This window comes from Balaenoptera musculus, chromosome 1 (genome assembly GCF_009873245.2).
Source record: "Balaenoptera musculus isolate JJ_BM4_2016_0621 chromosome 1, mBalMus1.pri.v3, whole genome shotgun sequence".
Lineage (NCBI taxonomy): Eukaryota > Metazoa > Chordata > Mammalia > Artiodactyla > Balaenopteridae > Balaenoptera > Balaenoptera musculus.
Window position 1 is genome coordinate 165,724,040 of NC_045785.1, and position 60,829 is coordinate 165,784,868.

At 42.8% G+C, this 60,829-nt stretch overlaps 1 protein-coding gene and 1 pseudogene across 5 annotated transcripts; both read right to left on the bottom strand.

Annotated features, from left to right (window-relative positions):
* Window positions 1–23,734: 23,734 nt before the first annotated feature.
* MTARC1 (mitochondrial amidoxime reducing component 1) lies at window positions 23,735–56,014 on the bottom strand. Of its 5 annotated transcripts, none has more exons than XM_036861826.1 (8): window positions 55,615–56,013; window positions 52,682–52,855; window positions 48,985–49,147; window positions 47,976–48,116; window positions 42,081–42,142; window positions 41,916–41,987; window positions 26,717–26,839; window positions 23,735–24,543 (listed from the first exon to the last, which is right to left on the bottom strand). In XM_036861826.1, the coding sequence occupies exons 1-7, from the start codon at window positions 55,887–55,889 to the stop codon at window positions 26,725–26,727; spliced, it is 1,002 nt and encodes a 333-aa protein (XP_036717721.1). In that variant the 5' UTR covers window positions 55,890–56,013; the 3' UTR covers window positions 23,735–24,543; window positions 26,717–26,724. The 5 variants fall into 5 exon arrangements, 4 of the variants coding, with proteins under 4 accessions (XP_036717721.1, XP_036717727.1, XP_036717711.1 ...); XM_036861832.1 differs by lacking the exon at window positions 23,735–24,543 and adding an exon at window positions 25,917–26,009; XM_036861816.1 differs by lacking the exons at window positions 23,735–24,543; window positions 26,717–26,839 and adding an exon at window positions 33,167–34,807 and having other exon boundaries at window positions 55,615–56,008.
* Window positions 24,391–24,508, bottom strand: LOC118887456 (annotated as a pseudogene).
* Window positions 56,015–60,829: the final 4,815 nt, after the last annotated feature.

Consider the following 60,829-nt stretch of genomic DNA (forward strand, 5'->3'; position numbering starts at 1 on the left):
AAATTTGGGAAATTCACTAACATGTGATAATTAAACAACACACTCCTAAATAACCAATAGATTAAAAAAAAGAAATCACAAGGGAAAATAGAGCATATTTTGAGATGAATGAAAATGAAAAAACAACATACCAAAATTTATGAGACATAGCAAAAGTGGTGCTTAGAGGGAAGTGTATAGCTATAATTACCTATTTTTGAAAAAAAGAAAGATGTCAAATCAATAAACTTTCATCATAAGGAAAAAGAAGAGCAACTAAATCCAAAGCTAGCAGAAGGAAGGAAATAATAAAGATGAGAGCAGAAATAAATGAAATAAAGACTAGGAAAATAATAAAGAAAATCAATGAACCAAAAGCTGGCTCTTTGAAAAGATCAATAAAAATTGCCAAATCTTTAGCTAGACTGACCAAGAAAAAAAAAGAAGAGTCTCAAATTACTAAAATCAGGAATAAAAGAGGTGACATTATTACTTACGTTATAGAATTAAAAATTACAAGGGGATATTATGAACAATTATATGCCAACAAATTAGGTACAATAGGTGAAATGGCTAGAGTCATAGAAAGACACAACTACCAAAACTGATTCAAGAAGAAATAGAAATTTGAATAGATGTATAGTGAGTCAAGAGATTGAATTGGTAATAAGAAAACTTCCTACAAAAAAAGAAAACTTGTCACCAAAAAAACTTGTCACAAAGACTCAAATGGGTTAATTGATTAATTCTATCAAACCTTTAAAGAAGAATTAACACCAGCCCTTCACAAACTCTTCCAAAAAATAAAAAAGGAGGTAACACTTCTCAATTTGTTCTATGAGGTCAATATTACCTTGGTATCAAAATTAGACAAAGAAATCACAAGAAAAGTACACAACAATATCCCTCATGAATATAGATGCAAAAATTCTCAACACGATACTAGCAGACATAATCCAGCAACATATAAATAGAATCATACACTATGGCCAAGTGGAATCCAGGAATGCAAAGTTGGTACAACATATGAAAATCAAACAACATAATATACTCTACTAGTAGAACAAAAGGGAAAAAGCATATGATCATCTCAATAGACAAAACAGCCTTGAAAAAGAAAGATAAAGTTGGAGGGCTCACACTTCAAGATTGACTTTAAATCTTACTATTGATACAAAGCTACAGTAATCAAGACATTGTGGTACTGGCACAAAGACAGACATGTAGACCAATGGAATAGAAATGAGAGTACAGAAGTAAACCCTTACACTGGTCAAAAGATTTTGACAACAGTACCAAGTCCATTCAATAGAGAAAGAATAGTCTTCAACAAAGAGTGTGGAACAACTGGATATTTATTTAGAAAGAATGAAGCTGTTGTCCTACATCACACTATATATAAAAATTAACTCAAAATAGATCATTGATCTGAATGTAAGAGATAAAACTATAAAATTCTTGGAAGAAAACATAGGACTAAATCTTGGTGATCTTGTATTAGGCAATGGTTTCTTATATGACACCAAAACACATTCAACAAAAGAAAAAATAGACAAAGTGGACTTCATCAAAATTAAAAATTTTGTGCTTCAAAGGACACCATCAATAAAGTAAAAAACAACCCATGTAACAGGAGAAAATATTTGCAAATCATGTGTCAGATGAGGGACTTTTATAAAGAATATGTAAAGAACTCTTACAATCAACAGTAAAAAGACAGACCAATTAAAAATGGACAAAGGATTTGAAGAGATGTTTCTCCTAAGAAGATAAGCATATAGCCAATAAGCAGATGAAAAGATGTTCAACATCATTAGTCATTACAGAAATGCAAATCACAACCACAGATGTCACTTCACATCTACTAGAATGGCTAAAGTTTTTTAAAAGACAGAAAATAACAAGGGTTGTTGATGTGGAGAAATCACAACCCTCATACACTGCTGACGGGTTATAAACTGGGGAGGCCACTTTGAAAAATAATTTGGCAGTCATCAAAATGTTAAACAGTTATCATATGACCTAGCAATTCCACTCCTTAGGTATTTACTCAAGAAAATTGAAAACATATGTCCATACAAAAAAGTTTACATAAGTGTTCATAGCAGCATTATTCATAATAGCTAAAAAACAGAAGCAGCCCAAATGTTCTTCAGTTGATGAATAGATAAACAAAATGTGGTATGTCCATACAATGGAGTATTATTCAGCCATAAAAAAGAACTAAATTACTGATACATGCTACACCATGGATGAACCTTTAAAATACTGTGTTAAGTGAAAGAAGCCAGATGAAAAGGCCACATGTTATGATTCAGTATATAGGAAAGGTCTAGAATAAGCATATCTGTAGAGACAGAATGTAAATGAGTGGTTTTCCAGGGGCTGAGGGAAGAAACCTGATTGTGGTAATGACTGCACAATTTTGTGAATATACTAAAAACCACTGAATTGTACACTTTAAGGAACTGAATTTTACAGTATGTAAATTAAATACCAATAAAAATATTATTTAAAATAAAATGCCAAGGCTTACATTTCAGTTTAAAAACCACCTGCACAAGTACAGATTAGGGCAATTTGCTTTAGCAGGAGTTTATACGAGGAAATTCTGTGAGCCAACTGCTTGACACCCTGAAAGCAAGTTGTTTCCCCTCATTTTGTTGCATTTTCACATACTGTATTTTCTCTCCGGAGCATTCTTCAGCCTCACCCTGCACTCCATGTTCTTGGCTAGCTCCTGCTTACCCTCCAGAGCTCAGCCCACAACACAGCTCTTCCCAAAAGCCTTCCCTGACCTCATTTCCATTCGTTATTTGATCCATGCTGGGAACTTTCCTCCGGAGTCCCAAAGCCATTTGTGTTTACCTTGGTCACAGCCCCTGTCACCCCATGTTACAATTGCCCCTGTACACACACACCTAGCGCAGAGTCCCTTCCAGGCAGCGATTGTCTTATTCATTCTGTATCCTCCATTCCTAGCACATGGACTGACAGCAGATGCTCAGTAAATGGTTTTCAATGACTTATTGAGCCAACAGTGCTACTGAAATGATAAATAAAGGAGTTAAGAATACAAAGAAAACTGATTGCATTTAAAACATTAAGTGAAGAAATAATTCTCTGAACTGTACGTTGACCAATAGATTCCTACAAAAAGAGAAAGGCAGTGGCAAGTAACAGAGGGCTCAGGGAATAACATAGATGATAAAACACTGGGATTCCATCACACATAAGGAAAAGATAAATAATTGGGCATGTTGAGCCCAATAAGAGAAGCAAAAACCATGCACAGGCATGAATGCCATCTTATTTGGCTATATATTTGAAAGAGCATCTGTATAAAAGAGAGTAGATTGATTCTAGGTTTCGAGACTGTGGGAGTTGGGACAGGAAGTGGAGGCAATCATTAACAGTGCCAATGAAAGAAATGTAATCTCAAAGCCAATTTCAGTCCAGTAAATCAAAAACATTTTTTTAAAAAATCAAACTGATCTTCTTTGTGACTTCCCTGTCACACACACATAAAATTAATGGTAATAACAATAGCTAAATCGTACTTATTCGGTGCCAGGCACTGCATCAAATCCTTTACATGTGTTATATCATTTAATTCTAGCAATGTTTTATGCAAAACACACCAGAAATTGTTCTTACTGCTTCTTTCTTTAAACAGATATTCAACAAGGTCCATTTTAATGTATTCTGTAGAAGAAATCCCCCCAAAAGACAATAGTTTCTTTTTAAAGTGGTTTAATATGTATGCACATTAATATTTTTCTATTTTATTATTTTTTCTTCTTTTATATTTATTGGCTTTGTTTGTTATTGCTATTATTCCTGAGTTGAACGCTTTGGGGTTTTTTTTTGGCCTCACCACCAACTTGCAGGACCTCAGTCCCCCAACCAGGAATTGAACCTAGGCCCTTGGCAGTGAAAGTGCAGAGTCCTAAAATGCTTTAGTTATTCTTCAAGCTTTCATTTTCTAAAAAATAAATGCATTTTAAAACTACAAAATTTCCTCTGAGTATTGGCCATATATCATTTGTTTTGATAACTGACCTTCTTATAATTTATTTATAAATAATTTCAATTTACTTTCAAACCCAAGAACTTAGAAAGACATGTAAGACATTTTTCAAATGGAGAGATTTATATGTGTGTATGTGACAATCATTTCTGATAACATTTATTTTTATTGCATTGCACACAGAGAATGCAACCTGTATGATTTCATTCATTTTAGAATGTGTTGATATTTTCTCTGTGGCTCAACATATGTTCTAATTGTCCTTAATATTTTTAAAAATAATACGTGTTTTATATTTTTAATCTCATTCTTTTGTATAGCTTTATCAGTTTCTTCTTGCATTTTTATTGGTTTTATTTTTTATATTTTGATGTTGTTAGATGTTGAGGTTAGCAACTTCTTGGTGGAATGTACTTTCAATCATTATGAATCTCTTTTTCTTTTTAATACTTTTGGCCCTAAATTACATTTTGTCTCATATTAAGACTGTAATAATAGCTTATTTAAATTTAATTTTAAATTTTTGAATAGTGTTGTATTTACATATTCCAACCTTGAAAAGAAACAAAAGCATATTCAGAGAAGTTGCCTTTTCACTCTGGCTTTTCCAAGCCACAGAATTTTCCTCCCCAGACACAAGTGTTATCAGTATATTAAATATATATCTGGATTGGGGAGGGGCTGGAGAGACAGGCTCACATGCATAAGCTGCCGTCTTGATTCAGTCTCTGAATATTATTCCGGTGGGGGGAATGCAGCTAGCATATGTTCTCTTGCATCAGTCTAGAGTTGCAAATTCTCACGTTAGACCCAAAGAGAATTTTTTGTGATCTATCCACTTTGGGCTTTGTGGTCTAGGGCAGCCCTTCCATATTCCTGACCCTAGACTGTTTTCTTCCTTGTGGGGAGGGAAGAAAAGGGTAGTAGGCATGTAAGTGTAATATAGGTTTGAGCCTTGAATTTACTCATCTTGAAGAAGTTTTCCAATTTTTATTTCTTGAAATGCCTATACATGACAGACCTTCTGACATTTCAAGACAATATGATTCAATCAATTAATTGATCAATCAGCCACCAGTTTTGACTGATGCTTATTTGTGTTAATGTGGATAACCATTAGAGACATAGCCAGTTCTTCCCGCTGGGGAGCTTAAAATTTAGATGGGGCTAAAAATATTCATGAAACAAGTAACAACATGAAAAACAAAACCAAGTGTATGCCTTAGGATGAACCTGTTGGTCTTAGTGCTATTGGGATACTTTATAGAATAGCTAGATAGCTAGCTAACTAGACAGACATATATATAAATATATAGTTATAGGGCTTCCCTGGTGGCGCAGTGGTTGAGAATCTGCCTGCTAGTGCAGGGGACACGGGTTCGAGCCCTGGTCTGGGAGGATCCCACATGCCGCGGAGCGGCTGGGCCCGTGAGCCACAACTACTGAGCCTGCGCGTCTGGAGCCTGTGCCCCGCGGCGGGAGGGGCCGCGATAGTGAAAAGGCCTGCGCACCGCGATGAAGAGCGGTCCCCGCACCGCGATGAAGAGTGGCCCCCACTTGCCGTAACTAGAGAAAGCCCTCGCACGAACCGAAGACCCAACACAGCCAAAAATAAATAAATAAATAAAGTAGCTATAAAATAAAAAAAAAATATATATATATATATAGTTATAGATATATTCTATATATAACATATAATATATAGTGTTATATAACCTATATATATATGTGTGTGTGTGTGTGTGTGTGTGTGTGTATTTCACAGAACTCCAATATATCTCTTTTTTCCTTATATGAAACTCAAATTTTCTTTTACCTGTATATATTTCAATATTTATTAATAGCTGGGAAGCATAAAAATATTTTAATGAAGAACATTTAAGTAATGGGATTAGCACTTTATATTTTATGTAGAACTACTATTTTTAAATGGAGCATTTATATCTTTAAATGGAGCATTGTTTCCTGCTGGCCGTTCCTTACACGTAGCATTTGAAAAACAGCCCCCTGATGTTACTGGGAATCATACCCAAAGCATGATTTATGTTAACCGACCATGTACAGTCGCTTAATACTTTGCACCACAGATGGAGAATTAACTCTTCTCTCTTTCATTTATCACCTTCTTAATCTCCCCCCTTCTTAATCTTGTTGTCTTTTCTTTCTCCCACGCCCTTTCCTTTCTTTCCCCACTATGCTTCTCCCGCCAGGTCTGATGAAGTCTTCCTAACAAGCACTCTGAACAGACCCTCCTCTGTGGGCCTCCCTCCTGAGAAGTTAGGTGGCTGTGTCAGTGCCTCTGATGCCTATTTTTACACTCGTGTTTGTCCGGAGTCTGACGTGGTTTATCACAGTCTCTCCAAAGACCCATTGTTCAGCACTTCAAGAAGAATGTTGTTATATTGACTGTTAGTGCGTCAGCCCGGCTCTCTCTGGAGGAGCTCTTGGATGAAATTAGATAATTTCCATTAGAAGACCGTGCATTATTAGTCCCTGGTGCCAAACTGCAGAATGAGCCAAGATGACTATTTCTGGCCAGGCTCACCTCAGGAAGGAACCTTCTCAGCTTTAATGGGATTTTGCTATTGTTGGTTGCCTTCTGTTTGACACCAGGCCAGCCCAGGGTTGGAAATTGTTTAGAAAGCTGCATGAAATATAATAGAACCCCAGCCATTTGTTGAGGCACATTCCTGTACAATGTTTATTTTGAAGAAGGGAAAAAAATATATTGTCCTTGGCAGACAACAATAAAAAAAAAAAAAAAAGCAGTAACTTGATCTCTGACCATATGCCTCTTGTTGCCAGTTGTGTTTAAAAACTCCCTGCTGGTATCAGAGAATTTCACACCGAAGTGATAAATCTCTTGTAATATTTATAAGCATCTTCACTACAGACCCAGGAAGATATTTCAAGTCATCAAGGCCTTCAAGGCTGAGGCTATATGAAATGGGTGGGTGCCGAGGAGGGAATGGGGACTGAAAGAATATTCCAGACTCACACTGGTCCCAGTCTGGGCCCAGATGTGGGCCCACAAAAATCCCTCTGCCCTGCTGTCTAGTCAAAGCCTTGCACACCCAAGAGCTGTAGGAGCTGAGCCTTTGTAAGCTGATTGTGTTCTGAGCAGACAATCATTGAAGCAGTGGAGGATGGTAGGAATCAACGCCTCTTCAGTCCTGAGGACGTTGTAAAGATCAACCTTTGATCACAATGGTGGGGGAGGTTTGTTTGGTTTTATTTTTGTTTCTGTTCCATAAAACCTGGCTCACCATCAGAGTTGACTTTGGAGAAAAAGTTGTCCCTATTTTGGCAGAACTATGGCATGAACTAAGGATATTAAAACGTTGGACATTTTAAAATGAGATTGAAATCCCTAAATTACTTTCTTACAAATTTGCTCAGTGTCACAGGCTTGGCTTTCATGATTGTCCAATCCTTTTGGAGCTAAGTGTGTATGCGTGAAAATGATAAACAGAACAAAATAAAACCAAGGAAATAAACCTAAGGTGGGGTCTCAATAGACAATCGTCGAAAAAGCAATCCAATTCCGTTTATAAGAGTTTTTTGGTTGAATTAAAATGCAGTTTCCCAAGACTGCTTAAAGATAAAATCTTCAAGTCTAGAAGCTGATTCCATCAAATGACATTTAGACGTCCTCAGACATGTTGCTTCCTTTCAATTATTTGGCCTTAACCTTGACCTTTTGCTCTTTAGCTCATTTAATAAATAACATGTACAACTACCTCTTGACTGTCAACAATGGGACAGAGGGGAAGCAGAGCTAATTAAAAAATATTCACCAAAGCTAATCACCAAATCAACTTTTGACATAAATTCCCCCCTTTCCCATGAAATCTTTCATCAGAAATGCTGACCCATTGCCAAAACTGACTGAAGGGTGGTAGATGGGCCCTGCACAAGGGGAAATGGAGACAAAGAATTTCAAAGTACATGCAACCCATAGACAGACTCTGCTCTGACCCCACCTAGATAATGGGGTCCTGATTTAACCAGAGGGAGGCCAGCGCACCCATGGACACCAGGAATGAGTCCCAAGTGACAGGCAGAATTCTAAGATGACCTCCAAATTCCACTCCTCAGGTGTACATGTCCTATATAATCCCCTCCCCTTGAGTGTGGACAGGACCTGTAAGTAGGGTGGGATATTGCTCTTGTGATTAGGGTACATTATATAGGAAAGATGAAGAGATTTTGCGGTTGTAATTGACATCTCAAATTGGTTAGTTTTGGTTAAACAAAAGGGAGATTATCTTGAGTGGATCTGACTTATTCAAGTGAAAGCCCTTATAAGGAGGTTGGGTTCTTCCTCAGGACATACTCTCTTACTGACCTCAAAGCAGCAAATAGCTCTGCTGTGAACTCCTGAGGAGAGGGCAGAGTCTAGGAGTTGAGGATTCCTACAGCTGCAGGGAACTGAATTCTCCCAACAATCTGAATGACCTTGGAAGTGGATCCTGAGCTCCGGATGAGAATGCAGCAGGCTAACAGTTTGATTGTAGCCTTGTGAGACCCTGGGCAAAGGACCCAGCTAAGCTGTGTCCAAGCTCCTGACACACAGAAACTGTGAGATAGGAATGGTATTGTTTAAGCCACTAAATTTGTAGTAATTTGCTATACAGCAATAGATGACTAATACAAAAGCCCTACAGACAATTTGACCAGTTTTGAAATGCTGGACGCTCTACCTGAAGTCTGCTATTGCTGCAGGCTTACCAGTGGCAGGTCATCTATGTGGACATACCTACAGGGGGCTGAAAGCTTTTCAGGATCCATTCCTGAGATCTCTCAATGCCTTCAGTTGGACATGACTGCCTTCCTGGAGTTCCTGAGGCCTTAAGGGACTATTCACTGGCCATTTCTTTTTATTGAGGTAGCATTGTGGATAGTGGGAAAAAATGATATATTTTGAGACCACACTAGCCTGGGTTTGAATGCCTCTTTTGACATTTATTAGCCATGTAACTGTTCAAGTCATTTAATCTCTTTGAGTCTCAAATTTGTAAAATGGGGACAATAATATAATTTCCAGAGTTTTCATAAGAAGTAAGTTAATTATCTATATGAAACACCTGGCCCAGAGATTGGACTCTAGCATGTGCTAATATGTCCATTTTCTACAATACTTAGCTTAAGCTCTGTCAGAAAGCCAGCTTTGATTCTGCCTCTGCTGCCTGCTAGTAAGTTACTTAACTTTGCTCTGCTGCCATATTATCATGAGTAAAATGAAAATAACATTAGTCCATATTGTATACTGCTATTGTAAGGATTAAATAAAATAATCCAAGTAAAGCACTTATCACCTGCATGGTACACAGTAATGTTAGTTTGTGTTTTCATTATCATTCCTCTCCCAATTACCAAACTGGAATGCATCACTTCCTTCTCCGTGGTCTCATGAGCTTTGACTGGACTTCTAAGATAGCACTTCTCATATTCTCAAATAAGCATATTATAAGAAGTTGTATGCATTTCTTTCCCTCCCAATCTACCTTTTGCTTTTTGACATTAATTTCTGCAAGCCACCCAAAGCCTTGCCTATTGCCTTCCACATAGTAGATGATCAAGAATATTGGCTTGACAGAATTTTCCATTGACTTGGACAGAGCCAATATCAGATAAGAGCTAATTACGGAACCCAAGCAATACTCGTGACCTTGTAGGATCATTGGGTCCTTCCCTCTTGGTAGAGCAAGTCAGCCAAGATCAGTGTGTCTCTAGCCTTGGTTGAAAGATCCCTACATCAAGACTTGTCCATACCACTCATTAACCAATCATCTGAACATTAATTTTCTGGGAACACATGTATCTAGTAGATGCTATGGTGGTGCAAACCAAGAAGGAGAAGATAGATTCCTTCCCTCAGAAAACTTCATGATCTGACAGGGAACACTACTCCCCTAGACCAGGAACTCTTTCTCACTCTAACTAATATCCGCCCCTCCTTGCTGAAGTTCTGCTCACACCCTCTGCTCTGAACTCAGGAGATTCCCAAGGACAGCTGCTCCCCATCCTCAGCCACATGACCCTCACATAGTTAAAACCCATTACTGGGTCACCCCTCAGCTCTTGCCTCACTTAAGCTCTGCCTCTAAAGCAGGGATATTGATGACGACCTGCCTGGTAGGGCGACTGTGAGAAATAACTCATTAAAATGGCTGCAGGGTGCAATGAAAAGGCCAGAGAACAAGGCCAAGCAGCTTCCCCCAGCACTCCATTCATTTTCAAGGGAAAACAACTCTGGATCAGAGCTATAAAAAGAACACTGAAGATAAAGTGTACCTCTCTCCCCACCTCACTATTTGTCTTCAGTGAGGACCCAGGCACTTGCCAGGCCTCCTTTTCAGCCTTTATCTCAGCACATTTCTCATCTGTTCTTTTATTCATGCTGGGCCATTTTCATTGTCTCCTGCTCAGAAATGTGTGATAAGAATCTAGCTGAGTGGCATTAGGAAAATCCGCTGTTCAACAAAGGAACCTACCATTGTGCCCCAGGCACTTCAAAGCTCTCACAATATCTTATTTTTATTATTTGTTTTTTTTTTTTCAAAAGCTTGAACAATGTGTTTTGCATCCTAGATCGTCTGTGGGAAAATATATTTCTCATTAGTTGGATCCTGAGCTGCTGACGACTGAGAAAATGACGACATAGTAATTCATGCTAAGGTTTGTAAAAATACTTTAAATTCTTTTTTCTTCTAAATTGTGTACAGTAGCCCTGATTGGACCTCACTGAGGGCATCAGTAGAAACCAAGGGTCAGGATGTTGCAACTAGATTATTCCAGACTCAATGTTAGCACATTTTTGATTAATATTAATTCAGTACAACTGAGTATTATTGTAACTGTAAGGAGAGTGAAAGGAGCCTACACATTCTTATAGGAAGGGCCAGATGTGTCTACCAGAGACTATAGTAAAGGATAGTAACAAAGGCCTGATAAACGGGATGGAAAATGAGTGTAAAGGTCAAGTGGATTTTAGACCCTCAGGCCTCACATTTCTACAGATCACGCTTAATGGTGCACAGGGCTAGTTTAACAGATCAAATTAATCAAAACAAAACTGATAATACGTTATGGACACCAGGAATTAGGAGGGAATACTCCAAATGGCAAGGAAGTATAAATTGAGGGGAAATGATAAAGTAGCTTCTTGTGATCCATTCATAGAAACAGAATGAATAGTGCAAACTCAGAAAAAAATGGTTATTCTGAACTTTTCTTCATCTCAGACACCACTCATAGCCTTCTCTAGTGGCATATGATTAAGACTCACTTTTCCAGGTCACTCCTGAACTGTAAAGTGAGGACGAGAAATATTCCTATCTTATTCAAACTGTTTACCAAGCATCTAACAAGGTGCTTCATACACAGTCAGTATGTGTTGTATGAATGAAGCAATGAATAAGAACATAAGTCTAAGAGGCATCTTGAAAGGACCCAGCATTTCTTCCATCAACTCCCTGTTTTGTTTTGGACACCAGTAGCAGATATTTAATCCTATTTCTCTGTCCATGTCATACCATCATCATCAGTCCTTGCAAGTCTCCCTTCTTATTTTAATTCTACTTTATTATTTCCTCCCTCTGTTCCTCCAGCCTGAATCCCATTTCTATCTCCACCATAAGCACCCACACCAGAGTATCTAAATTATGTTCTTAGTTATGTGCATACTTGTAAATATCATGGCATTATTTTATATGTGTGCTTAATTTACACTTAGTATTTATGTGCATCTCATTAGATTTCTTACTTTTGCCATGGAATAGTATATTTTGAAGATCTAGTCATGCTGTTACATGTATATATATGTTTTTAATTCTGACTACTGCATTATAGTCCATTATTTTTGTATATGATCTTACACTTATCCATTCCCTTAGGAATGGACATATGATTGCCTCTACCTACCCACGATTTTAATTACTCTTACTAACAATCAATCCTTTCCCCATTTATTTTGTTGATAACTTATAATTTTAATATAATTTGAAACTTAAAGAAAAGTTGAAAGAATAGTGCACAGAACCACCATTAGTCTACCCAAATTCACCAACTGATTACATTTTGTCCCATTTGCTTTCTCATTATCTATTTATCTTTATTTATAAGTGTAAATTTTTTAATCATTTAAGAGTAAGTTGGAGATATGATCAGGTTCCTTTATCCCTAAACATTTTGATTTTTATTTCCTAAAAAGCCAGACAGAAAATCAATAAGGAAACAGTGGTCTTAAATGACACAACAGACCAGTTGGATTTAATAGATATTTACAGGCCATTCCATCCAAAAACAGCAGAATACACATTCTTTTCAAGTGCACATGGAACATTCTCAAGGATAGATCACATGCTAGACCACAAAACAATTCTCAATAAATTTAAGAGGATAGAAATGATAGCAAGCATTTTTTTCTGACCACAGTAGTATGAAACTAGAAATTAATTACAGGAAGAAAAATGAGAAAAGCACAACACATGGAGACCAAACAACATGCTACTAAAAAACCAATGGGTCAATAAAGCAATCAAAGAGGATATCAGAAAATACCTCAAGACAAATGAAAAAGGAAACACAACACTCCAAAATCTATGGAAGACACCAAAAACAGTTCTAAGAGGGAAGTTTATAGGATACAGGCCTACCTCAAGAAACAAGAAAAATCTCAAATAAAAAATCTAACCTACGATCTAAAGGACTCAGAAAAAGAAGAACAAACAAAGTTCAGAGTTAGCAGAAGAAAGGAAATAAAGATCCGAGAGGAAATAAATACAATAGAGATAAAAACAGTATAAAAAATCAATGAAATCAAGAGCTGATTTTTGGAAAAGCTAAACAAATTTGAAAATCTTTCACCGGGCTCACCAAGAAAAAAAGAGAGAGGTCTGAAATAAATAAGAAAAACACAGAAACACTAATTCAAAAAGATACATGCACCCCAATGTTCATAGCAGCACTATTTACAACAGCCAAGGTATGGAAGCAACCTAAGTGTCCACCAACAGATAAATTAATAAAGAAGATGTGACATATATATGTATGTGTGTGTATATATATATATATATATATATATATATATATATATATGTATGTGTGGGTATATATATATATATATATATATATATATATATATAGAATAGAATACTACTAAGCCATAAAAATGAATGAAATCCTGCCATTTGCAACAATGCAAATGGACCTAGAGAGTATTATGCTTAGTGAAATAAGTCAGACAGAGAAAGACAAATACTCTATGTTATCACTTATATGTAGAATCTAAAAAATAGAACAAATATAAATAACAAAATGGAAACAGACTCACAGATATTAAGAACAAACTAGTAGTTACCAGTGGAGAGAGGGAAGTGGGGAGGGACAAGATAGGGATATGGGATTAAGAGATACAAACTACTTTGTATAAAATAAATAAGCAACTAGGATATATTGTACAGAACAGGGAGATATATCCATTATTTTGTAATAACTTTAAATGGAGTATATTCTATATAAGTATTGAATTACTAGGTTGTACACCTGAAACTAATATAGTATTGTAAATCAACTATACTTCAATTTAAAAAAACAGGAAACCTAGTTTCCATTATCTTCAATATATTTACTAATTTGCTAACCCAAACCACTTCAATGAGCAATTTTTCTAACTAGTTTAATATTTATTTAGAATTCTTTTTAATATAAAATTTTCATGAGTGAAATGTACAAATCTTAAGTGTACAATTCAATGAGTAGTGAATACACCCATATAACCCATGCAATTATCAAGATATAATTTATTTCTATCACCCCAGGAAGTTCCCTCATCAACAACAACCTTCCCACCACTGGCAACCATTTTTTTTAGGTTTTTTTTTCACCATAGATTTTTGTTTATTCGTCCCTTCCTGATCTCATATAAATGGAATGATATAGCATCTACTCCTTTATGTTTGGCTTTTCTTGCTCAGCGTATATGAGAGATTCCTCCATGCTACTGCTTGTGTTACTACTTCTTTCCTTTTTATTGTTCAGCAGTATCACATTGTATGAAGATAATACAATGATCTATCTATTCTTCTACTCATAGACATTTGATTTTTCCAGTAACTGTCTAATTAAACGTGTTATGAACAGTCTTATTAAAGTCTTTTTATGGACATATAAGTCATTTCATCAGTCTTTTAAAAGAACCAATTTTGGTTTTGTTAATCTCTTTTTTTTTCTATTTTTTTCTATGTCATTGATTTTTTTCTCTTATTCTCTATTCTTTCCTTCCATTTACTATGGGTTTAATTTGCTTTTCTTTTTCTAGTTTCATAAAGTGGAAACTTAGGTTTTATATTAGGTCTTTTCCCAGTGTATGTATTAAAACTATGTATATATTGTAATGTATATTATAAATTTATTTATAACATATTATATAATTGATAATAATTTATAAACTAATTATGGTGTGATAGAAAATTTCTCCGCAAGTTTATTCAAACATATTATATGGTCCCGCATATAATCTATCTTAATAAATGTTTCACATGCATTTGAAGAGAATGTGTAGTCCACAGATATTTGTTGTAATGTTCTATGTATGTCATTTAGATCAAAGTGTGTTGATAATATTTTTCAGATCTTTTGTATCCTTAATGGTTTTTTGTCTAGTTGTTCTATCAATTTCTGAGAGAGAGGTAAAAGTATCTCCAATTTTGATTGTAAGATTTTTTACTTCTCCCTTTAGTTCTACCAATTTTCATTCAATGTATCTTGTAGCTCTGTTATCACATAACACATATCTAGGGTCATCATGTTTTCCTGATGGATTCACCATTTTATTATTATGAAATGTCTTTCTTATCTCTGACACTATGTCTTGCCTTGAAGTCTATTTTTGCCTGTTATTAATATAGCCATTCAAACTTTCTTATACTTTTTGTTTGCCTTGTATATCATTGTCCACTCTTTTACTTTCAATTCATCTGTGTTCTTATATTTAAGGTACCTCTCTTGTAGACAGTAGATAGTTTTGGTCTTGCTTTTTTACCCACTCTAACAAAATCTTCCTATTAAATTTACCCATTTACATGTAGTTTAATTATTGATGTGTTGGATTCAGGTCTACCATTTACTGTTTGCTTTCTATTTCTTTCGTTTATTTTTTATTTCTCTATGCTTTCTTTTATGCCTTCTTTTCAGTTAATTGAATATATTTTAGCATTCCATTCTTCTACTGGCTTTTTAGCTTTACCTCTTTGCATTTTTATTTTTTTGCTTTTGTTTTTGTTTATTAGTTGTTTTAGGGCTTTTTAACTAGTCACTTAGAAGTAATATTGCATTAAATATATGAACATTGCAACAGCATAGTTCCATTCATCCACCCCCTCAACCTTTGTGCTATTGTCAATACATATTACATACATACATGTCAATATATTATAAACCCCCATATATGTTTTAAAGAAATTAAGAGAAAAAAGTACTTTCAATCCAACCACTGAGTTCTTTATTTCAACTATTACATTTTTCACATTCAGTATGTACATTTGGCTCATATTCATAAGTTATTATTCCTGTTTCATGTTTCCAATATCCTCTATTAGGGTTTTGAAGATATTTATCAAGCTTTTTTCCATTCCTGTTCTTCCAGTTCATTAATTCTGCTTCCTCTGGCATATGTTGGCCAGTTCTGGCCTTTCTTTCCTGATGTTTGTGTTCCTTGGAGGTGTCAATTTTTCTTTTGAACTCATATCCACTGGAGACTCCAAAAGTCTGTATCTAGATTTTATGACTTCCAAGTGAGTTGGGAGAGGGAGAATACTTCAAGGCAATTCAGGGTGATGTTACAATTCCACTAAAATCACTATCTATGCAAACCTGACCCTCAAGGAAATGCCCAGAACTTCCACCCTGGCCCTGCTCCTTTTCAGAAGCTGTTTTTCTGTGTTAATCACCAAGCCCAAAGTATCAACAGGGATGCTTTGTGAAGAAATACTGAAAGGGGGCTACCTAGCCAACCCCAGGCAGGATCTAGGATCTCACTATGCTGCCTTTGAGATTCGTGATTATTTTCCTGTCCTAAGGTCTGTGCAGCAGGCAGTGGTTTATCCAAGTAAATATGAAGGAGGGGAAAGAACCCAACTGGAAAGCATGTTCCAGGCACAACCCCAGTGCCTTAAGGTTCTCAGAGAAACAAAACTAATAGAAGATAGATAGATAAATAGATATTATAAGGAAATGACTCTTGAAATTAGGAGGTTAACAAGTCCCAAAATCTGCAGTTGGCAAGATAAAGACCTAGGAGAGCTGATGTGTAGCTCTAGTCCAAGTCCGAAGGCCTGAGGACCTGGAGAGCCAATGGTCTAAGTTCCAGTCCAAAAGCTGGCAGGGTCAAGACCCAAAAAGAGCTAATGTTTCAGTTCCAGTCTGGAAAAGACTGATGTCCCAGCTCAGCAGTCAGGCAGAAGGAATTCCCTCTTACTCACCCTTTTTGTTCTCTTCAGGTCTTTGACTGGATGAGGTTCATCCACATTGGGGAGGGTAATCTGCTACTCAGTCTACCAATTCAAACATTAATCTAATCCAGAGACATCCTCACAGATACATTCAGGATAATATTTGGTGAAATTTCTGGGTACTGCATGGCCCATCAAGTTGACACGTAAAATTAATCATCACACCCTGTCTGTCCCTACAGTTTCTCTCTTAGGTTCTGGCATCCATCAACTTCCTCTCACTTCTCCAATTTGGGCTCTGAATGGAAGCTGGCACCCTTTGCTAGTTTACCATCTTTTGTGGAATAGGAAGCTTCCAAAGTATTTAATTGTTACTTTATTTAGGAAACTCCAAATTGTGGGATTGCTCCAAGACATTTCTTTAAAAAGTGTGGAAGCCTCATTAGCAACTTTTAAAACACTTCTCTGATCTTAAAGAAATTTAAGAGGAAACCATGGGCTTGCTATTTACCAAGTTTTGTTTGATTGGTTGCAATTTTATTTGTATTTTGTTTTCAATAAATGAGTGCTAATGGTTAAAATTCAATATACTAGCCTTATAAGAAATATGACAGTCATGGGCCAAAATAAATCAACTATAGGAAGTGGAAATTCTGAATAAGACAATGAGATTCACTGCGTGATAAATATAGTCCATCAAGCAAGCTTTTAATCCCAGAGGAAAATGATTTTATAGACTAAACGTTCTTGACGGTGCCAGATTTCCCCTTCCTTGAGGAAGCATTTCCCAGCTCTTCATCCAAACACCCCTTGCTCACCCGTGCTCTTTTTCCTGATAGACATCTCCAAAGCCCCAGTTAGAGAATGCTGCAGGGTCAGTGGAAAGGTACAGAGATTCAGCCCACAAATACCAAAATCCAGAAAAATATGCCAAGCATCCAAGTGTGCTAAAACCTTGAGAAGGGCTCTGGTGTGGTCCGTTTGTGTTTTATGTTGCATCTCAATATGTTTGAGCCAGTCCCTTAGTTCTCAAGGAAGAGGGAAGGAGGTGAGAATTCCACTGCACCATTATTCATTCCTCTGTCCTGTGGAGAGCAGGGCGCTGGCCACTCTTGGAGAGGGAGGAAGGTGTAGTCTGGCTCACAGATTTCTTTATGTTTTTCTTCCTGCCAAGCTAGGTGGTCTCAGAAGAGACCGTGAAAGCCAGAAGTCACACTAGAAATCCTCTGATCACCTCTCATTTTACAGGGGAGGGAAACTGAGTCCCAGATGCAGTCAGTAGTTTGCTCCAGATCTCACATTTGCAGAGGTAGACAAGAAACCAGGTGATCTGACTCCTAAATCAAAGGCTTTCCCATGACACTGAGAGTTCACGTTAATAATGATTTTTAAAATCTAACATCTAAGGGTCTCCTCTGTTCAATGGAGTTATGTTACTCATCTTGACATTTTTTGAATGAATGATGACCTTGACTCTCAGAGATAATACTTTTGTTCTTATTGATTTCTATGGTTTTTGCTTCTTTACATTATTTTTTTCTTGGCATGGGGAGGGTGGGTAAAGGGTAGAAGTAAATTAGCCTAATTTGGAACAATTAGCATTTGCGCTTTTTTTGACAAAAGGGTTTCCAAAGCTGGGGTTGAGGGGGAAGACAGAAGCTGGGTACAGGGAGACCCTCCTTTGCTTTCACCACCCTGAATGACACACAATTAGTGGGCTGCTTACTCACTTGTCAGTCATTATGCTTTTCTGGAGTTGCTACGATGTGTCAGGTTCTGTTAGATGCTGGGGGTACAGAACTGAAGTATATGGTTCAGGTAGCAGGTAGGTAGGACGTCAGGAAGCTAGAAAGACACAGCCGAGCAAACCGTGAATTTCCAGCCAGTGTGTTGTTCAGTGCCGTGATGGAGGTGAGCACAGGATCCACAGATAGGCTGTGGGAGGAGAGGAGCGGTAGACCCAGCCGGGCACGGACCACGGCATGCTGGCATTCCTTATTTACGAATATGCTGCATCTCAGTTACCTGTTTTCCCTAGCTCCCTGTGTAGTACCAGCTCACGAGAGGTGACAGATAATTATCAAATGAATGAATGCATACATAAGTATTTCAGGTTTTGTAAATACCATGTAGAATGTATAAAGGATCCAATACTTTGCCTACACACACAGGTAGCAAATCAACAGCCACAGGTTCAATCTGACCCAGACTTTTGTCTTTGGCCCATATCGTGATTTTTAAAAACTTTGTACTACATTGGACTTTAAAATACTGATGTTGGACTTCTCTTCAAAGATCAGCAGGATATCTGGCAACACTGCACACTTATTCCAGAATACTGACTGGTTGGCGCTGGGTGGGACCTATATTTTCCTATTGAGCACAAGCCCTGAGGTGGCCGTGTCCCCACCTGTCATACTGCGTGAGCCTGTGCACCTCACCCAGACATCTGCTCTCACGTGTGTTGCCGACTTGGCTCCTGGAAGCATTTGATTCTGGGTCTTGACATTCACAGGAGTGGAGAACGGTGTGGGGAATAGCAGGTATAACTGAGGGAACCAGGGAAGGATTTCTGGAGTTCTAGGGGTCCTCGGAAGTGCAGCACGTGAAGCTGGAGAGAGGGAGGCCGACCTGGGGGGAGGAGATCCTAAATACTAAAGGTGGGAGCTCTGGCCAGGTGATGGCTGAGGACGAGGTGGCCATGCCCCTAGTTTCCCTCCTGAGAAAGGAGATTTTCTTTTTTTTTTTTTTGAGAAATTAAAAAATACATTTATTTACTTATCTTATACATAGCATCAATAGTGTATATATGTCAATCCCAGACATATATACACTATTGATACTATGTATAAATAGATAACTAGTGAAAACCTACTGTATAGCACAGGGAACTCTACTCAGTGCTCTGTGGTGACCTAAACGGGAAGGAAATCCAAAAAAGAGGGGATATATGTATACTTACAGATGATTCACTTTGCTATACAGTAGAAACTAACACAACATTGTAAAGCAATTATACTCCAATAAAAACTTTTTTAGAAAGAAAAGACAATGTAAAATAGAATTCCTTTGTGAACTGAATAAACTGCATATTTCTCCTGTAAAAAATAAAAAATAAAAAAATTTAAAAATACATTTATTAAGTCATTTAAAAAGCAATAATAAGCCCATTATATGTTAATAAGCCCATTATATGTTAACATGAAAAACATATTTTTACAAAATGATTATATTTCCTAAAACAAAAACTTTAGTGATAAGAGTGGCATTATTTTACATTTCTGCGAATATATTTATGTTTAGCTTAATAGAAGACAGCTGGTGTTTGTTTCTGTATTCAGTCTATAGTGATACATTGTTTTGACTGAAGTATATGAAGAAAATAGACTCACACAGAGATGGAATCAGAAAAGGGAGGAGTATTTTAATAGCCTTTTCAGATAATTATGGCTGTCCTTCTTTAATACTATACTCCAAACTTAACAAGTGATAGGGTTTTTGGTATTTTTTTTAATTTTTATTTTATATTGGAGTATAGTTGCTTAGCAATGTTGTATTAGTTTCAGGTGTACAGCAAAGTGATTCAGTTTTACATATACATGTACCTATTCTTTTTCAAATTCTTTTCCCACTTAGGTTATTACAGAATGTTGAACAGAGTTCCCTGTGCTATACAGTAGGTCCTTGCTGGTTATCTATTTTAAATATAGAGAAAGGAGATTTTCAATCAGCCCTGGATTTCCATATGGGGCTTGGAGCTGCTGAATGTAGTGCCCATTTGCTGAGGTTCTTTCAGGAGAAGTAGGGATTGCTAGAGTTCCAAGGAAACCTGAGTCCTGTGATTCACCACTGCATTTTGCACTGGAAGAAACTGAGGCCGAGAGAGGGGAAGTGCCTTGGCCAAAGTCATACAGCAAGGTCGGGAGCAAGGCCAACTCCTGCTCTATTTTACTTATTCCTTCACCGGAGAAATAAAGAAAAAGGGAAGGAGGGAGAAAAGGCAGGTGTGAGGAGATACAAGAATATGAACCAGTGCTCTGCTTTTAGGGTAATCAGAACTTTGAATTCAAAGAGTTTCTTCTTTTCTTTCAAGAAAGAAATGTGTTTTTATAATCCGACTTCAATGGCTGGTGGGAAAAAAAGTCCTTTGAGTCCCCAGGGACTGTTAAGAAAACCGCCATTAAATTCTAGTCTTCAGAGCTGTCTGAGCCATAATAACTGTAACAAACTGCGAGTGTGTGTTTTCTTAGGATTTCTCTTTTGGGCAGCCATGCGAGAGATAGGGAAGGGGCGGCAAAAAGGAATAGGCAGCAAAAAGGAATAGGCAAGTTTTACTAGCATAATAAGAAAAGGTACAAATTGGGATAATTTCATAATTAAGCGTAGCCTCTCTGGGTCTGGTGAAGATTCACTTCGCTATACAGTAGAAACTAACACAACATTGTCAAACAACTATACCTCACTAAAAATAAATAAATTAAAAGTAAATAAATAAGCTGTCAAGACATACAAAAAAGAAACTATATTTGCAGAACTCCAGAGGAAAAAGGTGTTAGGAGAATGAGTAGGATTGGGTCTGCGGTTGGAGGGAGGAGGAGGAGGAGGAGGTAGACTATATGTGGCACATATGGCATCGTGTCCCTTCCCAGGTAGGAATATGTGCATACGTAGGTCCCCTTTGCTGGGAAAGCTTTTCCCCACATCCGACCCTAACCATCCCAACACCCTTCAATGGGCTGAGGCAGTTATCCTTCAGGGCTCAGCTGAAATGTTCTCTTGGGACCCTGAACTTCCCCATCGTAATATTCATCACACTTGCAATTAATTATTTGTGTCATTAGTTGCTTTCTGCCAGGCTTTCCTGCTGCAGGGTAAGCTCCACTAATGACTACAGTGTCTGTGTCTGTTTTGCTCATGACTAACAGTGTAGAGCCCATAGTAGACACTCAATCAGTATTTAGTGAAAGGCTTTAGGACATCTTCCCTGTCTCTAATCCCTCATAATCTTTATGGAGACTGTCCAGAGGGCAGCTAAGCAGGAGAGAGGCTTTCAGTACAGCTGTTCCTGGCCTCCCCTCCCTCCCGATACTACCCTGGCACATCACATCTTCAAACTGCTTAAAGAGGCAGGCTTAGCAGACAGGGAGTTTGTTGGACTGGGTCTAAACAAGCAATGCAGAAATGACTTCTAAAGGCACTGACTGCCATGCAAGGAGTGAGCCCAGTGAGGGAACCCCCTCCCCGGTGCGGACATGTGTCTGAGCAGGAGAGAAAGGCCTCACCCACGAGTGAACTGAGAACCGAGTGATTTCAGATGTGACCCCGAAATGCCATCCCAAGGACTTGGTTCTCTGTTGAGCTTCTTCTCTCTTAAGTAACTCGACAGCCCAAGCTCTGGGCAAGTGTTGGGGGTTAGCTGATTTCACCAGGGTATCGATTCTCCTTAAAGATTCTCTAATGTAAAAGTAAACCATTTGCAAACTGAAGTTCTGCGAGTTCTCGGTAACAACTTTCTGTCCACACACCCCAGAGCACGCTGGCTAACAACCCCCCAGGGAGGCAACTCTGCAGTTTGCAAAGTGCTCTTTACACACCTGCTATCAGATCCTCGCACACACATGAGGCATTATCAACATCGTATGACGTATGTGGTATTAATGTCCTCATACCTATTTTATGGCTGTTTCAACGAATGCCCACAAAGTTTAGGAAGCCTGCCCCCGGTCACCCAGCCAGCTCAAGCCAGAGCTGGGGCCTGGAAGGGCCGTTGTCCCGGCCACCTGCAGTTCCCTCTTGCCTGTCTTATAAGGCTGAGGTTTTTCCAAGGGAACCAGTTGATGTTGGAAACTGAAGTGTTGCCTTCCAGCAGGTCGGGGGACCTGGACGTTAGCCCTTGAGCGTGGGATCAAACCTGATCGTCTCCGGTTGTGATCGAGGAAAGGAAAACCTTTCCGTGGGCCAACAACATTGTTAGGAAGCTCGCCGACGGGGCCCCAGCATCTGGTGCCCTTGGTGTGTGGGGTACAGGGCCGTCCAGCTGGGCGTGTGGCCCTGGGCACGTTGCACTTGCAGAGGAGGGGGCAGGGGGCAGCGTGTGGGAACACAGCCCCGGGCTGGCTCAGGGTGGAAGGTCACTGCCGGGGCGGGGAGTAGGGGCCGGTGGGTACAGAGCAAGAAGGCAGGAGCCAGGCCTGGTTTTCAAAATCAGCCTCCAGCCTGTGGTCTCCAGAAGAGGAGACCTCAGTCCCGGCACAAAATAAAAGGGTGGAGGAAGCAAATGAGCTTGCTTCTCTCCGTTGTTTATTTTTCCTCCCTCGTTTCCGCTGGTGCTCCTCCGGCCCCAATCCCCCTGGCCTCTGGTTTCCCGCCACTATCTGGTTAATAACCTCCCACATCAGCCTGCTCAGCCCCCTCGGCTCCCCCTGCAATCTCTTCTCCAGGCTTTGCTGAGGCTGTATTTACCCACACACAGGATTTCCGTAGGTGATAGCCACAGGGCCTGCTGGCTCCGGCGCTGTCCCTCCTCCCCTCATGGGGGTCTATTTACAGCCGCGGAAGAATTCCAATCCCCCCCCCCCCCGCAAGAATGTGACCATCCTTAGACGGCTCACCTACGCCAACAGCTGAGCCAGCCTCTCGGTAAGATCACTCACCCTCACACCCGCCCCTCCCTGGTCTCCTCAAACGCAGAGAAGAGAGATAAGGTACACAGGTGAGTTAGCCGAGGTGGCCCACTCACCCACAGACCTCCAGGCCGAGGGTCGTGGGGCGGGACCTCCGGACGCCTCCCCGTCTGGGCCCCCATCATATCACAGGCCTTGTCGATCCAGATCCCGCAGAAAGGGGATGCGGCATCGCCGGCAGACATCCTCGTGAAACACGCACCCACCCCACGGCGTTTACTCATTCCAGGGCCGTTCACTCAACACTCAAAAGAAGTACCCGCCTCACAGGGTGATTTGGTTTTTGTTCAACTTTGTATGGATGGGTAATGCGCATTCGGAGAAGTGCGCCAGTCGGCAGCCCAATCAAGTTTCGCAACGTGGACGTACTGAGGTCATCAGCACCCAGATCAGAAGGTTTCCCACCTCCAGAAGCCCCTTCCTATACCCCGACCCGGCCGCTGCCTACCGCCTCTCACCCCCAGCCCCCAGCAACCAGCATCCCGGCTTCCGACACCACACGTCAGTTTTGCCTCATGGGTTTTACACTTAAGAAGCTGGATTCCAGACATGCACAGACAAGACTTTTAATTTTTCTCCATCAACAATATCTGGGAGGCAGGAGGCTTGTCGAGCCTGCTCTGGGTGTTCTATTTTATTTTCAACTGTCAGGATCCCTAATTCCCTGACACCACATAACTGTGAGGAATTTTAGGGAAGGAGTTATCTAAGTGAGAAACCCTGCAGTGGGCAGCATGCCAAGTGTGGAGGAAAAGCGGAATGAGATAAATAAGATGAAGGCGTTGTGAAGAGATAGGGACCACATGAAGCTGAGGTCTCCGGGGGGGTGGGGGGTGGGGGGAGGGGGAGGGGGACCGCAAAGATGGCAGGAAACTGAAACACATGCTAACATTTTCACCAAAGGGAGAGAGAAAAGAGTTCCAACCGCTCCCAGCCGTCTTCAGCCCATCCTTGCCTCTTTTCCCTTTTTTCTCTATTTCTGGAGATGCTATTTTAAGCAAAGCTATACTCCCTACCTCTTTACTTTAAACACCCACTGAAAACAGAAGTATAACATAAGCCACATTTGTAATTTGTGTGTGTGTGTGTGTGTATGTGCGGTAAAATATACATGACAAAATTTACCATTAGTGACATTTAGTACATTCACAATACTGTGCAACCATCACCACTCTATGGATCCAGAACCTTTGTATCACCCCAAAAGGACACCTCATACTCATTAAGCAGTCGCTCTCCTTCCTCAGAACCATGTTCAGATGCCATCAAGTAGGTGGCAATGCCTTAACTATATGCGTGTTGTCCAGGCCTCCTCCAATCTTGTCAAAAGGAATGCATATCTTCTCTCTTTCATACAAGACCCACATATGTAATTTTAAATTTTCTGGTAGCCATGCTAAAAAGGTAAAAAGAAACAGGTGAAAGTAATTTTAATAATTTATCTAATCCATTTTTATGGCTGAGTAGTATTCCGTTGTATATCTGTACCACACCTTCTGTATCCATTCATCTGTCGATGGACATTTAGGTTGCTCCCGTTTGCAGCAACGTGGACGGACCCAGAGGTTGTCATACTAAGCACAGTAAGTCAGAAAGAGAAAGACAAATACCATATGATATCACTTATCTGTGGAATCTAAAATATGGCATAAAGGAACTTATCTACAGAACAGACCTGTGGTTGCCAAGGGGGTTGGGGGGTGGGGGAGGGATGGAGTGGGAGTTTGGGATTAGCAGATACAAACTATTATACACAGAACGGATAAACAACAAGGTCCTAATGTATAGCACAGGGAACTAGATTCAAATGCTGTAATAAACCATAATGGAAAAGAATATGAAAAAGAATATAGACACATATATGTGTATAACTGAATCACTTTGCTGTACAGCAGAAATTAACACATTATAAAACAACTATACTTCAATAAAATAAATTTTTAAAAATAACTTCTTTAATCCAATACTTCCAAACTGTTATCATTTCAGCACATCATCATTATAAAAATGATTGCTGAGCTATCTTGCACTCTTTCATTTGCACTAAGTCTTTGAAATCAGGTGTGTATCTCTCACATACCATACATCTCCATTGGACCAGCCACATTTCAGAAGCCCCACGTGGCTAGTGGTTACTGTGTTAGGTGGTGTTACTCTAAACAGTTTGTAGAATGCTATCAATATGCCAAGTCATCTTTTTAAGGGTGGTTATTAAATACTAAAACGTTTTGAGGCTACAGTTTTGTTTTTAATACAAATTTATTTTCTTCATTATGAAAAATAATATACTTGGAAACTGTGGAAAGAAAAATTACCCCTAAGCACCAGCACAAGCAAAACTATAATCACTTTTTGACACTCCGTATGTCATGACTTCTTTGTAGTTTTTTCTCATCGTTTTGTGCCCCATACAGCGATATTACCACCACTTTGAAGTGGAAACTGAAGGCCAGTACGACCATTTACCAGAGGCAACAACGCAGCTTTCCCCAGAGTCTTGAGGAGGTTTGTGAACTAGCTTGTGTCTAAGATTCCTTCCAACCCAAACATGCCAGGGTACTAGGATGTCGTTCATCCCTTCCACCTAACAGACACACACAGACATACAGACACATATACACATACACACACACAGAGCCCAGGTCTTCCGTTCCACCCCATAGAACAGTCCGAAAAGAGTAAGAACACCTCTACTCAGCCTTGCTGACTCTCTGGGAAAACACAGAGCTCTAAACGGAAACACTGTTATTTAGCACTCATGCTCAGAAAGAAGAAAACCTAGCAGAAACCAGACTCAGTATCCAAGAATGTAAAAACATTTCTTTTTAGATTCCCAGCAGCTTCATGCCACAATGCCCCAAGCTGGAAAAAAAAAAAAAAAGTGCCATTTCATATGTTTATAGCAACATCTGATTTAATATTATACAGTTTTGCTTAGTCACAAACCAGAACAAATACTTTCAGATTTATTACATCCTTCCATTCAGAGACTCTATAATCATAGTTAATAATGCAGCCATTCCACAGCCCAAGAAAGAAGGTTTCTAATTTTGGGGACCAAAGATTCCTGAGAGGCAGGTTATTTTCAAGAAGGATTTAAGGTTTTCAAGCTCTCAATGAAGCTTGAAATTCATCTTTTCCAGTTCACATGAAAAGAGTTTCCTCTGAATATTGGCTGGGAGGTAGAAAGAGAGGAAAACCAGTTGACAGAATCTCCCAGAGCTTTTAGAGAATGTGGCAATCACTCACCAGCATTCCTAATCCTTACCTTGTCTCACACATGAAAACAAAATTAACACAAAGCAAACAAACAAACAAAAAAACCATGCCATTGACTCCCATGTTCTTTGCACTGTTAATGCTGTATTTTGGGCTTTCTTCTTACTCACTGATTCATTAAAAGGCACAAATTGATTTTTAAAAGAAACAAATATTCTGACAAAGCATACTTTCTTATTATTCCCCCACGCATACATTCCCACGCAGGCATTTGTCACACGTCTGTACACAATTGTTCTGCCCCAAGCCTTGCCGGTTCCTGCCTAATTAATTCAGGATTAGTTACTGACCTGGAGAGTTAACCAGCTGTGCGAAGGTCCATCCAGGTTGTGTCTTCAGGGCTCGGCTCTCTTTCAGGGCACAGGTGGTCCTCCGTTGCATCCAGATGTGGGTGCTCTGCGGTCCTCTGAGGGCTGGGGGATGCGTGTTTGGATTAGCGTGAGCACATCGCCCAACGTGGGTGCGTCATGTTAAACCGCAATGCATTCTAGTGAGTTCCATTTCTCAAAGAGAGCCAGGATTTTTCCCTCCAGTATTTCTTTACACACCATTAAAGAGAATGCCAACGTTAAGGTAGGGTGAGAAGGTGTCAGTGAGAACTTAGCCTGCAGGGAATCAGTTAAGAGTTTAGAAGAGTCTGGGGCCCTTATAAAACTGAGGATTCCTAGGTCCCACCACAGACCTGCCACTTTGGGATATCAGGGGGTCAGATACAGGAATAGTCACTCTGAGCAAAATTCTTAGGTGATTCACATACACACTACAGCCTACACACACCGGTCTTAAAGTTCCCTTCATTAAGTCATAAGCAAATACATCAAAACGAGACTGTAGGATGAAACCAGGTTCCAGTTGAAGATACTACCGCTCTTTGAATGAATTCTTGCTAACAGATTTTTAGCAGCACGTTGCCAGAAATCAAAAGCCTTGAGTTCTGTTCTAGCCCATCACCTATAACGTGGGCAAGTTACTTAACCTTTTCAAACCTCCCTGACATTGAGTTATGCAACTAAGGGCAAGTGTGAAACAGCTAAGGGCAATACTGAAACAGCTTACAAAAGGCTTTCCCATCCATCCACCTCACTGGATTGTCAGGAGGATTAAATAGCGTGCAGTGGATGAACTCTCTCTGCAGACTTCATGGCACCTGACAAAGGCACAGCACAATTAAGAGTGTGGACATAGTTTCAGATGAAAAGTCCTATTTTTTTTTTTTTGAGGTCAAATTATCTGTTTTATTACTGATAAAGGCTAGGCTGGAGGGTGTGGTTTAGGAATATAGAGGCAATGGAATTTCTTTTTTTTTTTTTTTTCTCTCAGTTTAAAATTTATCCACCAAGCCTCAGACAGCACTGGACTGTTACGGGTCTCTCCCGACTAGGGCAGGGGTTTTTCTGCCAAGCTCACCACTTGAACCAAGGAGACTTGAGTTCCAGCAGCTTGAAGGCAGGCAGATCCCAGGAAGGAAGAGGGTGGAGAAGCAGAACTCAACTGCTACCCCCAAGTTTACCAATCATTTCTCTCCTGAGAAGGAGAATGAGAGGAAGTGGGAAGGGGCCAAGACTAACTAATGCCCCTTCGTTGGATGCACTGGGGATAAGTGTGATTATAATACTCAAGCAGCCTGAGGGAAGTTACAGTCTCTGCCCCCAAATTACTCAACTTTTTGTACTTTGAACCCATTGTGCTCAATCATTATGCCTATGGTCAACCAGAAGGGGTACCACATCTTCAGAGAGGGAATCAACCTCCACCCCCAAACCAGCCACTGCTCCACTATAGATCTTCCTGGGCAGGCAGTGTGGATTTTTCTCCTATAAGTTTCTGAGTTGGGTCAGTGAAATACATTATGTTTTTCAAGGCCTTTCTATAGTCAAGAAGAAAAAGGTAGTTTCTCTTCAATTTTCCATCTCAAATTATTTCAAGCTACATTGACCAACATAGCCTATCAGAGGTTAGGCAGTAAAATCATGATATCATAATTGATGTTATCATAAAAGTACCCCAAAAATGAAATGCCAACAATACGATGTTCTACACTTGAACTTAACCTTCTCAGTGTCAAATTACCAGGGAGTCCCAGGTCCAAAATTTAATCCCCTTACAAGATCCAAAGAAGTAAAAAGAAGAAATGAAAGCCTGAAGTTAAATTATCTCACTCTCAATCAAGATCAAGTTCAAAGACATTCCATTTCCATTTCTTTTTCTCTTTAGCCTCAGCAAGAAGAGTTCTTGATGTCCTGAGTGGGGTTGAGGCGCTGTCAGCAGCTATAGCCTGGGCTGGCTTTCCAGGAAGGGGTCTTAGAGTTTGGATTAATTCAGCTCCAAGCCTTTCATGTGCCTCACTTTTTTTTCTTTTTTATTATTATTTTTAAATTGTGGTAAAATACGCATAACTTAAAATTTACCCTCTTAACCATTTTTAAGTGTACAGTTCAGTAGTATTAAGTATTTTCACATTGTTGTGCAACCATCACTACCATCCATCCCCAGAACTCTTTTCATCTTGCAAAACTGAAACCCTGCACCCATTAAACAATAACTCCCATCCCCTCTCCCCCAGCCCTTGGCAACCACAATTCTTCTTTCTGTTTCTATGAATTTGACTACACTAGATACCTCGTATGCGTACAATCATACGGTATTTGTCCTTTTGTGACTAGCTGATTTCATTTAGCATAATGTCCTTAAGGTTCATCCATGCTGTAGCATGTGTCAGAATTTTTTTCCTTTTTAAGGTTAAATAACATTCCATCGTACAGATATAGCACATTTGTTTACCCATTTGTCTGTCGATGGACACTTCGGTTGTCCTTTTGGCTGTTGGGAATAGTGCTGCTACGAACATGGGGGTAAGTGCCTCACTTTTTAAAAAGACCAAAAAGTTTAGACCACACAGGAGATTATCATGGCACTGTCCTCACACCAATAAATTTAGAAAATAATCCAATCCCCTGTAGAAAAGTTTCAGGCAAAAAAAATCACATTTCCAAAGCCCAATATGTGCTTTTGCCAAAGGCTATAGCAGATTGAGAAGGGAAGATCCTTCTCAGAAGATTCCTCTAAGGGAAGAAGGGTAAATGGTTTTATCTGAAGTGCTCATCAATCAGTGCTAGGTGACTGTAATCCACATGGAGTTTAATGATGGTACCATGTTTACCGAATCTGGGGGAGATGAACTCACCCCTATAAACAGTCTGCACGCTCAGAGAGTAGCATGTGAGACATTACTGCCTGAAACACATTTTCATGGTTCAAAATAAAAACATGATTAAAAAGCGTTTCTTAAAACAAGCATTTATTCTCTGCCTGAGAAGTTTGAAACGTGGATACTGCCAATAAAGGCCCACACTTCTGAACGTAGTGTAACGAAGAGGAAAAGTATTTGACCCGTCCTACAGCTCACACCCAGAACATTATCTGCCAACATATGGATTGCCAACTGGAATATGCAAAACATCAGACACACATCTGTGGAAAAGGGCCTCCTCCCACAGGAAACAAGATGTTGGGGCAGGAGGATTAATATAATTAAAACTTTAAGACACAGTGTGATACAGGGAAATACAGTTGAGCAACACATGGTTGAGACTTGAAATCTGTATTTTCTTTCTTTTCAAAAGCCCTGGGAGCATAATGAGAGTACCGCTTTAAGAACTAAGATTCACCCCACCAGGCATTAATGGTGTCCAGAAACTATGTGAGCAATCTTACTTGACATCCCCAAGACGTTAATATCTGTCCAACGCCAAACTAGAGGGGGAAACGTTAATTTTCTCAGCCTTCTGATAGCACTATACAAGATCTCTTAGCCCCACAAAAAGCTCCAAATATATTCTCTAGGACTTCAGCTGCCTTAAAATATAGGCTTGCATTTATCTTGGCCACATTAACGAGATCTGTTTGACCAATACATTTATATTTATGATGACTAAGGGCAGATTATGGTTGTTAAAATTTGTCCTTGGGACATGAAAACACTCCTCTGTCATTAATACATTCTGTAATATAAACTATGATGTCAGGTCAACGTAAAGGGTAAAAACGTTCTGAAAGTATGCACACATCATTTTTTAAAGCAATTGAGCCTAATGGAATAACAAAGGTCATCATAACAAACCATTACAGCCTTGGTCTTGGCAACTCTGGCCACAGAAGAATCTCCAAGAAACGATCATCATTCCTCCAATGTTATGGCATCCAGACGACAGGGATGGCTCTCAAATGAGTCATACGGGCTCAGATCCTCGGTAGCTATGTGAGCGCGGGACGATCAATTATTCATGTGTTTACAAAGAGCTTTCCTGGTTGATGTTAACCAGAGCTGCTTGCAAAGAAGAGCCCTCCAGCTGTCCTCGGCCGTCCTGGGCCTCCGACTAACAAGCTGCTTTAATTGCTGGCAAGTCATCTGGAAGGTGCCCCTCCCCTAGGCCAAGTAAACGCCCCCCCCTTTGAGACTTTATTAGGTGTAAAAATATTAATCAGAAATAATTATGACAACAATACTTTATTTATAGTACTCCCAGCAAATGCCAAAGGGAGACATTGAACTTGGACTTGACTTAGATCCCACCAAGCTCCACAAAGACTGGATGGAGTCCGAACCGTTGAAGATACAGGTCAGGGACTAGTAGAGGGGCTAGAGAAGAAGATGAAGGGGAAGAATCAGGGGCTGTGGGCTTCATGAGGGAGACACAGGGAAGAACCGTCTAAGAGGGAGACACAGGGAAGAACCGTCTAAGATGCTCAATGAAGGTAAAGGACAGGGAACCACCAGAGAGGCCTCCTCCACGTGGCAGGAGCCCTTTACCTTCTTCACGCTTCCCACGAACACACCTCTCCCGCTAAGCACGACCGCTCACCCCTGGCTGGTGCTCCCTCTAGAGATCAATGCAGGGTTTCCCAAAAGATGACCAGAAATAGACCTTTAGGGAGGGCAGTGTTAAACGCAAATAGAATTCTTCACTGCAGGTCAATCCAGAGCCTTCTACAGGCTGCTGGGCCTTTGGAGGAGGAGTGAGGCGCGCAGGACTTCCCAAAGGTATTGGTCCATGGAATTCTTTTTTTAGGAGCATCCTTGCAGGCAAACTTCCAGAACACCCTGGACCAGTAAAACTTAGGGAAGGGCAGTGTTATGTTATCAACAGGTCTGAGAGCCACTCTGGCATCTTTGAGTGACTCTAACATATCTGCTCTCGGCCACCACGGATTGCTTGCATTTGTCACACTCTCAGAGTTCTGGGGGCACCTGCCTGCGGTCACTGTTGGTGACAGCCTCATAGGTGGCTTCTCAAAGTCATGCTTGGCTAGTCAAGCTCGCCTGGCCTCTGCACACAGTTCTGGCAAACTGGCAGCCCTCCCCCAAGGGCATCTCCTCACCCCGTATCACTAAGGGCAGAAGGAGAGTGTTTCTCATTGCTGGACAACTGCTTAATTTCCATCAGCCCCCCCACAACCGATTTCTTCCTGCCCTTGTGTGTAAGTTGCTGCTTCTCTCTCCCATTTGTGACGTTCTCACTTTTTCTGGGGAACAGCTGGGAAAGTGAGCCTTTAAGCAGTCTGCCTAGGCTCTTTCCCACGTGGTTCTTTGCAAGATCTCCAGCTGTGGGTTTGTAACTCTCCGCTGTGACTGCAGCGAGACGTTGCCACCCAGAATGAAACACACAACGACGGTGGATGTTTTGGCCTGACCCTGAATGTCCATCGTCTGCAGCTATAAGGAGACCTTCTGAGGGTCTGCGACGGTCTATATTCCTGACCCGATATTTCAAGTGGAATTGTGTGCAGAGGTTCAGTATCCAAAATAAACCAGACATCAGCCCTGCCTTTGGCATTAACCAACTCATTAAATATAAAATAAACACAAGTAAATGGCTTTTAAATCTCACTGACAGAAAGCTTGGCAACTACTCTGAGATTCTAGAGGTCATTGGAACCTCTGTCTCTAAACTGGAATCTTCCTCACACTCTGAGTAGCAGGAGACTCCAGACAAATGAGGGAGGTGTTAGGGTTAGAGTCTCCTTCCACTGGAGGAGTCCCCTGCAGTGCACAGAAGGACAGGGTCTGCGTGAGTGTGGCCTTGGAAACAGATTGAGCCCCTGGGGAAGTGGCTGTTACTATTGACAAGGGGTTAGAAGTTCAGGTCGAAGGCATTCAGCTTGCCACTGGTTATAAATATCTCGGGGTATCCCCCAAACCAACCTTGAGTTTCTCATCAGTGCCTAACTGTTGGCTGCTCTCAGAGAACCGACGTTCACGTGGTCTCCTAAATCCTGTGTGCATTCTGCCACGGGTTCACGAGGTCCCATTAGTAATGCCACTTGCTGAACTCTTATTTTTGCCTTAATCTATCTGTAGCTTCAGCATAAAGTGGATCTGTTGGGGAAGGTGATGGGCCAAGGTTAACTGATTAATTATTCTAATTGCACTTCACGCCAAGTGTGTGAAAAACAAATTGCAATAATTCACCAACCAGAATACATATGTGCACCTGTTACCTTGGAACTTTACCTCAGAGCTAGGCTTGGTTCCAATGATTACTAACCTCTTTTATAAAACCAAAGTGAAACATGCACAGCTTTTGGTAAAAAGCATGTTTACTTGACAGCCCTTCAAAGACGGGCGTTCGCCGGAGGATGCTTTGTGTATGTGTCAGGTGACAGGGTGATTGGTTTTGCCCATTCACATTGGTCAGCTTTCAAAGTGTGACTTCCTGCCAAGAAGTGAGTACGATCTGAAAGTAGTCAAAGTAACTTCCATTTATTTACAGTTTTGAAACACATTTTTCATGACTTAGCTTCCTAATACAGTCAAAGGGCAAAATGGCAACGAAAGATATACTTCATCAGATCTTAGAGTTATAGAATCTGATCAGGAGAAAAATCAGATATTGGTTTTTAAGTGAATTGGCATATGTTTTCTTTTTCACCTTTGAAAGGTTTTATTCAAAACGTAAAATAAAGTCGTTTATTTCAAATCACACAATCACGTTTCTTCTCATCCATGGACTTCAGAACTTTTTCACCCTGATTTTGAGGAGGAGCAAGCAGTCTTGAGTTGATAGCACCAGCGAGATCCAGAAGGACCCCGTGACAGCACAGCCACGCTTTTAGAACCAAATGCCCACAGCAGAGAAACAGAGAGTACCTGCAGGGTACCCCACTTTCTTTCAAAAAAATTTTCTAGGATAGAAAACTAAAACCCATCCATAAGTTTCCCTCTCTTCAACAGCTGAAAAGCTGAGAAAGGCTGACCTGTCATTCAATGCCACTAGGTGGCATCATGTCCTTTTCAGACTATTTCTTTTTGCTCTTAAGACGGGCACCATCGTTTCCCTGGGCAACATCAAACAGCATCTCAACAACATCAAACAGCATCAAACAGACCACATCAGGCAAGCGTGCTTCCCCTACTTAGTGCTACTGTTCACTCTCATACACTGGGAAAAGTTTGGGCTCACCAGTGGGATATATTTGATGCTCCGTTTCAAGGCAAGGAAGTTTTTGTCTTGCTTTCCACATATTGCATATCAGAGTCTGACTGCAACGCTGCTCTCGTGAGTTGATTTTCTACCCTGACATCTCTGCTGTCCTACAGCCCAGAGGTACTTCATGCTATGAAGATCCGTCAAATCCTCACGGACACTGTCTGAGAGACAACAGTGCCAGATCCAAGATGATCTATGGAAAATGAACATCCTAAGTACTTCCTGAAGGTCAGCCTCCTTATGCCCTTTTAAAAGCTTGTCTAGGGCTTGAGGAGAAGAGTGAAGTGACAGTCCAGCCTTATTCGGAGAGCTATTTAATTTCCACTGCATGCCCCGGGCATGGGGTACTAAAAGATTCCAGAACATTCTTCTCACTCCCCCACTCTTACTCTTTCTCTTCTCTCCTCTTTCCCTAAAGAGTACCAATGAGATGATGGAAGATAGCCCTCTGGGTAGGTGAATGGAGAAGGAGGAGAAAGAATTATTCCACAATCACAGTTAAACAAGCGATTTTTAGAATCCTGCCTTGTCATTTAAGTGACTTACTGAAGTCCTATTAAGTTATCAAAACTCTCTTTCTTCACTTGGTGCACTGGGATGTTGGAAGCACTGAGACACAAGGAAGAGTCCAAAAGACGAAAAACTTGGAGATCACAGATCGAAAGAAAATGCTGAGGTGTCAGGTCCAAAATACTGTGCTTCAAGTGTTGGCATTTTTGAGGACATTTTTTTAAAGACACCTGCTATTCCAGGACATATGATTCCTATTCCTGGCTGAGCAGGTACACAGGGTCTCCCACTTGGATGGTCCCTGGGTTTTCCAGAACAAAATACTGTCCAAAGAGAGGTGATTTTCCATATAACTTTCGTTCAGAAGGGTCACACAGGCGATAACTGCAACAGGAGAAAGAACACAAGGAGTCACAGGCAACCAGAAGCAAGAGCTCAAACAGCAGGTGATTTCTTCTCGGCTGAAGAATCCGCCCCACACAAGGCCGCCGGGTTGCCCAGCTCGAGCGAGCACTGTTCCCACCCCGACTAATACAACAGCGCCTCCTGAGGTTGTACAGTAAACTGCCCACCCAATGCACAAACTACCAAAGCAAACCAATGGCCATATTCCCACCTCTTTTCTCCTTGGAATGTTCCCTTTTTCAGCATTAAGAGGTTAGGGACTCGATATGCTCAGACCTACTTTATCACTTCCCTTTTTCCTTGGCATCTCTCCATGTCCATCATCAGAACCACAGTCCTACCGGTCTATCAGGCTCAGAGCCCTGGAGTCATCCTTTATACCTTTTCCCTCACTTTCCACAGCTTGTCCAGAGCTGCCAGGTCCCGAGGTTCTTCCTGTACCACATCTTTTGAATTTGCTCACTTTTTCTCCCACTGTCACAATCTCCCTTCAAGCATCCTCAGATGACTATAATAACTTCTTTTTTTTTTTTTTTTTTTTGGCCACACCGCACAGCATGTGGGATCTTAGTTCCCCGACCAGAGATCAAACCTGGGAAGTCCCTATAATCACTTCTTAACCAACCAATCTTCCTCATTCTCCCCTCCTCCACTTTCAATTCACTCTTAACACTACCCTACGTTACTTTCTTAATTTTGCTCTGGTCTTATCACTCTGAGGCTCAGAAACTTTCAATGGATCCCCAGTGCCTGAGGAATAACATTCCAAGTCTTCAGCCTGGCATGCAAGGCTCTGGACCTGGCCCCAGACAGCTTTTTCAAAACCTGTCACCCTCTGCCCTTTCTGTGTACCTCTGCAGTGCTCTGTTGGATTCCTCAATGTCCTTTCACCTTGCTTTGCATTTTCCTGGCTCGGTGGTTCCTCTGTGGGATCCCCTCCCTCCATTACCCAAGCATTAGAATTCTACCTTTTCTTCAAGGTCCAACTCAAATGCCACCTCTCCTAGGAAGGAAGCCCAGGATCTCCCAGCCAGGAGTGGTTTCCCCATCCTCAATTTTCTCTGCTTGCCCCTTGCCACTCACATGCCGTGTCCTGCAGTGTCAGGGCACGTGTCTATCTGTTCTACTGTACAAGACAGAGAGTCCGTAGAGAGCAGGAAATGTGACTAACTAACTCCCTTGTACTACTCACACCCAGTGCTGGGCACTGTATGTCACTGGTGACCCACAATCATTTGTTGAACAGATGAATGTATTGGTGAGTAAAATCCTCTGTTAGAAGTAGTATCATATCTCTGTCGGGCAGAAAACGCAAGAATCCCCAGGAAGAGTGTACATGAGATGTGTGTGAATGACATGGCAAGATTTTCCCTCACCCCACCTCCACCGGGAGAATGTTTTCCTTCTGTTTCTCATTTAAGCTAACTCCAATTTTTTTTTTAACATCTTTATTGGAGTATAATTGCTTTACGATGGTGTGTTAGTTTCTGCTTTATAACAAAGGCTAACTCCAATTTTACATCACTTTTATATTTAAAACATTTTGATGGCAAGCATTTTTTTTTCATTCTACTGTGCTTTGAGAAAAAAAAAAACTATTGCAACAAATCAGTCCTACTTTTGTTCTTCAGATCAGAAGTGGCTAATGAGAAAATGGAGAGGGTCAAATCTAGACCTTCTTTCTGGAGACCCTCAGCTCCTCCCCAGCTGCAGGCACCATGTCGGTTTTGGTCATTGCTATATGCCCACAGCCTGGTACAGAACCTGGTACGTTGTAGCCACTCCAAAGAAGGCTGGATGAACAAATGGAGAAATCAACAAATGCATGAGAACCATGAGCCGCTGATCCAGCCGGTCTTGTAGCCAGGTCTCTGCAATGACCTTGGACCCTGGGAAGCTGGCACCTCTCCTAGCCTGCTTCTCCTCTGTCAGCATGCAATACCAAGGATATCTGGGGATCTGTGTCTGTTGGAGGGTGACTCCTTCAGGATCCGGGCAGATCGGCTACTTTTATGGCTTGGGATTTCTCCTTGCTGCCAGCTCGGTAGCCTGAGGCTCTGATTATCTCCGGGAGGGAACTGAGAGTTGGAGTTCTGTGCGTCATACACTGACAGTTTATGAAGAACGTCACTCAGATTATCTCTTAATCCTTACAACAAGTCTATGTGGGAATGCGTATCGTCCCCACTTTACAGGGGGGCTCTCAGAGGAGTGACGGACTTGCCCAAGATCACAGATCTAAGTGGTCAGGCTGGGGCCGGAACTGAGGTCTGGCTCACTCCAGAGTCAGGACTTTTCCCACCAGGGATGTGATCCCTGGTCCTCCTTATACCTCCTGAGTACACGCGCAGGCCTGAGGTGAGCTGAGGGGGTTAGTATTTATTCTCCTACGCGAACGTTCGGCCACGCGCCGGTTTCCCCTGCCCCTTCCCATCAGCCACGCAGGCACACACTTACTCCCCCACCCAGGTACCTTAGGAGCGGAGGACCCACAGAAGCAGTCGCCCCTCCCAGCCCAGGACCTTAACCTGCTCGGGGGGGGGGTGGGCAGGGACAAACGCAGGTGACAGTCGCAGGGGCGAGGCGACCGGCTTGTCCTGCCAGCCGCCCCCAGCTCCGTCCCACCTGCGCTCCTGCTGACACCGTCCCTGCAGGGCTCGGGGGAGACTCTACAAACGAGATCAACGGCGACCCCTTGTGGGGCTGAGACGGTATTGTCAGCGGTCTGTGAATTCACGGGCACACCCAGCCTTGTTCAGGAGACGGAAAACACGGCAGTACCTCATACACGGATCTCCTATGATTTTTTTTTTCTCCAAATATATATATATTTTGTTGTTGATGACGATGGAATTAATAAATTGCAAAGCCATTTAAAAGCGCCTTTCTTAGTGCATTTTCTCTTTCAATAAATATGAAGCAAACAACGACTGACTCTAATGGGAGACACAAGACGTTTTGTTTACCTTAAACAGAGGTCACCATCCTTAAGGGCGCGGTGTGAGTGGAAACTGTTACCTATAAAGTGCTGTACACCGGTGAGGGCTGCTTGGTTTACTCATTTACTGGTCAATGCCCAGACCCTGACTTGCAGGCAGGGTCTCTGATCACCGCTGGGTCCCCACCGAGGGGCACAGGCCACTTCTGGGACCTCCCAACCTGCTATGTATACGGCCAGATCAGGAATAAAACAGCACCGTGAAGACACCATGGAGAGGAGGAGCCAAAGGCTGAGCAGGTGAGGCTGCGTTGCATTTAATGCATCCTCAGAAAATGGAAAGTGTCTCCAGGATTTTCCTTCTGTCAGAAGGTGTCAAGTTCATAAGCTGAGACTATTAATAACCATAGCCTACATGGTCGTTATGTATTTTATCATCTATTAAAAAAACAGTATTTATTGCTTTATTCTGATCAAGGGGGAGTGTGAACCAGGAGATGTATTATTAGCCCAGTTTTTACAAATAAAGAAACTGAAGCATCAAGAACGTAGCTGACTTGCCAATGTCACACAGTTACTGGGAGGTGATAGAGCCAGATTGGCTGGGGGGCGGTTGTCTCCTTCCACGGGATCACTACCACCAAATCCTTCTGTCTTTAGCTCGGCACAGCACAGCCTAACACAAGCGGAGAGCGGCGAATGCCCTTATTGTCCAAGTATTCCTGCATCCAACAAAACTAGTGCATCCACAGAACAAATGAGCTTTATTCTTTCTAGTGAAAGCAACAGCGATAGACCCCCACCACTCCTGTGGGATCACTGTGGGAGCCACTATCCCTTCAGAAAGAAAAGAGTAATTCCCTCTTCATATTTTCAAGCCAGCAGACCAGCCTCCACCGTGCTGCGGGCTGTGAGTATTTCCCAGACAAAGGCTCCGCTGGGCCTGAGGCCCACAGCCATTCAGCAGTGGTCTCCCTGCTGAGAACTTGCATTCCCAAAGCAGCACAGCCCTGGGCACGGGGGACCCAGGAAGAGGGAAGGCAGTGCGGCTCCCAGCATCCTGCCGGAGAGCCGGAGAGCAGAGAGGATTCTCCTGACACCACTTTGCTTAGCTTCCGTGATTTATGTCAGGCAGCCGGGGCCTTTCTCTTCCCGATTTATGGCCGTCTGTCCTGGGGAGAACATAAATTACTGCATCTATGGCAATTTAAATCTCAGTAAGATACAGGAGAAGACACCTAGGCTGGCACCCATCTCCTGGGGTATTAGGAGAAATTAGGTTGGGATGGTTCCTGAGAGCCTGCAGGAGACCAGGAGGGCTGTACTGCTCCCGGAGACCCTGCCTGCCTGCCCTGGCTCTGCGTTGGGCTCAATTATCCTCCTTCTATAAACACAGGCTCCCGATGGGCTGGGGGGAGGCACTGAAGATTCCGAGGACTGGCCCAAACACAGGCACTTGGTGAATCCAGAGGGAAAAGTGCCAGACTCCAAGCACAGTGTTGGGAAGAGAAAAAGAACAAGATGTAAAAAAAAAAAAAAAAAAAAAGGATGACGGGGACTTGGTGGTCCAGTGGTTAAGGTTCCGTGCTCCCAATGCAGGGGGCCGGGTTCCATCCCTGGCCAGGGAACTACATCCCACAAGCCACAATTAAAAAGATCCCGCACACGGCAACGAAGATCCCACGTGCCGCAACTAAAGCCTGGCACAGCCAAGTAAATCAAATAAATAAACATTAAAAAAAAAAAAGGATGACAGTCAATTCCCCAAATCACCTGTCTGGTTTGCACACAGAACCATCAAGGTCTGTCCACCAGGGCCTGAGCCAGAGGGGGGCCTGCGGATCACCTGGCAGAATCAGGGCTCCCAACACCCATGACAGAACGCTTTCCCAGGTCCACCCTGCCTTCGTCCTCCGTGTAGCTCCTCTGCGGGCACAGGAAAGTGGGAAGACCAAATTCTGATTTGTTCTCGTGGTGAGTGAGCCAGAACATTCTGAGGAATCGCTAGTCTATCGCTGCCGGTTCTCAGAACCACTCCTCTTTGGAATGTCCCACCACATCTACTAAACTCCTCCCCAACATTTTATTGTGACCATCCTCAAACAGGCAAACAAGTTCAAAGAATTTTAAAGAGACCATCCAATTACCAACAATTCGGACCCTACATATAACATTTTACTATATTTCCTTTATCACGTATTTATCCATCCATCAGTCCATCGTAACTTTTTTTCCATTTCCAAGTAAGTTGCAGACTTCAGTAAATTTCACCTCTAAACAGTTCAGCTGGAAAATCATTTCCTAGGATTAAAATTTCTTAACTTTGTGGCGAGGGGATAAAATTTATGGGGAGTGAAATTTACAAATCGTAAGTGTTCCATCGTATTAACTTTTTACAGAAAATTAATGTTGTTCTGCGTGTTGAGATATACACAACATCCCTCAGAATGATGGGATTCGCCTTAAGCTGGTCTGTAGCCCCCTCTTTGAATATTCCCACAAATCCACAACCCATGGTGGGGACTCTTGTAAAAAGCAGCCATTTGCCCTTCACATCAAGAATTCCTCTCTGTACCTCGCCTCCCAACCTCCCTCCAACCCACCTTGTTTGAGCCTGCTCCTGACCTCTGTCTCTCTGCCATGTGGCCTGGCCCCTGGAAGGCCAGCTGTTTACCTCGCTGTAGCCTGGCCTTGATGCACAACGCTGGTCTCCATGGACCACAGGTGCCGGCTTCATGCCTGGGGGCAACATGCTGTTTGGGACAGAGCCCCTTGCCCCAGGCTTCAGCCTGCCAGGGAGGGGGCCAGATTAGTAGCTTCTGGGACAGCAGGATCAGCAGAGAGGGGTGGGTGCTAATCCAAGGAGACTAGATTGTTGGTCCAAAGAGGGCCATGAGCTTGATGAGAGATGGAATGAAAGAGACTCCCATTCCAGGGGAACAAGTTTGGTCACACAAGCCCAAGCATAACCAGCCCTTAATGTGCTCTTTCATGAGGGCTTTGATGTCAGATGACCAAACTTCCACTGCATTCTTTCCTCAAGTCTCCCAGGGTTTTGCCTAAAGCAGGAGCCACCATCCTCCCTGCCTTCCCCCTCCCCCATGCAAGTGATACCCGAGGACGCATGTCAGGGTCAAAGCCAAGGGTCTCAGGGGCTGCAGAGATGAGACCTGACACGCCACCTGTGATCCTGTATTCAACATGGAAGGGACCAGTGAAGACAAGCATTTCAGGGTTGCAGCAATATCCCGGCCGTAGATTTGGCAGGTAACAGCACAGAAGTGTGTGAATCACGAATTGTTGTTTTAGCCATGAATGTTTCGGTTTACAGCCTGCCAGGCTTTTAGCTACTCAGGCACATTTATATATTTTAAAAAGGAAACTCAAATAAACAAAAAAGTCAATACTATATATGCTAATTTGTAATCAGCTTTTTAAAATGAATCTTATCTTAAATATCATTCCATGCAATTTAAACTTATTGTCTGTCATTGTCTTTCATTAAAAAATTGTTATGGGACTTCCCTGGCAGTCCAGTGGTTAAGACTCTGCGCTTCCACTGCAGGGGACTGGGGTTCAATCCCTGGTCGGGGAACTAAGATCCCGCATGCCATGCGGCACGGCCAAAAAAAAAATTGTTATTATGAAAATTTTAACATAAACATAAAAGTAGAAAAATTGGTGCAATGAATCCCCACATAATTATCACCCAGATTCTATTTATCAAGATTTGACACATTTTTCCATGTGTTCTTTTGCTAAAATAATAGACAGCACACCCCAGATATCACATCACTTCACTCCTATATACTTCAACATGCTTCTCTTAAAACATATAGGCATTTCTTATAGCACCAGAAAGCCCCTATCACACCTAATGAATTTGTGATGTCACCAAATACTCAGTCCATAATAAAGTTTGCCAAAACATCTAAACCATGTTTTGTTGTTGCATTGTAATTGGTGTGTTCGGATCATGAATTCTAAATGAAAAATAAAATGAGTTGTGCAAGCAGGCATTCTGGGGACCAAAGCACCCAGGAATGTTTCCCAGATTATCCAGTCACCAGGACCCCCTTCCACTTCAAGAATACACCTGCATGGTGTTCCCCTGCTTCCTCGCAGAGATGTTAAATCGCTTAGTCTTACCTCTTCAGGGTCTCTAGAGGCTCCTTCCTGCTCATGACGCCCGTGTCCGGGTCCACCGTGGTTAAAATGCACCTGGACACACACACACAGGGCATCATACACGGGGCAAAGCAGATGATCTTCACCCTCCCCTCCGTCTCCTGGGCAGCAGTGCATGCACCTCACCTGGAGCAAGCCATCACCCTTTTCAGTTCCACATCACCAATAAGAAGCTCATTCCATGAGTCCTGGGGACAAAGCACGTAACTCATGTGAGCACTTTGGATCCCCAGCCCTGACCCACCCGTGTAGGGACTTTGCGTGATTCAACAGCTGATGAAGCCACTTCCATCAAAGATGGCCAACTGCACATCCCGCCTCCCTGTTCCCTCCCTCTGCCTTTGATTTGTTGGTTCTTTACCCTGAAATGAAATGCTCCCTCTCCTCTCACTTGTAAAGCTGGAATTGAAACTCATCTCCCTCAGGAAGCCTCCCTGACTGACCCCACTTGACTGGAGGTGGTGTGGAAGGCCAGGGTTGGGCTGCTGGAGGGAGCAGGTGAAAGAGAGGAGAGGGTATGGAGAGGGGGGATTACCCTAGGTTGTATCAGGTGGATGAATTTCCTTAATCATTGTGTCTGTTTACCTTGTAGCTCCCCTGGCCAGATAGGAACAAATCCAGAGCAGGCCAGTAGCTTTACTTCCCTTTGCATCTCCACGGGAGCATTCACAAAGCTCTCCAGCCCAGGAACCTCCTGGGGCGTTTGTCTACGGCCTGGGTCACTGGTGCTTACTTTTCAGGACAAATCAAATCAATGGACTGTGTCCCTCAAATCCAGAAGGGGAGATAGAACATACGCACGTGAAAAGTGAATGGTCAATATTCCTTTTAAAAGTTTCAGAAAAATTGAGAAAAAGCTTTACAAGACAGCACCCTGTGTGCTGGTTGAACTTTGCAGACAAGCATGGTGCCGGTGGCTTAGAAGAAGAGATTTTTAGGCTGCTCTGGGCAGGGGAGGTTTTAAGGTAAAGGTAGGATCTGAATTGAGTCTTCCAGGGTGGAGACTTTGAGAGGCACAAAAGAAGGGTGAGGGGACTCCAGGCAATAACAAGAAGGAAGGACATTTGATTGTGGTCCTGACCTTCTTACCCTCACAGAGAAGGTGCCTGAGAGCCAAAGACAGGAATCCATGAGTTAAAACAAACCTGCCCAGTCCTTTGTTGATCACAAGCCAGAGAGAAAGTTCCAGGCCCAGAATTTTAACTCTGACAGTGTGTATTATTCTTGATATGTGTATTGCAGGGTTTTGTTTTTGTTTTTTTAATCATAAAATGAGTCTCTTCACTGCGTGTTTCACAACAGTCCAAAAAGCTGAGCACCTCGGATTAGAGCAACCCAGCCTGCTCTGTGTACATTCCTCCACCAGGAGGCACTGTGGTCACAAAAAAACATAAAAGATCCGAAAGGAGAGAAATGAAGGTTCTGGTTAGGAAATTAATTTATTATTAATTAAAGAAATATTTACAGAGCCCCTTTTATGGGCAATAAAAACTGTTGGGGATTGAGTCACAGATAAATAAGTTAAAAATTCCACCATCAGGAAAGTATCTATTTGGCAAACTGGTGGAAAAGGAGAAAACTATTTACATGTTGAAGGCACACTATGGGCCCAGAACCGTATTAAACGTTAGAGAAGGGCCCATGAAAATCTTCCTACAGAACATGTTATCTTGAGGTGATAAGAAATTGAAACAGGAGAAGCTGGATATGGAGAGGCACAGACACAGTACAGTGTGGCTTTGGAAAAGAGAAGCAGCTCTTACAGGTCTGGCAATCAGAGCAGACCTCTCAGGGGAGGTGGCTTTTCATCTGGGCTTTTAAAGAAGACCAGGAGTTTCTAAGTGGGGCAAGAGGCAAGACTTGGAGGAGATAAGAGAATATATTAGGTTCTCAGTCCAGTCTGTAGCTTGGAGCTTTTACTGGAAGTAAAGGCTGGGAAAGCAAAGTGTGGCAAGATGATGGAGGGACCAGAATGGTAGAGTGGGCAGTTTGGGACTTTTGAGAACTGGGGAGCCACTGAAGGCTTTTGAGCAAGGCAGCAACACTGACTGTCACAAACTTTTAGAGTAGAAGAGATCACTCTGGTGCTCTGAGAGGCTCGGCTGTGACAACATCCAGGACAACTCAGTGGTCCAGACTTGAGACAACACAGGTGATCTAGCTGGCGGCTGAGAAGAGAAAGGGAGAAGATGGGGCCGGGGATGAGGGGAACATGGGAGAAGAAGGAGTCAGGGGTGACTTATAAGCTCTAAGCCAGGGTGAAAGAAGGAATATAGTAGCCAGGATAGAAGCTGTGAAGTCAAGAGACGGAGTTTGGGGAGGTGGGGGTATGGGGTGGGGAGCTTATAAGAACAAGTTTGCTAGGTCCACAGAACATATGAAAACTCCCAGCAGACAGTCAGAAATGTGAGCCCACACTGCAAGGGGGAATCCACGGTTGGACACTTGGGAAGGACCCACCTAAGGGTGACAGATGGTGAAGCTGCAGGAGAGGGTGTCATCACCAAGGGAAGGTAGAGAAAGAGAAGGGTCAAGGCCAGAAATTTTGGAAGCCCCTACCTGAGTGAGGAGTACAAGGAGAAACAGCAAAGGCACAAGGGCAGTGCAGCCAGGGAGAGAAAGTTCCAGAAGTAGTACCTATTGGTCCAAGGGGAGGGCAATGATAACCAGGAAAAGGTTTCTGAACGAGGGAGGGGAGAAGGGCAGCCTTGGGCTGAAGTGAAGGTTTGAGAAGTGAGGGTGAGGAGAGCAGATGATGGGTGTGAAGGGATGCAGAGAAGGACCACGACCATGAGAGGCAGGTCCTGAAATGAGGAGGGGGTTCACTTCCCAGAAGCCTCCGTGCGGGTCCTCAGCTTCTGGACAGTCTGCTTAGCCCACTGCACCCGGCACCACCTGCCCTAATCGTCTCCAGATCCCTGCCGCAGGCAGACGTGCACAATGCAAATTGGTTTCTGTCACTCTCTTGCCTAAAATCCTTTCCAGACCCTTCCTCCGAAGGGGATGCCCCTTGACACCAAGGGCCTTGGCTCTCAACCCCCCTCCCTGAGCGCCGATGCTGTAAAAGACAGCAGTTATCTCCGTGCCAGCACAGCCCTGCTCCTGTGCCCCCTCCCTCAGTGCTTCTTCTTCCTTCTGCGTCACCTGGCCAACCTCGGCTCATTCATTCACTTAGCAAAGAATTCATGCTGGGTGTTTTTCTAGGAGCTGGGAGGACAGCAATGGTCAAGTCCTGTCCTCAGAAAGCATGTGTAGGGGAAACAGATGACAAATCTCCCAGTAAACACGGTGTGTCCGGTGGGGATGTGTGCTGGGGGGGACTAGGGCATGCAGGCCAAGCAGGGTATAGGGTGATCAGGGAAGGCCTCACTGAAGGGGAGGGAAGACTTCAACAGGGAAGTGAAAGAGGTAAGGGAGTGAACCACGCAGATACCTGAGGGAAGGCACGCCAGACAGAGGCACCAGCAAGAGCAAAGGTCCTGGGGGAGGAAGGAGCAGAGACAAAGAAGGGAAGAGTGACAGGACGTAAAGCTCTGGAACTAGGAGGGTGTGGCATCACATAGGACCTTGATAGCAATTATAAGGATCCCATTTTTTACTTGAAGAGAGATGGAGAACACAGAGAGAGCTTTGAGTAGAAGGAGGACGTGATGTGAGTTACATTTACAGGATGACTTTGACCTTAGCTGTGATGAGAATAGACCTTGTATGGTGGTGGGGGTCAATCAAGGATAGACCAGTGAAGAGAGGCTATTGCAACAAACCACACGAGAGAGGGTGGTGACTTGGCCCAGAGAGGAAGTGGAGGAGCATGGCAAGAGGCCAGAGCCACCAAGATTTGTTGATTATTTGAATGTGGGAGGTGAAGGAAGAGAAGAACACAGAGTGGTTCCCACTTTGGGGCCTGAGCAGCTAGAAGTCAGAGCTGCCGTACACTGAGATGTGCAAGGCGGAGCAGAGCAGACTTGGGAGTGGAAATTCAGCCCTCGGTGTTGGACATCCTGACTCTGAGATGAGATACCCCAGTGGAAATACAGAGAAGGCAGAAGGAGAGTTCTGGTGTAAAGATGTTAGTCAAGGGGTCCTCAGTGTGGAGAAGGTTTTGAAAAACACAGACCAGGGCATGAGTAGAGACAGAGATTGCTACCGACTGAGGGTCTGTGTCCTCCCAACCTTCATATGTTGAAACCTAATTCCCAGTGTGTTGGTATTTGGAGAAGGGGGCATTTGGGAGGTGATGAGGTCATGGGGGTGGTACCCTTGTGAATGGAATTAGTGTCCTTATAAAAGGGACTCCAGGGGACTTCCCTGGTGGTCCAGTGGTTAACACTTTGCCTTGCAATGCAGGGGGTGTGGGTTCGACCCCTGGTCAGGGAGCTAAGATCCCACATGCCTCGCAGCCAAAAAACCAAAGCATAAAACAGAAGCAATATTGTAACAAATTCAATAAAGACTTTAAAAATGGTCCACATCAAAAAAAATCTTTAAAAAAAAAAGGGGACTCCAGGCAGCTCCCTTGTCCCTTCCACCACATGAGGTCACAGAGTGAAGACAGCCGTCTATGAACCAGGAAGCAAGTCCTCACCAGACACCTGCACGAATCTGCAGGTGCCTTGATCTTGGACTTTCCAGCCTCCAGAACCGTGAGAAATAAATTTCCATTCTTTATGAGCCTGAGCCCATACTGCCCAGTCGCCCCCCTCTCCTGTCTGTGTTAAAAAAGTTGGGTGGCTGGTCACCTACCACGCTCGGCTCACCACCTTCCTGGCCTGTCTTACGCGGCTGTAACTACCTGTTCACATTCTAATCACCTGGACTGTCAACTCCTTCGGAGAAGCAACTGTTTCTTCAATCCTGGTTTTCCTACAGGTCTATTCACAGTGCAAAGTACACAGGGGCACTAACCCATTGTGGGAGGCGTGAAACATTATTCCAGAAAATGAGGCCAGCTCAGCTGCAGTGTTGTATTAACATCCAACTTAAAATATGAAAGAATCCCAATTAGGGAACACTCAGAATCAGACAGAAAGCCTTCTACGACAAGAGTCAGTTCAAAGAAACCTCCTAAATCTGAGGTCCTACTCTGGGCCATCCCCTCTTAACTTATCCCATCTTCATCTGCCCATCTCAGACCGTGGGGTAGGAAATGTCTTCCACGTGAACCGTGACACAAAGACCAAAGCCAGGAAGGGAGGAAGCTTAAAGGGGGCCACAGTCAGGGAGGGACCGATGGCCCGAACCAAGCTTCTTTACTTTGATTATAGCAATGAAACCACTGCCCACCTCTCTGGGCACTTTCTACGTCTTGGAGCTTTTGGGGGAGGCGTCAGCTGAAATTACTCACATTTTATAAACGCAAGAAGCAGAGGTCTCAGAAAGTTCCAGGACTTATCCAGGGTCAGACGGCCACTTATTGAAGCAGGGGGATTCAGATCCAGATGTCCTGACCCAACGCCCGGCCCCTAGAATGCTCAGAGCTCCTGTGGGCTGTGGTACAGTCTGGGTTCTTGGCGTGGGGTAGCCCTTGGCTGAGCCATCTCACTCAGGTTGAAGGTGGCACTGGAAGAGTTTTAGGGAAGTGCCATCTCAGCTTGGGGACAGTGTCCCTCCACCACCCACCCACAGCAGCCCTGCTGTAAATGACTGTCTTCCCAAGGGAGCTCTCGACTACACAGGCAGGCCACCTTCCACATCCTGCTCTGTGGCCCACACAGATCATGTATTCTATGCTAAGTACACTGGGCTCAAAATTAACCTGCCTCCTTGGAATTCTCCTTAGAAGTCTCAGACCCTGAACTGCCCCTTGATGCCAGCATCTCTGCCTCATTTATATTTGTATCCTCCACACAGAAGTCTGTACTGATCAGATGCTCAAGAAATTGAAAACTTGAATCATTGCATAATACAGAGCCAATACATAATGCATCCTTCTGAATAATCTAATCCAACATCAAAGACTCTCATACCTTTAAAAAAAAAAAGTTAGATCCAAGGAAAGGGGCAAGAAAGGTATAGCGTTACCTCTGCATAGACACCACACCCTGAAATTATGATATTGGGCCGGAAGTTAGCTGCCTTAACTTTCTTCTCTAGCCTGGAGTTGAGATCTGCCAGTGATGCCTCAGAAAGGATCAAGAAGGGGCTGGCGTCTGAGTACGGGATCTGATGAGAAAATAGGAGCTGTTATAGCGTGAGGCACACAGAGGCATTTCTCAGAGGTCACATGGGTCTGATTCCTGGAACCTTCCACCCCTCCCCCGCCCCACCTCCCCACACAATCTTTCTAAGTATTTCTCTAGTTCTATTTACAGAAAAGTCACAGCGATTCAGAAGCTTTAAATAGCCTTGCAGATAGCAGGAATTACATGATGGAGTGAAGAGAACAAGGTCTCAGAATCTCAGAGCTGTCCCTTTCTCATCCTCCAAACTCTCACACATTTATTTTGTTAAGGTTTGATGGCCTCATTTTGTGTGATAAAAAATATTCACTGATTCCATAGATACTTATTTTTCACGCAACCTGCAAATCAATGTTCAGCATGGCCGTGGCAATGGCGCTACATAGCATTGTATGTTTTACTCTCATGATGAATTCTTACAGCCTGATTTCTTTAAGGGTCAGTCTGGTCATTGTAAATCTGTGGATCTCCATACCCACACGCATCGGCCCAACTGTGAGCTGCCACACCATTGCAATCACAGTGTAAAAAGGTTGGACTCCACATGCAATTACAGAATGGATTGGGAAAGATACTGGCCTAGAACAGTTTTGAAGCTGCGTTGGCACCAGAAGGTTTCTGTAAATAGGAATTTTTGCTCTCAGGCAAAAATGCAAGAGTCCCCTAAATCAAGAAGCACAGATGGTGCTCCTAGTGGAAGGACCTTACTTTTTGCAATTGCTTGTGACAAAAGTAATGGCAAAGTGACAGAGCCGAGCTCAGCAGACATGCCGCCCTGCTCTCTCCCTTCCAAGGAAGCCTGTCTTCTCTAGGACACACCAAAGGCCAAAGCCCAGGAATGCTCCTCTGACCTGGTCTGTGGGTCGAAACAGGTCTTCTATCTGGTGAGAATTTCTCGGTTGCATGTGAGGTTCGAAGTGCACCAGGCGGTACGGCTGCGTCTTCAGGAAGTTTGTTATCCACTGGGCCACGGCCTCACCGCAGTCCCTGCCCTCGATCTCCAGGCCCTGCACTCTGCAGGGGTTGGGGGCAAAGAACAGGCATTTGAAGATCTGGACATCCTACCATGTCCTACACATATCCAAAACGCTGCACCAGGCTATGATGTCGCTGGAAGTCCTTCATTATCAGGAGACGTCATTTTAGCGTGGCCCTGCCTCTGAAACATGTGGAAGCCCAAAATGAAGACGCAGTTTCAAGCCTTGTTCCCCGCCCCCGCTTTTTTTTTTTGAAGTATAGTTGATTTACAATATTGTGTTAGTTTTGGGTATATAGCATAGCGATTCAGTATTTTTGCAGATTATATTCCATTACAAGTTATTATAAGATATTGGATATAATTCCTTCTGCTATACAGTAAATCCTTGTTTCTTATCTACTTGATAAACATAACAGATTTCTGTATGTTAATATTGTATCCTGCAACCTTGCTGAATTCATTTATTAGTTCTAATAGTTTGGGGGTTGTCAAAGGAAACCTGAGTCCCAAGGGCCCTTGGCATCTTTACCCTAATCTAAGCTTTCTGATTCTGCAATTTCCAAACGTGACCTCGTGTAGTCTTTGGGGCATGGACCAAAAGCCCGTATGGGACCATGAAAAAAGTTTCCACATAATTCCAAGTGAACCAGTAATTAAATTTAAAAAAATTTTAACCACAAGAAAGTATGGGTATATATCCAACTGTAATAGGGGCCAGGCATGCTCAGTGGGCCGGGCCAGCAGGTTTGAGTAGCTGCCTGTGGTCAGCCCGACGCCACGTCCCGTCCCTGCCACTCCTTCCCCAGGAGCCAGCAGGCGGGCCGTGGAGGGCCTGAGGCCCTGGAGCTGCTGGCAGTGAGGGCTGCAGGCGCCACACTCGTGAAATAGGGACAGAGCAGGCGCGCAGCTGTTAGCGCCCGGCCTCGGGGATGGGGGTGACACTGAGCGGTCCTGGGGCAGGGGGTGTGATGGGAGGCGGATTGCTCCTTTTCCCCGGAGCCCTCCAAGCCCTAGAGCCTCCAGCAGGTGGGTGAGCTGAGGGCACCGGGGACAGGCTGAGGGCTCCAGCGCCCCCGCCACGGCTCCCCACCGTCAGGGCCAGGCTTGGACCTAATGGTCGGAGCCGTCTCCATGGAGGCCTCAGCAACTGGAGTATATGCACACTGCCATTAAGGTAAAAGCTTCTACCGGCTTCAGTCTCTCCCGTTCGCGTTTCTGATTGGTATTTGCTAACGTTTGTTTTGGTGGAGGTTTATAGGAACATCATGACCTGACCGTGACCTGACCTCAAGAACAAAGGATGTGACCCCGAGAAGTTTGCAACAACTAACCACGCCCTCCCTCACCTTTCCTAGAAAGGGGCTTTGCTGAAAGCTTTCAGGGAGTTCAGGGCTTTTTAAGGCATGAGCCACCCGTCTCCTTGCATGGCCCTGCAGTAAAGCTGTCTCTGCTCCAAACTCCGACGTTTTGGTATTGCTTGGCCTCACTGTGCATCGGGCACACAGACGTGCGTTTGGTAACATAACCGCGGCAGACAAACAGGAACCAGAATACGGAGAAACATGAAATACAAACTGCAATAGGCATATTAAAAAGTTTGCCTCAGGGCTTCCCTGGTGGCGCAGTGGTTGAGAGTCTGCCTGCCAATGCAGGGGACACGGGTTCGAGCCCTGGTCCAGGAAGATCCCACGTGCCGTGGAGCAACTAGGCCCGTGCGCCACAACTACTGAGCCTGCGCGTCTGGAGCCTGTGCTCCGCAACAGGAGAGGCCGCGATAGTGAGAGGCCAGCGCACCGCGATGAAGAGTAGCCCCCACTTGCCGCAACTAGAGAAAGCCCTTGCACAGAAACGAAGACCCAACACAGCCATAAATAAATAAATAAAAATAAACCCAAAAGAGTTTAAAAATAAATAAAAAATAAAAATAAAAAAATAAAAAATAAATAAATAAACTCTCCTAAAAAAAAAAAAGTTTGCCTCAGACAATGATAGATGCAAATTAAATCAATAAGAAATTACCGTTTTTAAACACAAAAACGGCAAAATATTTTTGAACATAATGGTCAGAATGAGATGAGACAGATATGCTTATAAACTGCTGGTGAATATATAGCTGGTATAACCATTCTGCAAAGCAATTGAGCAACATATATCAAAAGTCTATAGGAGCCATAATCCTATCGCTGGCAAAACCACTGCTAAAATTTTTTCCCTAAGGAAATAATAAGAGAGATGAACAGAGATTTATGCCAAGTTATCCATCACATTCTTCTTCATACCTGGAAAAAACTGAAAACAATGCAAATGTATAAACATGGGATGTGCTAAAATGCATTCGAGGATACCCATGGAATGAAACATTACGCCAACATGAAAATAGTATTTTTGAAGATTTTTTAACAATCTGAAAAAATACTCAACGTACACTTAAGTATATAAGCCATATTCAAGACTGTTCTTTGGTACTATTTCAATTTGGTTTTTAAAGTATTAGCCATAGAGACAGAAAGAAAATATGTCAAAATATGAATTATAGTTATCTCAGATGGGTTTCATTTTCTTCCCTTTTTTGGTATTTTCCAATTTCTCAGCAATGAATATGTATTATTTTTATAATCAGAAAAACCATCAAATTAAAATGAAAACATATTATTATGTTTAAATTTCTGATATTACAGAAATCATATTAGTTCTTCATTTTACGAACTTTTGGGGGTCTTTAGACATTTTTCAAGTAACTACATTTTTTGATGTGATGTTATTTTCTATGATAGGCTGTGGACTAATTAAGCATTCACGTGGCATTTTCATTCAAAATGCAGAAACTGTAACAAGAATATAATTAGACCATATTTTAACTTTCCCGAAATAAGATTAAAAAAATGAACTCTAGACATGATTTCTTAAAAGCAGAGCTAGTTTCCTGGAATAATTGCTCTCTTGAGGGCCTTCTGATGTTGAGGAAAGACACTCTGTACAGAGCAGTCTCCTGGCTGAATCTCCACTCTCACTATTACAGGGACCCGTGGGCATCTGCAGGTCAGAACACTCTTCTGGTTGCAGCTCTTCTTTTCTATTTTGGAACTTCCTTTCATTAAACTAAATATCACGGGTCATATAGCCATTTGCAACTCCCGCCATATCTCAGTCTTCGAAGATTCCCAGTCTCTCCAGGCAACGTAGAGATTGATCCTAGGGTAATACATTGATCTAACCTCACCTCTTCCAGGACCCTCTCCCCACTCACTCCAACCCCATTTTTGTCCTTTATCCTCTGGTGGTGTTATTTTTCTCTTGTTGACGTGTCAATATGCCTTTGATCCCATAGTTTTCTACATAAGTCTTTTATGTTTCTCTGCCCCACGTCAACACACATTTCTGAAGCTGCTCCCCTTTTCCACCTTCTTTTAGATCATCACGATGTTGAGGACTTGACCCTACATATGGTACATTCGCAATCAATGGTTAATTATTGACAATGTTTCTCCGGATTTCCGCCACATTTCCCATTTTCCCAAAACTGCAGGAATAAATACTCACGCAAGGATTAAGAGCTATCCTTTCCTTACCTGCACTTGTGCACTGCATTTATTGTGGGTGTCTTGATGGGCAGCCGCAGGTCCTTCGTGTAGGCTGCACTGAGGGTCAGGGTGTCACCCTCACAGGTCAGGGAAATCAGGACCAGGCGGGGTTCCTGTCGAGCAGTAACCATATTCCCCTCCTTGTTGATCACAAGCCAAAACCTGCCATTTTCAAAACACAAGGTATGCATGGCCCACCATGACAGGCAGCCAGTCTCTGGGGGAGTTTCAGTGATACACTGTCATCTTTGATTTCCTTGCTGTAAGCCTGGTGTGTGTATGTGTGTGTGTGTGTCAGTCTGTCTGCCTGTCCACCAGCTCATCAGCCCAGCAAGACTGAATCTGTCAGTTAATTTCAAAGTGTTTAATAATCACTCGTGCATCGGACAAAATATCTGCAGAACATTTTGAGCTCCTTGATGGCACAGAAATCAAAGAAGTTAATTATACGTCCATCTCAATTGCCAGAAAGTCTGCTCACTTTCATAAACATGCCCTAAGGAGATGATAGGAATCTATCTCGGAGAAAGACGAGGAAGCATGGTGCCTGGCACAAGGAGGCATTCCTACTGGTGGAAATAACAAGATGTTGCTGTATTGTTCTCAGAGGGTGGAGTCAAGCTGAACAGCAAACAATGCCACTTACACTTTGCCAAATCCACCCCCAACTTTAAAAAAAAATTAACGTTTCAGTATTCAGAGCTGTGACTTTTGCAATTTGCCAAAAGGCCTATTGTTAATATGGACAATATTATTTGGCCCAGTACTCAAGGTCTAGAGGTACTTCCCAAAACAAAGATAAATGGAGAAATAAAAGCAATAGAAAGAACTGTTTCCAGTAAAAAAATGATGGGTTTGTAGAGGGGACCTTTCAGCTACTGAGGAAGCTAAACATTGACATTTTGGTCATTTCCATTCACACTGAATGGAATGATTACAATGACAGAAGTGAGCTTGTGCTTTGGGAATACAGAGACATAAGAAAAAAATATGGCAGATACTTTAGATCATCACCTCCGGCAGGTCATCGTGGTTGAGTTGTTCAGCTATGCTAGAAAAATAAAGTTAGTGTAAGCCTTTTCCAGAAGGAACGCCCTCTGGTCAACCCTTCATCCTGGATACAGACAGAGCTCTGCCCTGTCCCAAATCCTTGGTACTAGCACGTGAATATTCTTTCTGGTAATCCTTCCTAGTAATAATGGTAGTCTGATATTTCTAAAATACAAATCTGATCATGTCACCCCCTTCTGCAAACCACATCCCACCACCGCCGCCCTGTGGTTCCTGCTTTCAGAATAAAACTCTAACTCTTCAGCAAGGCAGGCAAGGCCCTTCATCACCCGGCTACCCTCCCAGCCAGTCTCACCACCTGTGCCCTCACACATGCCAGCCTTTCTTTTTCTTTTTAATTTTTTTATTGCGGTAAGATATACACAACATAAAATACTTGGCATACTCTTAGGTACACACCCAGAAGAACTGAAAGCAGGGACTCAAACAGATACTTGGGCGCCAATATTCACAGCAGCCTTATTCACGATGCCGAAAAGTAGAAACAACCCAAATTTCCAACAACAGAGAATGGACGTGAAAAAAATATGACTTTAACCATTTTTAAGTGCACAATTCAGTGGCATTAAATACTTTCATAGTGTTGTGCAACCATCACCACTATGTATTTCCAAAACGTTTTCGTCATCACAAACAGAAACTCTGAACCCATGACGCAATAACTACCCATTCCATTCCCCTCTCTCCCCAGCCCCTGGCAACCTCTAATCCGCTTTCTATCTCTATGAATTTGCCTGTTCTAGGTATTTCATATAATTGGAACTATATAATGTTTGTCCTTTTGTGTCTGGCTTATTTCACTTAACATAATGTTTTCAAGATTTGTCTGTGCTCTAGCATGTATTAGAACTTCTTTTTGTGGGTGAATAATATTCCAAAGTGTGTATATACCACATTTTCAGTTCCAGCTATGAAGTCCTTCCTGACCACCCCAGTTTCTCATGCTCCTTCCTCTGTGCTCCCTGGCACTTGTCACATTGAGTCAATTACCACCTCGGACTGCAAGCCTTTGTTCGCTTCTCTCCATCACACTTTTTGATAGTATGCTGACAGAAACAGCTCACGGTTCCACTGTGTCACGAATTGCCCTCAGTCTGGGGAACTGGAAGGGGGAAAAGTTACAGCCCTCATCAGTCCTGTGTGTTACCTACAGAAACTGAGGGCTGGTCTGGGAAGGAGTCTGAAGTGCAGCCTTACACTGAGGCCAAGCCCAGACCCAGAATAAGACAAAGCTGCTTGCTCTGGGCCTTTGAGATCTTCGCAGAACCCCAGGAATTCACACAGCTCGAGACTACCCAGGTAGGGCATGAATAAAACCCCTATTTACAAAGCACCAGTGTGCTAAAGAAAACAAGAGTCCCGATGCCACTGCTGTGTGGCTCTGAACCTCAGTTTCTTTATCCATAAGAGGGTGCAAGAGAGAATTAGGGAAAATATAGTATGCAATAGCACTTTTTAAGCTGCAAGAATCTTAAACTTTAATCGTGATTACGATTATGTGCTCCACCTTGGTGAGCTCTTTGAGGGTTTGGATCCGTGGCTCCAAGTTTCCCCAAGTTCTCAAGAGACAGTAAGAATAAACTGGCGGGGACCAATCCTGTGCAGCTCGCCCCTTCCGCTAGACGGAACTGAGTCAGTTTGCTTGCGCACCGGCTGACACCTGGGGACCAATGCCGCACCTCCTCTGGGGCGCATAGCCGGAAGGCAGATCGGGACCCTGGGTCTGCTGTTGGGAGGTGACGGCCCCCTTTTCTCTTCTTCCTTGCCTCTCTCCCGACCCCCGCCAGCTCCCACTTTCTTTGTAAGGGAAGGACTCCGCAGGCCTCCCCCGCTCCCGGGCTCAGCCCTACCTGTCCCGCAAGTGACCGCTGCGCAGCCCCAGGGCCGTGCACTCAGCCGCCTTCACCGACACCCCCTTGCAGGACTTGACGGGGTAGATCCAGAGCTCTGCCACGGCGCCCACCTGCTGCAGCCGCCGGCGCCGCCCGGGCCGCGCGCGACGCCAGGCCACGGCCCCCAGCGCCACCGCGGCCAGTCCCAGCGCGGCGACCCCGAGCCAGCGGGGCCGGGGCTGCGGCGCGGGGAGGCCCAGGCGGGCCAGCGCGGACGAGCCGGCGGCGCCCATGACCCAGCGATCGCGGGCGCGCCGGGGACTCCAGCGGGGCCCACCCGGGACGCCCAGCAAGCCAGGCAGGAGCGCGGCCGCCGCCGGGGGCTGCGGGCTGAGGCGCCGCCCTTAACCGGGCGTCCAGGGGGAGGGCGGTTCCCGAATCTCCTTCCGGCCGGAGTATCGCGTGCTGCTCCTGAGGCCTGGCCCCTGGGGCGCTGCGGGTGGGAGGTGGTGGCTCGGCTTCTACGCGGTCTACTGCCCGCCGCCGCCTCCACTTCCGCCGCCTGCTGGCTACTAGGCGACGTGCCCTCCCCCATGATCGCTACAAGTGACCAGTTTATTTATTTACGTATTTGTGGCGTTGACTTAAAAAAATGCACAAAGTGAAAGTTGCAAGTTAAGTTTTATTTGGAGCAAAATGAGGACTGCAGCCCGGGAGACAGCGGTTCAGATAACTCTGGAAACTGCTCAGAGGAGGCGAGGGGCAGCCAAGGATACCTAGGAGTTTGGCAACAAAGGGCAGGTAGTGTGGAACGTCATAAGATTATTGTTAATTAAAGAAAACCAGTTATCTCAAGTTAAGGAATTTACCCCTTTTCTATGTATGGGCAGATGCAGGAGACCGGGCTCACTGAAATCATTCCTTTGATATGCACCTCAGCTATCTGGGCCAGGATCCTGTATTTTTACATCCCGAGTTCCCTCAGGGCTCCCCGCAGGGAGTGACTGCAGTCTGATGGCTGCTAGATGGCAGGGATCCTCTTCAGCCCTGAGTTTCCTCAGGGCTCACAGGTTCACGTTGGAGAGTTGCAATCGTTGATGACTGTGACATCCTTTGTTTATTGATATGGCAGGAAATATATGCCATTTATAAATATTCCATACCATTTATAAATATTCCATTTATCAGTGGGTTGTTTATTTAACCTAAAATAAACAAAAAAAATTCGCAGGACAAAATATAATTTTGAAATTAGAAATCAGGCAGCAGGCAGATCCCTCTCCTGGAGCTAGGAGCGGGCGGGCACCACGTGGCCTTCACAGTGTCCAGCTGCATTAGAAAACCCTAAAGATTCCACACAGAAAAAAAAAAAAAACTGTTATAATTAATAAATGAATTCAGTTAAGTTGCAGGTCACGAACTCAATATACAAAAATCAGTTGCATATCTATACACTAACAATGAACTATCAGAGAAATTAAGAAAACAATCCTATTTATAACTTACCAAAAAGAGTAAAATACCTAGGAGTTAATTTAACCAAAGAGGTGAAAGATTTGTACTTTGAAAACTAAAACACATTGAAGAAGACACAAATAAATGGAAAGATGCTCTGTGCTCATGGATCGGAAGAATTAATATTGTTAAAATAACCATACTACCTAAAGCAATCTGCAGATTCAATGGAATCCCTATCAAAATTCCAATGGCAGTTTTCACAGAAATAGAAAAAACAATCCTAAAATTCGCATGGAGCCACAATAGACCCCGAAGAACCAAAGCAATCTTGAGAAAGAAGAACAAATCTGGACACATCACACTTCCTGATTTCAAACTATATTACAAAGCTATAGTAATTAATATAGTATAGAGTTGGCATAAAAACAGACACATAGATCAATGGAATTGCTCAACTGAGAGCCCAGAAATAAACTCACACATATCTGGTCAATTAATTTCAACAAAGGAGCCAAGCATAAACAATGCGGAATGGATAGGATAGTCTTCTCAATAAATTGTGTTAGGAAAAGTATGAAACTGAAACTTCTCTTCCCACCCTATCTTACACCATACACAAAAATCAATTCAAAATAGATTGAAGACTTGAATAAAACCTGAAACCATAAAACTCCTAGAAGAAAACATGGGCAGTAAGCTCCTTGACATCTGTCTTGACAATGATTTTTAGATTTAACACCAAAAGCAAGGGCAACAAAAGCAAACATACATAAGTGGGATTACGTCAAACTAAAAAGCTTCTGTGCAGCAAAGGAAACCATTAACAAAATGAAAAGGCAACCTATATAATGAGGGAAAATATTTTCAAATCATATCTCTGATGAGGGGTTAATATTCAACATATATAAAGAACGCATACAACTCAACAGCAAAAAGAAAAAAGCCAATTTTTAAAATGGGCAGAGGAACTAAATAGACATTTTTTCAAAGAAGACATACATACAGTTGCCCAACAGGTACATGAAAAGGTGCTCAACATAACTAATCATCAGGGAAATGCAAATCAAAACCACAATGAGATATCACTTACACCTGTTAAAGTGGCTATGATCATAAAAGCAAGAGATAAGTTTTGGGGAGAAAGTGAAGGAAAGGGAACCCTTGTGCACTGTTGGTGAGAATATAAATTGGTACAGCCACTTTGAGAAAAAATATGGAGGTTCCTAAAAATTTTTTAAATAGAACTACCAAATGATCCAGCAATTCCACTTTTGGGTATACATCTGAAAGAAACAAAATCACTATCGTGAAAAGACATCTATACCCCCAGGTTCACTGCAGCATTATTTACAATCACTAAGACATGTAAACAACCCAAGTGTCCATAGACTGATGAATGGAGAAAGAAGTTGTGGTGTATATATATATACAATGGGATATTATTCAAGCATAAAAAAAAGGAAATTCTGCCATTTGTGACAATATGGGTGGACTTCGAGTGCATTATACTAAGTGAAGTATGTCAGACAGAGAAAGACAAATACAGTATGATTTCACTTATAATTGGAATCTAAAAAACCAAGCTCATAGATACAGAGAACAGATTGGTGGTTGCCAGACATAGGGGTGGGGTGTGCAAAATGGGTGAAGGTGGTCGATAAGTACAAACTTCCAGTTATAAGAAAAATAAGTCCTGGGGATGCAATGTACAGCATGGTGATCATATATAACAATGCTGTATTGTATATTTAAAAATTGCTAAGATATTAGATCTTAAAAGTTCTCATCACAAGAAAAAATATTGTAACTATATGAGGTAATGGATGTTCACTAAACTTATTGTGGTTTCATTTACACACACATATATCATTTCATTTATACATACACATATCATTTCATTTATATATACACATATCATTTCATTTATATATACACATATCATTTCATTTATAAATACACATATCATTTCATTTATACATACACATATCATTTCATTTATATATACACATATCATTTCATTTATACACACACATATCATTTCATTTATATGTATACATATCAAATCACTATGTTGTGCACCTTAAACTAATACAATGTTATATGTCAATTAGAAAAATAAAACTATTTTAATAGAGGTCATTACAATAGGGCTCAACTCTGAATACAGCAAAGACATCTGGGGATGTATAGCCAAGGGGCACAGTGAGGGGGTGAGTGGCTGAAAAATTACTAAGCAGAGACATCAAAGGTAGGGATTCTCTCAAAAACTGGGCTTAGCAGGATTCTTGTTAAAACTGGGCTAGGCAGGTCTGACAAGGCTATAGCCAAGGTGGAAGCCCAGTTGAGAAGAGGGCTCAGAGGAGCTTGAGTAAGGTTTGGCCAAGGAGAGAGTTGTTCTCAGGCTCAAGTTTAGCACACGGGCCAGGATGGTACAAGACCTCATCAAACTCATCCATGCAGATAGAGGGTGCCTTACATCACAGAAGGGTCAGTTTCCAAAGGACAGTGAATCCTCTTTCCCCAGATGGCAACACACCTCAGGGCCTTTCAGTGCTGAGCAAAGATCTGTCCTTGGACATTGTTCCCCACCATAAATATTTAGGCCTAAACAGAGTATATCTGTCCTTCCTTTCCTCCTCCCACTCCAGGTACGCCCTCCCTCCCCACTCCTGTGAAATCCAGGAACTGAGTTCAGAGCACAGAGACCAGTACTGCTTCAGGCGTTAGCGCTCTTCAGTGATCTGGCCTCTTCCAGGAATGAGCTGGAGGAAGAAGGGCCTTGCATGAATCTAGCTTCCCCAGAAGAAAGGTTGACTGGTGGTGATGTGCACCATGGGGGGGTGGAGGGGAAGCAGTGGCGGGGTGGCGGGGGGCGGGTTGGGGGGACAGAGTGAACAGCAACACAGCACAGGACGGCCAGGACTTGAGCTCCATATGCTCCACAGAAAGGGCAGCTCAGGGGCACTAAACTTTGTTTACTTCTGTTTACTTCCCTCCCTGATTTCTCTTCGGAAATTTAACAGGAAAAAAAGTTGCTTCTCTACTTTAACGGTTGACTTTAAAGTGAGCATGATTTTTCAATTTCATCATTTCCAAACTTCACCCAGGGATATAGCTAAGTTAACACTTTTACCTCACAGGGTACTGGCAGTGAAGGTGAATTTCAGTCCCAGAACCCAGCAAAGGAGAGTGGAGAAGGAAGGAACAGCTGTTCCTCACAGGGCACCAGGCAGTCCCTGGGCAGTCACTGGCCATCACGCCTCAGACGGGCTATCTGTGTAGGTTATGATGGCCCTACCCCACCAATGACAGGAGGTAACCTCTGTGGAGTCCGACTGCATCTCTGCTAGTCTATCAGAAAGGGTAAAGAACAACGAATGACAGTGACTGAAGCTTTAATACAAAATGAGAAAAGCCCTGGAAGCAGACTCAGAAATACCAAAGAAAAAGTACAATTGAGAATCACATTTATTAATATTAAAGAAACCACAAAATTGTGAGTTCATTCATTCTCATATTACATCAGTGAGAATTCTTGTTCTAGTCATACCAAAATAGTTCAAAAATCACTGGCATCTAGAAGAATAGGTTCGTGATTCCATCCTCCTACTCCTACTGTCAAAATTTCATTCTCTTTCAAATCCCATTCTCTTCTTTATCGTACTTGGAATTCATACTTGGTGTATCTGTCAGTTACAATTACTTTTACCTGGCTTAATAGAGGCATAATCAAATATAGAAGCAAAGTCTACAGAATAATTTCCATTCTCAAATA

What these genes read in the sequence shown, in the direction of transcription:
- MTARC1 (XM_036861816.1), bottom strand. Translation starts at nt 55,889, where the DNA reads ATGGGCGCCGCCGGCTCGTCCGCGCTGGCCCGCCTGGGCCTCCCCGCG. An exon ending in AATGCAGTGCACAAGTGCAG is followed by an intron (nt 49,148 to 52,681) that starts GTAAGGAAAGGA and finishes CAACCCCTGCAG; the next exon opens with AGTGCAGGGCCTGGAGATCG. An exon ending in AGGGTGATGGCTTGCTCCAG is followed by an intron (nt 41,988 to 42,080) that starts GTGAGGTGCATG and finishes GTGTGTGTCCAG; the next exon opens with GTGCATTTTAACCACGGTGG.